Source organism: Natator depressus, chromosome 10 (assembly GCF_965152275.1).
Source record: "Natator depressus isolate rNatDep1 chromosome 10, rNatDep2.hap1, whole genome shotgun sequence".
Lineage (NCBI taxonomy): Eukaryota > Metazoa > Chordata > Testudines > Cheloniidae > Natator > Natator depressus.
Genome location: NC_134243.1, coordinates 68,709,046 through 68,780,264, shown reverse-complemented (window position 1 = coordinate 68,780,264; position 71,219 = coordinate 68,709,046). Strand labels below are relative to the sequence as shown.

The window sequence follows — 71,219 nt, the reverse complement described above, 5'->3', positions numbered from 1 at the left end:
AGGGAGTTAGAACGAGAACAATCTAGGACTGAGCTAGAGAACTGCAGATGGCACAGAAACTGGGGAGACAGAACTGGTGGCTGCTAGTACAGTAATGATGACCATGAGAGACTAATATTTGTAAATGGAACCTCTGTAAACCCAAGTGGGGCAAATCTGGATTTCAGTTGACGGGAGGGGAGACTTTTGGAAGAGGACACAAAAAGCTGGGTGAAAATGGAGTTGATTAAAACAATGGATGGGAAAAGAATTGAAAGGAAAAATGGACAGGGTCCAAGAATAAAATGAATGTCTCTTCAGTGAGAGTTGTACTATGAGTAACACCACAAGCTAGCAAGAGGCCAACATCCAGAAAGTAACTGCAGAGAAGAAAGCAGCTTCTGAGAGATGAAAAATTTCAGGTGTAGGAGAGAAGTAGGAAAGGGAATGATAAAAGAGAGAGAAGAGACGAGAATGAAAGGAAAACTGTATAACAATAAATAAGGAACAGGAGATCAGCAAAGCAGATAGCAGTGCTGCCTTTGAGAAGGCAAGAGGGGGAATTATTGACACAAGGAGCATGCTGCTAAAAATTCAATACATTCCTTCCTCAGTTAGTATTTGCAAAGGAGGGCAGGGAAGAGAGATCAAACCCAAGCACACATTTCCCTGGAGAGGACAAAGGAAATTGGGATTGCCCTGGACCAGGAAATCAGAGCTGCTGCAGGCCCAGGCGGGATCTGCCCTAGAATTCTGACAGATGAGACAGAAAAACAAAGAGCCATCAGTACATCGAGTGAAAGGGAGGCACCGATGGGCTGAGAGCACTTAATGACACAACCATATTTATGGGCCGTAGAGGAGATTTAGGAGCCCTCCAGACCTGTAAGCATGACATCAGCAGAGGGGAAGGTACAGGAAGTACTAGTCAGAACAGAGGAGGCCCTCTCCTCGCCCCCAAGAGTTATATAAGGGTATCAAGGACGTGCTGCTGGAGAAAACTTCTACCTTAAGTTTAGTTGAAGTTTTTGATATAAACACCAGGCAAGGAACAGGACCCACAACTAGGGGACAGGGGAAGAACTATTGTACCTGAAGTGATAGAGACTGGTGATTGTAGGCTTTGGATTGTAATTCGCCCTGGGCAGGAACTGTCCCTGTTTACAGTATTTTGCATCCAGTACAATGGGGCACCAACCCCATTTGGGGTTTTTGGGTGCCACCATAATATAAATATTTACTGCTGCTATTAGCACCAAGGCAGAGGTAACTGGAGAATGAAAGCTGGGGGGATGGAGGGAGGGAGCTGGGACACTGCCACAGAGATCAGAGCTAGGACAAATGTTGTCCACTTTCTATACCAGTGACCCAGAAAAAGCAGAAATTCATTGGCTCCATCACGAAGTTTACTTATGACACAGAAATGGAATAGGAGATGCAATTCTGTATTATCCGGACAGAGGCAGAGCACGGGACAGACAGATGAACTACACGAGTCAGTGAGGAGAGAGAGAAAGAAATAAGACTCAGAACCAAAGAGAGTGGGAAATATCTTCAGTGTTTTGTGGCGTATGGCCCCTGAGCAGGAGAAGAGGAATTTGGGCTCCGCTGGGGAGAGAACACCGAGTACAGTTAGAGAGGACTGAACCCCAGAACACACAGAGACAACCGAACAAACACTTTCAGGCAAGTTGGGCAGAGCGAGGGCAGTCTGATCAGCACAGCCCGGGAGCCAGTTCAGAGGAAATGGCCCTGGGCCACACCTAGAATTGTGTGCACAGAGCGGGTCACCTCCTCGTAACAGGGAAATTATCGGAAAGGAGAAGCAGAAGTAGCCAGAACAATGGCGAGAGGAGGATCTCAACGACTCAATGTCAGAGAAAATCTGTATATATCCAGGAGTAGCTTTCTGAAGACAAACACATTGAAAAGGGAGAGGAGTGCTCAGAGGAGAATTCACAGACTATTCTGAAGGGGCCAGAGACACCTATGTAAGCTGGCCAGATAATAAGGACGTAGCAGAGCTGGCACTGAAGAAATTACACAGGTTTCTCTCTCTAAGAATTTAGCAAGATTCAAAGAGGGACTGGATATTTAACACAGATTACAAGAATACCCAGAGTTAGAATAGGTTTCAGAGTATCAGCTGTGTTCGTCTGTATCCGCAAAAAGAAAAGGAGGACTTGTGGCACCTTAGAGACTAACAAATTTATTTGAGCATAAGCTTTCGTGAGTTACAGCTCACTTCATCGGATGCATTCAGTGGAAAATACAGTGGGGAGATTTATATACATAGAGAACATGAAACAATGGGTGTTACCATACACACTGTAACGAGAGTGATCAGGTAAGGTGAGCTATTACCAGCAGGAGAGGAAAAAAAAACCTTTTGTAGTGATAATCAAGGTGGGCCATTTCCAGCAGTTGACAAGAATGTGTGAGGAACAGTGGGGGTGGGGGGGGAATAAACATGGGGAAATAGTTTTACTTTGTGTAATGACACATCCATCGCAGTCTTTATTCAAGCCTAATTTAATGGTGTCCAGTTTGCAAATTAATTCCAATTCAGCAGTCTCTCGTTGGAGTCTGTTTTTGAAGTTTTTTTGTTGAAGGATTGCGACTTTTAGGTCTGTAATCCAGTGACCAGAGAGATTGAAGTGTTCTCCGACTGGTTTTTGAATGTTATAATTCTTGACATCTGATTTGTGTCCATTTATTCTTTTGCGTAGAGACTGTTTGGTTTGGCCAATGTACATGGCAGAGGGGCATTGCTGGCACGTGATGGCATATATCACATTGGTAGATGTGCAGGTGAACAAGTCTCTGATAGTGTGGCTGATGTGATTAGGCCCTATGATGGTGTCCCCTAAGGTGACACAAGTACTCCTTTTCTTTTTTAGAGTTAGAATAGTAGATGCTAAATAAGTTTTGTAAGGGAGATAAAAAGCCTCCTGCTTTCATGGCTTAAGCCAGTCTCTAACTATTAGGGGTTTGGGGGACACTTTCTCAGGACCAGATTATTCCCACATCTGACTACTGTGGGATTTCCTGCTGTCTCCTCTGAGCGCCTGGTGTTGCCCACTCTCCTAGACAGGATACTGGACCAGCTGCACCAGGAGTCTGATCCACTACAGCAATTGCTATGTGTTTGCCAAGTCTTTCCTGCAGGAGTGTTTCATTGACACAGGGGGACCTTCCTTTAGGGAACTGACAGCAACAAACATAAACAGCCAAATTTGCAGCAGCGACTCTACCAGGGATCCGTGAGTGCATGCAGAGCTGCATATTTGCATACATGCCGCCATGCTTTGCAGACACAAGCACCTGCAGAGTTCAAATAGTGCACACAGATGTTAGAATGTCTGGGCAGAAATTCTAGCTCTTGTGTACATACACACACACACACGAATAGTTTCAGTGCACAGAGGTGTTGCACCAGTCAAGGACAGGCACAAGTATTTGCTTGGGACTGAAAATTAATGCCGAAACATTCGTCATCTTCATAAAGCACCTGAAAGCAGAACAGCTGTGTGGCCTAAGGGCGAAGGTGTTTGATGGCAGCTCAGAAGATTGCAGGTTTGAGTCCTGCCACAGCTGGTTTGGTTTCCATATGTTACAAGGGCAAATCTTATAGACTGGTGTGATGGTTGCCTATTGGCTTTTAACTTCTGAGTGCTGAAAGGTCACAGCTACTGCGGCACTTCAGCAGAGCACTGCTCAGCGGAATTGAAGGGAATCCAGAAGAGCATCCATAAGGCCATACAAATACCAGTTTGCAAAGGACACATGGTACAGTTTTATAGGGCTCTGAAGGCAAAAGGAAATTTGGTACAACGTAGGTTTGAGTTTCTGGTTAGCACCTCTTGGGGGCTGCGCTGTGACTGAATCCAAGAGAGTTTTGCTAAGCAGGCTGCATGGTGTTACACAGAGCTTGGGCATAAGTGGGAGGTGTAATGGCTTGGAACAAGCATGAAGACTCAGGGTGACCAGGCCATGTGGAGAAGAAGTGGACTGAGGACCAGACCCTCTGCTGGTTTGAGTAGATCTAGCACTATTAACTTCAGTGAAGTTATGCTGAATCAAATCAGCCAAGGATTTGGCCATGAGAACTGACTTAAAGCTAAAATCTCAGCACTTGAATAAAGCTAATCTGACTGGGTCAATCCAACACAGATCCTGTAAAAGAAAAAATTGTCTCTTTCTAACTTTGTAGGGCTCCCTGGTTAAGTTACTCAAACAGTAGAGAAAGGTGATACAGAAAACATCATTTACTGGGTTTTTATAAAGCTTTCAGTGAGTCTCTTATGAGAGAGCTATTAAGGAGACTAAATAACTCTGCGATAAGGGGCAAAGTCTTGTTATAGATTTAAATCCGGTTAAGTAACGGGAAACAATGAACAGTGGAGAAATGGCCACTCCTCAGAGTGGAGGGAGGTTAATACTGGACCAGCCTAGGGGATCTATATCGGGCCCATTGCTATATAATACATTTACTAATTGTTTGGTGGAGGAATGGATAGCAAGTTGGTGCTGTTTGCCAAGAACATCAAGTTCTCTTTGTTCATAAAAATCACAGGGTATTGGGAGGCATTCCAGATGGACTTTAAAGCCTTGAGGGAGGAGAGAATCAGCAACAGATGGAATTCAAGTTGGATAAAAAAAACCCTTTAACAAATCAAGCAAATAAATTAAACATGCCCCAAGCAGTGTTTTTAACCACCATGGAGGGCTGGGGGGAGGGAGTTATTCTCCCCAGGCATTAAAAGTCATGGGAGCTAGGTGGGATTCTGGAAAAGAGCATAGACTCGCCAGCAGTGCGAATACACTGCTATGATGCAGCCACACCTGTCTTTAGACAGTAGTGTTACGGACCAGGGCTGTAAATATCCCAATAATTATACTGCAGGTAAAGCCCAAGTTCCAGAGCCCTAGGAATTTTCCATAGAAACATCCTAGCTTCAGGGTCTTCTTTGGCTGATGCTATCGCCCCAACAGGAAGGGGAGGGAAGAGAAAAACGCTGGGGCCAGAGAACTAAATGGCCAATAGTCTTGTTGCTAGGAGAGACTCAGATTTCGGCTAATAAAGAGACAGTTTTTATAAACACACACACAGCATCCCTCACCCCTTCCCACCAAGCAGCCAGGACCCACATGCAAGCAGGCAGTGGGGAGTGAATCTTTCTGCTTCCCACTCAGCGGTTGTCGCCAAGAGATAGCCATGGTCTTTCTAGACTTTCATGTGCGGCAAGAAGGGAAAGCAAGTCTCCCCCCACATGAGTGAGACCATGGGGATTTGGCACATGGTCAGCTCTGGAAGAGGGAACTCAGTGTCCCTGCTGTAGCCGTGAGCAGGGAGGGTACGGAGGGGAAGGCTGCAGCCTGAGAAAGAGGCACTGTCCTGCTCAGCTTCAAGCCACCACAGATCCCCTGGCTAAAAGAAGAAACTCCCTCCCCATCACTGAGCAACGGTCCCTTCCCTCCGCACTACCAGTTCACTGATTCTCGACAGGATGAAAGCAGAAGGGCATTTTTAAAGCTCTTGCCGGCGGCTGTCTGAAATCGAAGCAGAGATGACAGGTTTCAGAGTAGCAGCCGTGTTGGTCTGTATCCGCCAAAAGAACAGGAGTACTTGTGGCACCTTAGAGACTAACAAATTTATTAGAGCATAAGCTTTCGTGGGCTACAGCTCACTTCATCAGATGCACAGCAGAGATGTGCATAGCATCGAAGCAGAGATGTGAATTGCCAGAAAGCAAGTTAACTCTACCAACCCAGAAAGACTGTTAAATATCAACATTCAGAAGAAGGAATCTGCACAGGGATCAGGAAAGATGAGGCCTTTGTATGGGGACTCCCTAGAACATTTCACTGGAAAAAAATCCCCCTGGGGGCAACGATGGACATAGGCCATATGTTTGTATAGCATCTAGCATGATGGGGGCCTAACCTGCTTGAGGCCTCTAGGCATTATTGCAATATAAACACTAATTTGGCAGAGTCTGGTGTGTTCTAAAGATCTATAAACAAATGAGCATCCAGAAATATCTTTGAGATGGAGATAGGAGTCACCCCGGCAGGGCTGATTGATCAGGATCCAAGCAGAAGGATTAAAACTCAGGTGTTGGGAAACCCTTCCCAGGCCCGGCCCAGGCAGGGGAATCCTCCATTCCCCCTGCAGCTCACGCCGTTCAGGGTTGATTACTGTACAATGTTCTCAGTGTAATGGAGTCTGAATCACATTGTACCCATCTGTATTTACGCAGGAGGATTAGTTTTATTTTGGGAGATTATTTATATTTTGAAAGTGAAGTCTCGTCCCAAGGTACATTATAGACTAGCCCCTGGGATCCTTTCCTCTGACAAACAGCGCGTGTTTAGCCATTTCTGTTTTCCTAGAGGTTGACAGTGCAGATCCAGCCGAGCTTGGCTTCTCCAGGCTGGAAAGAGGGACTGACCATAGGGGAATGCGATTTGGAAAGGGGAAAAGAGAGAGAGCGAGCAATGAATACAGGGGTCCAAGCTTCTCCAGCATTTTCCCTTAAGCTATCTCAAATCATCCTGTCCCACTCACTAATGCCTCCATACCAAGTAATGCAAACCAATGCCAATAACACAAGTGGGGCTGCTAGCCAGAAGCGCAACATTGTCGCTGAGCAGGAGAAAACCAAACAGCCAAACTTGCTGTGACAAAATCTGCTTTTACTACTCAGGGCCACGGAAACGGGTAGTGATCAATGGCTCCATGTCTAGTTGGCAGCCGGTATCTAGCGGAGTGCCCCAAGGGTTGGTCCTGGGGCCGGTTTGTTCAATCTCTTCATTAATGATCTGGAGGATGGTGTGGATTACACCCTCAGCAAGTTTGCAGATGACACTAAACTGGGAGGAGTGGTAGATACGCTGGAGGGTAGGGATAGGATACAGAGGGACCTAGACAAATTGGAGGATTGGGCCAAAAGAAATCTGATGAGGTTCAACAAGGACAAGTGCAGAGTCCTGCACTTAGGACAGAAGAATCCAATGCACTGCTACAGACTAGGGACCGAGTAGCTAGGCAGCAGTTCTGCAGAGAAGGACCTAGGGGTGACAGTGGACGAGAAGCTGGATATGAGTCAACAGTGTGCCCTTGTTGCCAAGAAGGCCAATGGCATTTTGGGGTGTATAAGTAGGGGCATTGCCAGCAGATCGAGGGACGTGATCGTTCCCCTCTATTCGACGTTGGTGAGGCCTCATCTGGAGTACTGTGTCCAGTTTTGGGCCCCACACTACAAGAAGGATGTGCAGAAATTGGAGAGAGTCCAGCGAAGGGCAACAAAAATGATTAGGGGACTGGAACACATGAGTTATGAGGAGAGGCTGAGGGAACTAGGATTGTTTAGTCTACGGAAGAGAAGAATGAGGGGGGATTTGATAGCTGCTTTTAACTACCTGAAAGGTGGATCCAAAGAGGATGGATCTAGACTATTCTCAGTGATAGCAGATGACAGGACAAGGAGTAATGGTCTCAAGTTGCAGTGGGGGAGGTTTAGGTTGGATATTAGGAAAAACTTTTTCACTAGGAGGGGGTGAAACACTGGAATGTGTTACCTAGGGAGGTGGTGGAATCCCCTTCCTTAGAAGTTTTTAAGGTCAGGCTTGACAAAGCCCTGGCTGGGATGATTTAATTGGGATTGGTCCTGCTCTGGGTAGGGGGTTGGACTAGATGGCCTCCAGAGGTCCCTTCCGACTCTGTTATTCTATGATTCTATGAAACACACCCACACCCCAACTACTCAGAATAGTCAGTACCCTCCCAGTGTAAGCTCAGGAGAAGTTTTGCTCTCAGAAACGCCAGTGTAAATCCAGAGCAAAGCCACTGACCGCACGGCAATTACTGCAGATTTGCACCAATGTAACACAGAAGAATCGGGCCCTTCAATTGTTATTAACAGTAATACAATACATAACCCAGTGCAGCATTTGCCTCAATGACTTGGCAGGCCAGGGGAAGAAATTCAGCAAATCTTCCCCTTCCCAGCAGGAGAGCGTCTGGTTAGCGTCACGGTGTGCAGAACAGCTTCTTAGTTGAAATTCTCTTGCTCTGATTCAGGCAGGAACTATAGAACAATCTCTGATCTTACAGAAACCAACCATGAGGGAATGACGCTAAAGCCACGTTTTGGCAAAGCCACCAGAGAAGAAGGGGAAACGAAGCCATGTTCAGACAGCTTTTTGAGAGAACAGAATTTGTCCTATTTTCTTGGTGCGATAGTCATCCCTATTTCAGTGGGCCACCATGCAGCCCCTGAGCCCACCAGAAGTTTCATTTCACCCAACTCTCTCATTTCTCCCGAGAAAGAGGGTAGCTATACCCCCCCCTAAATTTTCCCTTTGTTCATTTCATCCCTAGTTTTACGCGTCTTTGTGACATCCGCTGTGCTGTTAACACTCTTTGGATACCTGTAGACTGCTTCCATGCCCCCCTACCCTCCATTAGCTGTCTCTAAGCCATAGTTGAAATAGACTATATGTGGGAGGAGAAATTCAGTCTGACAGCCGTTTAACGCTGCACCATTTGGCAGATTTAAATGCTATTTTAAATATAGGCTATGACACAACGTACAGAAATAGCACTGAAAATCCCCTGTCATGTTCCATATTGCGAGGAGCAGAGAAACAAGCCAGGCTGGGAAGCTGGGTTATTTTTATTTATTTCTTTTTAATGTGTCTGTGGAAATGTGTTTTAAGGAGCACAGAGCCAAACAACCCTCATAGAAATCTATATATTCGTTTCAGCATGGCGTCTGTCCTTGTCACCACGCCACCAAAGCAGCTTTGCTGGTCAATGGCTGGTACGATGATATATTTATTACCAAATAGTCCATGACCTAGATGAATAGGCCTCAACCTTGAACTTATCCAGCTTTGCCACCCCCAGGCCCTGCCTACCTTTTATTTATTTACACTTGTTTAATAATAGGATTTTTCTCTTTCCCCCTAAAATAGCTAGAGGTAATTATTAACTTAAGGCTTCTGGTTCACTGACCCCTCTCACCAGGCTAGAACCTCGGAGCAGGACCTTGTGGATAGAAACGGTGCAAGAGCAGCAGCCCAGAATTAAAAGGGAATGATGTCTGCAACGACTAATTTATGCAGCTAAGTGTAAAACACACAATGAATCCCCCTCAGATCAGCTCTAACACCCCTGCAGCCAGAGCATTTCTGCTCATTTGCTGATTAACGGCTGCGCAGCAGATGCAGGCTGCATCCTGATTGGCTGGCATGGGGCAATCGTTTAGAAAAGGACCCATAGCTGTCTGCTTGGTTTAGGAGAAACCTGCTTATACAAGTTTAAAAACAGAGCCAATGAACAGGCTGTCTTAAAAAGAGCGTCCAGATTTGAATGCGCTAATTTATCACAGTAATCAGCTATGGATTTTGCTCAGAAGCCAGGCCAAGATGACAGCAGAGCGAGATGACAGCCTCACACAACTGAGCAGAAACATAGCAGAATCACAGGCCAAGCCAACACTGTCAGTCACCAGCCTTGATTTCTCGAGGGGCTGGGAGTGGGGGGAGGGGGTTTGATGAGCTTGTGATCTGGTAACAGCTGCAAAGCAGTCACCAGATTTGGATTCTCAGGGCTGGTAGCAAGATGAGGCTGCACCCTTGACATTGAACTTGGGGTGCGAGCAGGAGGGCAGACAGGAAATCCCTCCTCAGATGCTTCCTCAAAACATGGGCTTTGCAAGCTGCTATTTTATCTGTTTTTCCTCTCATAAGCTCCTGTCCTGTACACACCCCCAAGGCAGGGCATGCAATAGGAATCATCACCATTCTGTGCTCTTATATAGCACCTTCCATCTGTACAGTAACAGAGGGAGGATCATGATGGCTTTAGAGCCAGAGGGTTGAGAGCCAGATCACTTGGCTCCATCACTGACTTACTACGTGGCCTTGGGCAAGTCACTTAGGACTAAATTCTCCCTTGTTACGAGGGTGTAGGTCTTGAATAGCTACATTGGCTTCATTGGAGTGACTCTGGATTTGTACTAGTGTAACTGGCTGCAGTATTTGGCCCTCCCCCTCAATACTCAGATTACCCATCAATATACTGTGGCTAACAACATGGACCACTCTCATAGGAGGAGTGAGAGGGTTAGTTGATTCCTGTACAGCACTTTTAACACCTGGGCTTGGCACAGCGGAGGAGAGGGAAGGAGGGAAAGGTAACTCCAAGTTAAAACCACCATTGGGCTGCTCTAAACTACACTTCCTGCAAGGGTCCCATAATCAGTGGTCAACAGAAGTCTATAAAGAGAAGATCTACTTGCCTCTACTCTGTTCCATACCCACGAAAAGTTGTGGAACATGAAATTGACATGTGGTGGGTTTTTTCTAAGTGCTCCTCAATCCCTGTGCCCTTTCACCAGACTACAACCAGTTTGTAAGCTCTTAGGCTTTCCCACATGACCAGTCTTGCACTTGTTCAGTCAGTATTATGAAGTCCCTGCTGAAGTTTCTATGGAAGGCCACTGGACTTCCTCTAGGTGTTAACTGATGTTGACCTTCTGTGTGCCTTCTGGGTCTATTGTACTTGTCATGGAGTAACTTACCCATGTGAAACGCACACTTAAGGATGGGTCAACCTGTGAGCGTGGAAAACAAAACAGACCCAAAGAGCCAAACTCTGCCTAGCGTGAGCAGGTGAAACTCCCAATGGGCCCAATCCTGCTCTCACTCACCCCAGGAAGAATCTGGAGTAAATGAATAGAGTCCAGTCTCCAGACTTATACTGGTGTAACTGAAAACAGAATTTGGCCCATTGACCCTCTATCCTCAGACATACACCAGTGTGGAAGGAATGTAATGCTGTTGACTTCAATAGAGTTACTCTTGATTTATAGCAGTATAAGTTCAGGCCCACTGACTTCAATAAGAGTTATACCTGCTACACTAGGAGATGAATTTGGTCCCTACAGAACACCAAATGGTGTAAGTTACTCATTTTACACATTCACAAAATGCCAAAGTGATGCAAGTTTCACAGCTTTATTGCTTACAACACAATTTACCTCACTGTTCAATTTGGCCCAGGGATGTCAGCCATAGCAATATTTCATGAAACAAATAGGTCACTTCCACAGCCATTTCACAGCCAGTCGCAGGCACCAGGCCCACAGCTTGTTTGCTTGGAAGCCAAGAAAGGAAGAACACACGTTTCTTCCCTCTTTGAACAGCTTGGGCCAGGATCTGATCTCAGCTAAAGCAGTGAAGACCCCAAGTAACTCTGTGTCTCCTTCCCCTTGACTATGCAGGCTAGCAGGAGGCAGGAACCTCCCAGAAATTAGAATCCTTCATCCCTTCTGGACCCCCAATCCCAGTGAAGCAGGAACATGTGTTCCCATGAAAGAAGTGCACCAACCCACCGCTAATACACAGAGTGATGCAAAATGCCTGCAGCATCTTAACTCCTCCTTGAAGGCCTACTTCTGCCATGATGCCCGCTATATCTTCTACTTACTCCTCTCCATTTATCTCAAATTGGGGTTTTTGTCCATCATGCAATGCACCAGCCTGTATCACGTTATTGCATCATCTTGCAAGCTGTTTGGGACAGGGATCTTGGGTTCTTATCTGTACTGAAAGCACCTATTACAATTGAGGGGGGGGGCACTAAAAACAATAGACAAAACCCTCAGCCTCTTGACACACCTGGATTTGGGTCAGACTCAGCCCAGTCTGTCAAAAGATTCAAGCTCCTTTACAGTGAGCCAGTGGTTGATTTCTCCCACCCTCTAAAACCTTGCAAAACTCATCATTCCCCATCATTTCCATGCAAAATTCCAGGGAGGCTCTGTAGAGAGATCTCAGTTTTGCCTTGCATTTTGGGTTCACTTGCACCTGGAACTCTGGCAAATTGATATCAGACTGTGTTGCACTGTCTCCCTGCCAGCCACAACCTGTGTGTTTCCCAGGGCTCTTCTGATTAGTGCAGATTTCGAGTAACCAAGTTTTTTGTATTTACAACAGCCTTTGTCCATCCAAAAAGAATAAACTCAGCTTGTGACTTTCGGAAATAGAAGTGCGATGTGTACTTCAGTGGCAGGTACCACAAACAGAGAAGCTCTGAGATGGCATCATTCTCCCTGTCTGTGCACTGAGCTGGCACCTTATGTTGGATTTGGTCCTCCCCAGTCAAATCCGATACTGCACCTCGCTGCCCTTGTTTGTTCCATCACTGGCTTTCCCAGTGCAGCTGGTAGGTGCACATATTCCCAGACCAATGTAATATGCAATAGCCATTCAAACTGACAGACGTGATGAGCCAGTTCTATCCACTTGCATGAAAGAGCAGAGAAACGGAGTCTTTTGTCCTCTTTAATATTCCACAATAGTCTGTCTGGTCAATGGACCTTCCTTGTTGGCCAGAACATTCTGTGGGAGATCAGTACCTTACACTAGCTAATGTTTCTCTCCTGTCTTATGATTTTCAATGTCACAGAGGCTTACAATACAAATGCTTAAATATTACCTTACAATATGAGATACAGATGCTATAAGTGAGATTAATGCAGGCAGCAACTCACAAGCATTCAATAAAGTTTAAACACTAAACACCCTCTTATAACTGCAATACCTATTTTAACAATACTAGCTCACAGCTGAACCAGCCTGATTCCAGCCATGTGTTTGTCAGTGTTCAGTTGAGAAATGGGGACTGTGGCATGAACTGGTACCAGGTCTGCCAGCGTCACAAAAGCAAAGACCCCAAAACTTGCTGTTCCTCACAAACCTTAGTTCGTTGCTTGTTTTCCATCTCCTCTTCAGTCCGAATAGTATTTTCCCCCTCAGATGTTTGGCACCAAGATAACTTCCTCCTGAAGACACCACAGCTCAGAACAGGCCTGGAGCCTGAGGGCAACAGCTAGTTTGTACAAAATGGGGCACATTGTTGCCCCCTGCATGTGGTACTGCAGGCCATGGCTACTACAGAACCCAACATACAGAACTCTGCCTTGATCCAAGCACAGGACGCTTAGATCAGAAGATCTGCAGTGCCCAGCATTCTGCGTAGGCAGCATTGGAGAGCTGAGTGGGGCCCATATCACTCTCAGACCATAGTTTGCACTAGTGCTGGTCAGAAAAACTTCAACAGAACTCTAGTCCATCAGAAAATGCGGTTCCGTCAAAATGCTTCATGATATAAGATCAATTTCACCAGAATTGTGTTTTGGAAGAAAACCAGGGCTGGGTGCGGAAGAGTTCTGACAGGATGTTTTGACGTTTTTGCAACAAAATATTTTGATTTTTCATTTTGAAGTGACTTTTCACTTCAAGTTTTTACAAATGTTGCATTCTAATGTACTGTTGTAATATAATACAAAATAAAAGTCACAACAAAAACAAACCTTGTAGATCAAATCCAAATTATTTCTTTCCCCAGAGTTTTTCCTTTTGCAGAGAATTTTGAAATTGGGGGGGTGGGTTTGATTAGGAATAAAGCCAAACTTGAAAAATCTCAAACTCCATTGCAAAATAGAACTTTCATTCTCCACAAAGGTCTGCTTTGGACACCTCTGATATAGGTAACCCTTATAGAAATGCAGGTCTGCAAAGAATCTCAAGAAGTCATCGAGTCTAGCCCCCCGGCGCTGAGGCAGGACCAAGTAAACCTAGGCCATCCCTGACAGGTGTTTGACAAACCACCAGTGATGGGGATTCCACAACCTTCCTTGGAAGCCTATTCTAGTGCATAACTATCCTTACAGATGAAAAGTTTTCCCTAATATCTAATCGAAATCTCCCTTGCTGCAGATTAAGCCCATTATGTCATGTCTTATTTCCAGCTGACATGGAAAACATTTGATCACCGTACTCTTTATAACAGCCCTTAACATACCTGAAGACTTATCAGGTTTCTCCCCACCCGCCAGGCTTCTTTTCTCAAGACTAAACATGCCCAGTTTGTTTAACCTTTCGTCACAGATCAGGTTTTCTAAACCTGTTATCATTTTTGTTGCCATTCTCTGGACTCTCTTCAATTTGTCCACATCTTTTCTAAAGTATGGCACCCAGACTTGGACAGCTGGAGTGGAACAGTACTGAGTAGAGTGGGACAATTCCCTCCCGTGTCTTACGTACGACACTCCTGTTAATACACCCCAGAATGATATTAGAGGGAGGAAGGAACGGTTTATTTATGACTTATACAGGATACAGACACATGCAAAGGCAGATGCCAGGACTCTTTTAAAGAGACAGACAATTAAATAACCTTTTCTGCTGTCTGAAAGCTAATGTGTCTCCATCCCAGGGGGGAGTTAGACCCGTAGATTCCTCCTCTCTAGATCCTCCGTCAAAGAGTCTGTGAAACAGAAAAAAAGATCTACGCTTTCCTTGCCTGCATCTATTTATTAAGATTTCTCCTTGTTCTTCAAACAGATTGGCAAAAGGAAATTGCAGCCACTACTTTTCCTTTTCCAACTCCCCTCCTTGTGCATGGCCATGAACAGACAAACCACAAGCCACGGTGTTCTCCTCTCCCACCAGTAGACTGCAGATTTGCTGTCACATCCCTTTCATCCCATGAAGCAGAAGGGCAGTTCATGTTTCTGAACTACAGCCCTTGCTGAGTAATAGAGCAACAGCATAGGTACCCACAATGCACTGGATTGAGAAAACGCAGAGGAAGGAAAGTTCACCAGGCCTAAACTCCAGGACATCTTAAGACACCATGGTCTTCTCAGGATTCCAGGCTACTGTGTCTGGAGTCAGTCGTAGAAGCTACAACATACAGATTTTGAACACCTCAAGTTTGAGGATGTTTGGAGCCAGGATTTTGGCTCTAGCTGCTACAAAGATAGATTTTCAAAATTCAGGCCCAGGTTCAGACTGAGTTGAAGTTGAGAATATGGGGGGGTCTGAGCTGGAGATCCTTGCCCAGGCAAAACCTTCTGCTAAAGCAAATAGGAACTTTGCTATATCAGGCCCTTCTGCATCCCAAGTCCTTTCCTCTTTCCTTGAAGCTTATGTTTTCCATAGTACCAGCCTAACCCACATGCATAATCAGAGACTTCTCAGAGAACATAATACCTTGTCCTTGTCCAGTTACTTAACTGTGGGCTCTCCCCAAATACAGATTGCTCAGCCAGGGTCCCATGCAGTCTTATCTCTGTACCATTCAGATAAACCAAAGAACACCATCACCATTTTCCTGTGACCATCTGTATCTTATCTCAGGGAGGAAATACCTTTTGGGTCCTTGTTGGCTGGGGGATGGACTTTGTTTGGGATCAGCTTCCTGGCTTGTCCTTCCTTCCTTGTTTCTCTCTCCCACTCCTAAACTGCTTCACTGCACTCTAAAAAGAGTTTCCACTGACAGCATTAAAGTCACTACAGTGGGAGTCTAGCTGCTCCCTGGACCTCAGAAGAGGGCAGAACACAGGGAAGCTGAGCATGCCCAGAAGCTGCTAAATGGAGTTCAGTGGGAATGCTGGGAGGAGCAGGGTCTAGAAGGAGGAAGAAATGGGGTTCTATGAATACAACTGCTCCCTAGCAAGCAAGGGCATTTTTCTGCTTGTTGACCTGCTTGGCAACTGGGCAGGGATTGTATATTTATTCTGCTCCCTTATCTTCACTTTCCAGGTCTCTGCTCTCAAATCTGTCTTTCCACTGACTCCATTATAAATGGAGCCGCCTCCTTTTGCATCTGCCCCATTATATCAGGGCTCCCTTTCTTTGCTGAACAAGTCTCTAGACACATCCTGGGACACAGGCACATCCTGGGACAGGTTCAATTCCTCCCCAGGGCTCTATTGGGGACGTGAAGAACCCTTTCCCGAGGTGGAGATGATGAAGGCAGGCTCCACAAAGGGCTTTTGGTGTCCCAACAAAGTTTTAAATCACAGCAACACTGAGATCCACAAAGCCTCAGTTAAGTGCTAAGGCTCCCTATACAACGAATGGGAGACACGGGCACCTTAGACTGTGATCCACAAAGCCATCCCACTAGGTAGGGAGTGGCCTAAACTAGCCAATGGGAAACGCTGGAGAGAGGGGTGTGTGCTAAGCCCCCTCCCTCCCTCAGAGATAGGCACCTAAGTCCCTGCTGCAGGGCTGCACCTCGTTCTGCCAGTGATCAACGAGCTGGGTAAGATCGATGCTCAGCCACTCAAGTGCCCTGCAGGACTTGAAACTAAACAGCTGCAGGGGAGAGCTCGCTAGTGGATAGTGTTCTCACCAAGTATGTGGGTGACTCCCAGGTCATGTCCCTCTGTCTCCTGAGGGGCAAGAAGGGATTTGAACGGGGATCTGGCATCACTTAAGGGAGTGCCCGAACCACTGGGCGATAAAGTCATTCTAACAGTGTCGCTGGTCCAATTAATATTTAAGTATTTAATTGTTTAATTAAAGTGGAACAGCTTCAACAGGAAAGATTGTGGGACCCCCAAATCAGAATATTCCATAGCACAGTGGTGTGGGCTGAGATGCTGCTGATCCTTGTACACATCCCTTTGCCAGCTACAGAGGAAATTGACCAGAGGCTAAGGGAACTCCTTCCCTGTTTCACCTGAGGGGTCAGATCCAGGACGCATGCTCAGAGGCTATTCACCGGATTGGGCCCCTGCACATGACTTGGGCAGCTGAATACCTAGCTTTCCCCTTCTGTGAATCACGCTGGGGCAGGGGTGGCCAACCTGTGGCTCTTCAGAAGTTAATATGGGGCTCCTTGTATCGGCACTGAGTCCGGGGCTGGAGCTACAGCCGCCAACTTTCCAGTGTGCCAGGGGGTGCTCACTGCTCAACCCCTGGCTCTGCCACAGACCCTGCCCCCACTCCACCCCTTCCTGTCCCCTCCCCTGAGCCCGCTGTGCCCTTGTTCCTCCCCCCAGAGCCTCCTGCACGCCACAAAATAGCTGATCGGGAGTGCGGGGGAGGCACTGATCGGCGGGGCTGCCGGTGGGCAGGAGGTGCTGGGAGTGGGGGATGGAGTGGGTGGAGGGGCTGCTGACGTATTATTGTGGCTCTCTGGCAATGTACACTGGTAAATTCTGGCGCATTCTCAGGCTCAGGTTGGCCACCCCTGCTCTGGGGCTTAGGCAGGAAATAGCAACCTGAGGCCTAGAGTGAGGCTGCAGCGCACGTGCCCAGAGGAAAAAATGTAGGTGCCAAATGAGTTTAGGTGCCAGCCAAGCAGTTTTGTGGACCACCGTAGTGCCTAAGAACAGGACTAAGGGGTCCAAGTACCTTCGTGGATCCCACCCAAAGTGTCTCTGCCCCACTTGCTGATACTATTTTAATGAGCACTGAGATTTCTCCTTTTCATAGGAGAATGTCCAAGTGTATTATGAGGGTGACTCACATATAGCACATATACAGCGCTTTACAACCTCAGAGCACTCTACAAACATTAAGAAAATAATGGAGAACATGAGTAAGCATGCCTCACAACCCCGTTTGAGACAGAGAGGTTCTAGATGGTATGGGAGGTGCAGAGAGTTTAAGTGACATGCTCAAGGTCACATAGAAAGCCAGTGGCAGAGCCAGGAATAGAACCCACAAGTCCTGGTTCCCAGTCTCCTGCTCTAACCAGCGGACAATGCTCCTCTCCAAGAGCTGGCAATACAACTCAATGGTCCTGGCTCCCAGTCCACCTTTCTCCTCATCCCCTGCCAGTGCCACAACTTCCCACCGTGCCACCAAAGGCGGGAGCCACACCGCAACCCACCTGCCTGCCTGTGGGGAGCATCGCCACCACCTTGCTGTGCACATTCCCTCCTGGAGGGGGAAGCCCAGCAGCAGCGCATGCTGGTGCTTCCAGGAGTGGCACAGGGGGATAGAACAGGGACATGGTTTCCCTTGTCCTCCTTCCCATCATGCATGATATGCAACTGTTTTGTCTCATCTTCCACTGGGCGAGGTCTTGTCTTCCTATGTTTGTGCTGCACCAGCACAAGCCTCCCCCTCCCCCCCCAATCCTGATCAGGACCTCCAGGCTCTGTGATAATGCAACTATAATAAATAACAATGCTCAGTGGGAAGGGGAAGGCCCCTCTCAGAAGCACGGCCTCTCAGAGGGCGCGATGGCATCACAGCGTGGTGTCGCCATTGTCACCAGACCTTGCCACGGTAGAACAATCTGGCTGCTGGGTACAGAGTGAGCTCTGGGCATCGCCAACCCAGCGGGCATTGTGAGCTTCCCACTCATGTGTTGCTTTTCACATTGGGGACGGGGAGTTGCACATTATATTGGTGCCACTCAGAGGGGTGGGAGGGGCAGCTGCCAGCCACACTCTGGCCCTCCCCCCTCTCGCCCTCACCAGCTGCGCTAGCAGCTCGGGTCTCTTTCTTTGTTAACCGCTGAATTCATCTGACAACTCAAAGAGAGCCAGGGAGAGGAGAGAGACCTCGCAGCCCTCAGCAGCCTGTGCCTTCCCCAGCTCCCCCTCTGCCCTCATTTGCAATGCTTGAGTGGGGATTTCTCTATTTGCTAAGCTAACAATGCAAGTTCCCAGGGCCTGGGATGATGATGACATCACTGCAATGCTGCAGGGCGGGAAGGGAGATTGCACAAGGCAGAGGCAGGCGTGGGAAACCGAAGCATCTGCTGTACAAGTCTCTGCCAACTGCTTTCAGCCTCACTCAAAGGAATCCCAGGGAATCAAATGGGGGCAGAGAGCGCAGGGAGGGTCATGTGACCAGAGGAGAACCATAGTTAGCCTCAGGTCCTCTCCCACCAGCCTAGTAGGGAGGGGGATGGTGGGTGGAGGGCATGGAGAAATCCAGGCCTTCCTCAGCTTTCCTTCCCTTTGGTCTCCTGTACTGCGTCTCGAGCTCTCTTCCACCCCATCCCTTGCTGTCATTCTACTCACTGTGGGAAAATCATCCCCTCTCTAGCAAAAGAGCACCATGAGCCTGCTGTGCTGGGGGAGTACCCAATGACCCCCAGCACCCCTCTAACCATGCTCAGGCCCTCGTGTGTGTCAAGAGCAGAGTGTCCTGTGAGTAGTGTGCACCAGGCCCATAAAGTGACAGAAGCACAGGACCAGATATGGCAGAATGAGCCCCCCCACACACACTCCCAAGGGCCAGCAGGGATGGAGTGGTTAGGTAGCAGAGGGGGAAGGAAGGGGAGAAACTAGGCCAAGACTGGGTGGGTATAATGGCAGTACAAGGATGGGGGGGAGTTGGATGTGTAGCAATGATCTCCCACAGCACTAGAGATGGCAGAGGTGTAAGCTCAGAACAAGGAAAGCAGCTAGAAGCGTTTATTTGACAAGAACCGTTTTGGCCATAAAGGTACCATGGCAATGGTATCATTGCAGGCAGGGAGGTAGAAATGCCAGAAAGGTGGTGCAGCCAGGACAGACTCATCCCAACTGAGAGTACAAGCAAACCAGGTGCGAGGAGGGCACAGGAAGGGCAAACAACAGGGTGTGAGGGTACAATTAGTGCCAGATAGCAGACTAACTTTTATGATGTGGACCTGGCCCCTGAGACCCTCCCACCAATTTATTTCAGCCATCAGACAACAACAACTGCCTTGGCTGAAGGGAAATGGAGACCTGGGAATAAAAGACTTATCCCACCCCTGACCCTCCAGGCCAACCACATGACCCAGTCCGGTATCCCTAATCTCTCACCTTTACCCCTCCCAGCATACAAGGAGGCGCGGGCCTGTCTCCTCTGACCAGATGTCATGTGGAGGCCCCCTAGCTGCTGCTTGTAGATACAGCAGATTCTTGCCCCTCATGTGCAGCTCTATCAAAGAGTTGATGGGGGTTGAACCCTGACTCTGACCTGCTCCCACTCTGAGGCCTGTTCATTACAGAGTAAATGTGGAGGTGGCATTTGCAAATCCCTCAATTACACAGGCCAGAAGGCTGCTCACGAAGAGGCGTTATTAGCAGTTGTTCATTAGCTGCTTCTCCTCCACAGCTGTCTAATTATGGCCACCATTAAACTCTCACTGTCTCCCCCACCACTGCCCTGACCCATAACCCCCTTATTGACCTTAATTACACTTTCTTCCTGGGGTGAGCTGTACTCACCTGAGCTGGGTAAGCCTGCCCACCTTCCTGGGACTCAATAGGTGAGCTGGGTAAGACCCTGTGGGGAGGTTCACTAATTGTTAGCTTCCCCTGAGCAGAGTAGAGTGGAGGGGGTGGAGAAAGGCAAGCCCCAGCCCTGTGTCTTTCAGCCAGCCACATGCTGTATACCAGATGTTTGCTGCTGAAAGGCTGAGGGCTGCCCTCTCACTGAGCTAAGAGATGGTAATTAGATCACTAGCAGAGCATTGAGGAATGCAGTGAAAGAGGCTCCCACCTGAGCTGATGGGCTGGGCCAGGCCTGCAGCTGAGCTTGCCAATTTATTAGAAAAAAGAAGGGAGAACAAGGCCTCCTGGCCCAGGGAACCCATAGTGCCCACTAGACAGATTAGTACAGCAAGTGTAAGGGGGGCAATGCGGCTAGTCTATAAAGCACTAGACTGGGACTCAGCCGCTTTGGGTTCTATGCCCAGCTGCGACCTTGAGCAGGTCACTTCACTCTTCTGTTTCCTCTCTCTTGTCCCTTTAGGCTGCAAGCTCTTCAGGGTAGGCATTGTCTCTTCTAATACACATACAGTGCCCAGCACAATGGAGACCTGCCCTTGATTAGGGCCTCAAGGCTCTCCTGGAATAGAAATAATAAATATACTCAATGCAGTCACATATTCCCTGTCATGTGTATCGTGGGGAGGCACAATGAGGGGGGGGAGCGTCATCTGCTGCTGGGACTGGCTTGGAGACCGTTTTCCCTGTCAGTTTTCCCTTCCTACCTTCAGCCATCCCCATCATGAATACAAAGAAATACAGGGGAGATGCAGACATGTCCAGAGACCGCATCTATATGTAACAAACCCAAATAGCCCCTTCTCACTCCATGCCTGGGCCGGCTATTGCTTATCTCTTCCTTTCCTCCATCTCCTCAAAGGCGCCAGCACTCCAGCCCCACAATGACGCAATTCGCGTATTCATTATTAGTTTTATCACTCTTGCCCTCTATCCTTTCTTTGTCTCTTTACTTCATGTGTTTGCTGGACATGCTGTGTAAGCCCTTCAGGGCAGGGACCCTGTCCTCACGTCCCCAGTAAAGCATCAGGCAGAGCTATGACGCTGTCTGAACATTTAATAACAATGTATACAGAGGGAAACCCTGTCCTGCCTCTGAGGAGCCATGCTGAGGACTGAGTTAGTCCCTACGCCATCCTGCTGCTACAAACCAGCATGGCTCAAGGCAGGCTTCTAGGCACAGAGCCCTACAAATATTTAGGCACCTAACTCCCATTTATTTCAGCAGAAGTTAGGAGCCTAAATACCTTTCAGGATTGGGGCCCTGGCACTTTACAGCTGCTAGGCAAAGGAGCAGCATGCACCCCCATTATTCTTAGCATGTGTTAGCGGCTGCAGCTTTCCTACAGGGGTCACACCCTATGGCAGTGGTTCTCAACCAGGGGTATGTGTTCCAGGGGGTACATTTGCTTATCTAAATATTTGTCTAGTTTTACAACAGGCTACAAAATAGCAAAAGAGCACCATGAGCTGTCACCAGGGAAACTAAAATTTCATACAATGACGTGTTTTATACTGCTGTCGTATATGCTATATGCTGAAGTGTAAAGTACAATATTTATATTCCAATCATTTTATTTTACAATTAGATAGCAAAAATGAGAAAGTCAGCAATTTTTCAGTAACAGTGAGCTGGGACACTTTTGTATTTTTATGCCTGATTTTGTAAGCAAGTAAGCAAGACAAATCAGCCTCCTGAAAGGGGTACGGTAGTTTGTAAAGGTTGAGAATCACTGCCCGATTGGCTTGTGAACGACTGAGGTGCAAATTAGCAGTATAACACGATGGCCTTAAAGTTCCTTTCCAGGTGGTTTCTTTTAAATATCAAACATGGGCATTGTTCCTTCACATTTTCTATGACCATCCCTGTTCCTAAGTAAGGAATAGAGCCCTTCATTTCTTCTCCTCCCTTTCGATAAATGTGGCCAAGCAAGGGTCCTCAGATTAAAGGGAGGAGATTGAAATACACAGCCCTAGCTTCCCACACAGCCCCTCTCTGCCTTGCATTTGAAAGATACCAACTCTTCTCCCCACCTCCCTCTTTGGGAAGAGATTAAAAAAACAAAAACAAAGGGGAATAAAGTTCTTATTTCCACCACATTTGCCATTTCCTGGTCTAAGTAAAGAGTGTCATAAGAGTGACAAGCTAAAAGCTGCTGATTACTGTGGATTCATGGCATTTATTCTCCCACTGAAAAGAGCAAACATCAGAAATAATGTGGTCCAGCCTGCCTCAGAGCCTAACCCTGCAATTAATCAGCATTCATGTGAAGAAGGTGCAAGAGCATCAGGGAGAGAGTAATTAAAGTCAGATGCATTCGTTGCTTCTCAGAGGCATGGGAAGAGCCACCACAATCCTGACCAAGGATATAGCTCTCAAAACTCAGCTGGAGCTATGCTTCCCATACATATCAAGCCTCTCTCAGCTTGGCAAAGGCCTCTCCATTGCTGCTCCTTTCTGTTTACCCATCTGAACTGCTCTTAACAGCTCTACAGGGGAACAGTTCTCCAGCTCTTCCCTTTTGCCCATCCTTCCGCCTCCCGATAAGCCTCATTAGCTTGTTTCTGTATACCCAGCCCCATGCACTGTGAAGGGCTGTTCCAAATTATTCTAGTCTGGCCCCTTCATCCATCCCAGCCATCCTCAGCCCATCTCAGGATGAAGACTTAGTTAGCACAGCTCCTGTCCATCTTGTCTTTGGGATGAGATATACAATAGGTAAGATTACGATTTAGTCATGGAGGTCACAGCAGTCACAGATTCTGTGACTTTACCTGACCTCTGTGACTCCTAGGGCTTCAGGAGGAGGAGGTGGGACTGTGCGCTCCTGCTCTGCAACTGGGGCTGGCTGGAACAAGGACCCTGCAGCCCCAGCCCCGCAGCTTCTGCTGGGGGCTGCAGCTGGGGCCGCATGCCCCAGCCCCGCATATTTCTCCGGGGGCTGCAGCTGGGGCCGTGTGCTGCAGATGGGGCCATGTACTCCAGCCCCATGGCATCCCAGACTTGGTGGGGGCTACAGCCAGGGCCATGTGCCCAAACCCTACAGCTTTTGCCAGGGGCTGTGCGACCCTGCCAGGTGGCTGCACCTGGGGCCATGTGCCTCCCTTGTGGCTTCCCAGGGCCATGTGCCCACCCACCCAGCCCTGCTGTGGCCAGGGCTTGGCAGGGTCTGCAGTCGGGTCCATGCACCCATCTCTGGAGCGGGGGCTGCGTGCCCCCTGTGGCTGCGTCCCCATGGGCCTGTCAGTCCCCCCTCTTCCATGGGACTCTATTTCTCCCCCCTACCTAGCCCCACTCCTGGTTATTTTTAGTAAAGTAATGGACAGGTCACAGGCTCCGTGAATTTTTGTTTATTGCCTGTAACCTGTTCGCGGCTTTTACTAAAAATAATCATGATATAATCTTAGCCTTAACAATAGGGACTAACTGTGACACTGGCAGATGCCAGCTCACGCCAAGGGCCCCGTGTCTCAGTTGAACAGTGACAAACACAGAGCTGGAACAAGTCTGGCTCACCTGTGTGTTAATATTGTTAAAATAAAGAGTAGAGTTAATAAGAATGTGTTTAGTATTTGGACTTTCTGAAATGCTTGTAAATTGCTGCCTGCATTAATCTCACTGATGGCATCTGTCTCCCATATTGTAAGGTAATATTTGAGTGGTTGTATTGTGAACCTCTGTGACTATGTAAATCACCAGTCAGGAGAGAGAGATTAGTTAGTGTGAAGGGCTTTTCTTAAACAGAAGATATTATGCCCTTCCCAAAAGGAAAGGTCCATCAGTACCAGATGGACAATTGTAGGACTTTGCAACTGGAATTTCCCTATGTGATATCAACAAATGGACAAAGGACTTATGTTGTCCTGCTCTCCTTTCCTGTGAAGATGAGTCATGCAAGTGGACTCCTCCCATCAGCTGAGTTTGCAGCTCAGAGCACATGGTAGCAGGGGGATAAAAACCCCAAACCAAAAGAACTTGGTATCTCTGTGCTGCTTGGACTCCAGGATGCAAGGTCCTCTAGGCATAAGCAAGAGATCCCCAGCTGATTAGTCCTAAAGAATATATAGATCTTATGGATTATAGAAGCTTCTATTACCTTTTGAAATTTGAGATTGTAACTCGTTTGTGTACTTATGTTTACTTGCTTTAACAGTGCAAATAACTGTCATTTCCTTTTCCTACTTAATAAATCTTTATATAGTTTACGATAGGACTGGCTACAAGCGTTGTCTTTGGTGTGAGATCTAAGTTGCAATTGACCTATAAGTGACTTGTCTTTTGGGACTGGAAGTAAACTGAATACTGCTGTGAGTCTTGGTGTAAGGGACCATCAATCACAAAGTTAGGGTCACCTGGGTGGCAACACAGACTGGAGTACCCAAAGGAACTGTAACTCCATGTTAAGGTTGTTACAGCGCATGAAGGTTTACACTTGTTAATCAGTTGGTGAAATCAAAGTATAGAACTCACAGCCAATGTGGGGTCTGTGCCTGGTTCCTAACAGTCTGCCCTGAGTTTAGTACTCACACTCTCAAGTCACTTCAGGCAGCATTATACTTGCCATTTGTGCTCCGTAAGATCTCAAAGCACTTTTCTCAGGAATGGGGCTGTTAACGTTAGTTTGTGACCACATTCCAGTTTGGGTCATTACACTTCTGCTCACCTATCTTGGAATTTCAGCTGGAGAGAGGATTCTTCTTCACTCCCTATGCTGTTCTTAATCTTACTCTGCATTGTGAAACAGCTTGCAATGTTCCACCACAGAGGTAGCTGCATTCCAGCAGTGGGGGAAGTGGTTCCTGTGTACGTATTGTTCACGAAGAGCGTTGGGCTCCTTTGAAAATGAAAGGCATTACAGGAATGCAAAACACTATCTTCAGCAGCTGCAAAGGCATTCGTTGTCACACCACTGGAGCAGCAAGACTTCTCCAGCGCTGCTTCTGTCCCTCCATCCTCAGCAGTTTTAGCCCACGGCAGGTCAGACTACCCACACGTCCTCCTTCCCCAAACATGCCCAAAAGAACACCCCCCACACACAGCCATGCACCCCGACACATGCACACACACACCCGTGCTGACACATAGATCACCCCTTTTAATTGTGCACCCTGTAATTCCCAAACCAGCACTAGCACATGCCCTCACTGCATTTCAGCAGCCTTGAGGCTGCACAGCCTGACTTTGGGCAGGGGGAGGGGAGAGCCGCTCTCTTTTCCCCTGGCTCCAGTCCTATTCCCCACAGGGGAATGAGCCATTTGTTTAGTGAAGTGAACGAGAGGATTTGGGGAAACGCTATTTAGTTTAGCTTCCGCTTATTTGAACCTTGACATGTCTCAATGATGCAGAAAGGGGAGGAGGGCCAGGGTTCCTGCAGGAGAAGAAATCCTTCTTGTCTTCAGGTTGCCTTGGACTAGCGCTGGCTCACCCTCTCTTGGGGTTGGGATGGCTGATCTCGTAGAGACCTTTAATCCACAGGGGATCAGTACATTAATCCACTAGAGCATGAAGGGCCTGAGCTGTGTTTAATGGCTCCCTTTTGTGCGGGGGAATGGCTAAATGATCATACAAGAGAAAAACCCACACAGGGGTCAGAGGGAATGCAATAGGAGATTAACCCTCCTAACCCCTCTTCAGTCGACAGGGAAGGGTCAGACAAAGGGGCCTGACCAGCCGCCATGAAACGCTCAGAAATAAGAGCTCTGGAGACCAAGATCAGGTGAGATACAAAAATATACCAATTGGTCCAGCCCAGCAGAGAAGAAAACCTACTGACTTGAGGTTGGGCTGTGGGAGCTCAATGCCTGGCTCTGCTTTGGGAAGCAAAGCCACTAGCTCCCATACTGTCTATGCAAAGATGAGTTCCGTCCCAGTTTTTTCATTCACCAAGGCAGGCGCTGTTGTGGACCTTTCTGGCGGCAGTTGTTCTCGGCATAGCACTGCTCAGTCTGAGGTTGCTTCCCTGCCTCGCCGTTTAGCAGGATGTGAGCTAGTCACAGGTGCGATAGTTTTGCTTCTACATGGAAAGTGAAGGCAATTTTAAACCCAGGAGACAGGCAATGGGTTAAAAAGCCTCTCGCCTCTGGGCTGCCATCTCCAATCCAGCCTTTGATCAATAAAGAGAAAAAGTTGTTACTTGTTTCCTGGTCTATGTGATATGAGTCCTGGGAGAGTCTCACACCAGCTCCTAGTGGACTATCACTATTATTAGCACCAATTAACCTTCTCATTGGCAGCCTTAGCAGAGAGGCCGAGGCCTGAATGGGTCACTTGGACGCTAACCTCCCATTTCACCCCTACAGGGGGGTCCCTTCAGGACAGGGGTTGAGGCAGTGAAAGGGAAGCGTACGCTGTCCCTGCCCAGGCTGTTCCAGGTGTGTGGTGAAGCAGAGGGCTCACTATTCATGAGCAGAGCATTCACAAGCACCCTAAAAAAATAAAACCTTTTAAAACAAATGACTCTGCCTCCCCTTCCCCAAATCCTCCTGCTCCCAGCCCCCCACACCAGCAGGAGCTGTAGCACCAGCCCGCGCTCTGAGATTCCCTGCTCCCCTCCCCCTCCAATTTTCTTTAAAAGGAGAATAACCTGCGATCATTTTTTTTTCCCCTTTCTGGAAACTAATGGACTCCTTAAATAGCAAAAATTGCACCCTGTAATTAAGATCTTGCTTTTTAAATGATTAATCATTCTAACCCCTTCGAGCAGCATCCCACTTACTGTTCCTCTCACATTGAAATGCAGATCTGAGAGGGAGGGAGTGGAGCAGATCTGCCACAGACTAGAGCAGCAATTAAACCTTCCCAGCTGTCGCTTGGCCACTGTCTCCTTCTGGGAGCAGTGGGTGTTTTCCAGGGTTCTCTGCTTAGTGTCCCCCTCTGGATCCTGCTTTTGGCCCAGGACCTGCACCCCAATCCCTGTTTTGTTTTGGGGTTTTTCATGTTTTTGTCCCTGTACTTTGTCGATGTCTGGATTCTGTGGCCCCTCCCTTACCTGAGGGGGGTGGGTCTTCCATTGCTTTGGTGGGATCCAGCCACCAATCTGTTGTCTGATAGGCTGCATCTCCATCTCTCCCAATGACCAGTTGCTACAGAGACAGGGCCACAGAAATGTCAGCTTAGCCTCAGTTAAGGCGTGTATGTATTTCCACTCAGGTCTCCATTGCCATCTCATGATGACGTGTGGAAATTCAAACACAAAACTACTCCTAGCCTTAGGGGAAGCCAGCTGCACATCCATGCTCCCAGGCCTGAGGTATGAAGAACACACGCCTTAGGTAACACACAACCACAAAATAAAGACAGCTCAGCAAGGATATGCAGCATGCAGACACTCACAGCAAATGTAGAATCAGCAATTGCTCCCCATCCTTTCCACACCACAGAGTGTTTATCCCCACCCTCTCTAATGCACACATAGAATGAGGGTTAGAAATAAAATCATTTGGCTTTTGAGGTATTAAAAAACATACAAGTTATTAAAATCAAACATGTATGTTACCCCAGGAACAAATATGCAGTATTCTATATAAGCTTGTATACAGCGACATTGGGATATACACAGGCACACACACCTGTTTCCTCTCTCTCCCCCCCCGCCCCTCCCCCCGCTCTCCTGCTGGTAATAGCTCACCTTACCTGATCACTCTCCTTACAGTCTGTATGGTAACACCCATTGTTTCATGTTCTCTGTGTATATAAATCTCCCCATTGTATTTTCCACTGAATGCATCCGATGAAGTGAGCTGTAGCTCACGAAAGCTTATGCTCAAATAAATTTGTCAGTCTCTAAGGTGCCACAAGTCCTCCTTTTCTTTTTACCACCCATCAAGTGACTCACCAGAGCCCTGGGACATGTCTCCCACCGCGTTCACACTTTCCTGGGACGTGCCATATGTATCTGAAGGATATTGGAATATTTCATCAAGCAAAACATATTATTTAAACCCCATCCAAAGAAGTGTTCCTCTGGCCCAAAGCCCCTCTCACCCTCTTTGAGCCTAAGACATGCTGGAGGAAATACCTTGAATGTTTTCTCTGAACATGCAGGTTAGGTTCCAGCTCATTGCTGGATGGTAGAACTGCAACATGATGCAACCCAGCCAAGCAAAATGCAGTCACTTTTCATTAATCAGCGTAGTGTAATCCCGCTGGTTTACGAGGTTAGGATGTCAGAACCTGACATATAGCCCAAAGTCACGAGATTTCGCTCTTTTCACTAGAGTAAATGAGATGAGACTTTATTCCCTGTATAAATCCCATTAAACGGGCTTCTCTTCCCCCACACTTTGCTCCAGGGCCACCTCACCATTTTTGTCCTCTTTCTACTGAGCCTTATACTGAAACTCCATCAGTGCATGAAATTCTCTTTCTGGCCAGCAGAGGAAGCAAATGGCTTCAAAGGAATTTGGAATTCTAGGGATAAAATTCTGCCCCCAGAGGGCAGCCCAATTACTTTTACCTTTAATATGGTTCCGGACTGCATCATTTTTTCCAGACATCTTTGGGGGCGGATGATTCTTGGGACCCTGTTGAGATTTTGGTGTCAAAGCCTCCATTAAATCTAGTTGTTCCCTTTACCTCTGTCTCCCCTGCCCACTGTCATTCTGCACGAGCTGCGATGTATGCTTCATACCCTAGAGGCCACTAGGGAGTAAGCAGTGTCCTCCCCAACACCACAGGAGTCCACACTTCCAAATTTCCCACTGCAACACTGCCCCTCTATCTCCAACTCTGAGCCCCAGAGCAGCGATAGCCTTAGTAGGTACAGAGAGGAGTCCAGACAATCCAGGGGTGAGAATGCCAAACTCCAGAGCCCACAGAACTAATCAGAATTCTGGGCCCACAGCCAACTCAAAGCTGAGGCCTGGTTCAGCAAGGAGAGTCCATGTTACCATGTAGACTCCCCTCGTGAACAGCCAGATGGTAAACCCCAGCCACGCTGTGACGAAAACTGTGTTATCACCAGAGTTAAACATGGCTGTTGTGGCTACTATCAGTCCTGGATTTGGGGCTTGTTTACACTACGACTTCAGCTGAGTTGAGGGGAACCTGATTTCCACATGGCTGTTCCCCGCCCTGCTTACAACCCAAGGCTATTGACTGGGGTCAGGGACACAGTTGGACGCCATCTGCACTGCCAAGTGGTGCTATATGGCACCCCGGCCCCCTGACATGGCTGGGAACTGTAACAAGGATGGGCCCTTTGTCTGACAATCATGGCATCCCAACCTTGCTTATTGTGTCCCCACCTGTGCCCTTCTCCTCCACCAAAGCCATTCTTGATGTCCACTGGTCTTCTTCTCCCACTGCCTTGGGCATGCTTTTTACCAGGCTGGACCCAAGTCCAGAGATGCTCTCCCCATTCCAGTTCACCAAACCACAACCCTTGCTTCATTCAAGTCCTTATTATACTCCACTCCTTCTGAGAGGCCCACAGGATGTGAGACTTTTGATTAAAACAAGCAAACAAAAGACCACTAAGTCCTCCCCCCCACTTGGGATTCTCCAGACCAGGTAGGTGGGTGTCTTTTAGGTTGCGAGCATGTTGGGCCAGGGACTGTCCTTTTTTCTGTGCTAAGGCACTTTTCAGCCCAAGCAAGGGTGGTACAATGTGGCCCATAATAAGAAACAATGATAATGATGCTAAGGGTATAGAAGCAGGATAGTTTTCTGCGTGGTCCCAACTGCAGAGCGGACAGGACCTTTGTAAATGTATTGCGCAAGGAGGAGATCACAGGGCACAAGACAGACCAACTCCTGAATTCATACAGTAAGGGCAGAGCAGAGCTATAGCCAAGGGCAAAAGTTCACCAAGGGAAAGTGGTGGATGGTGCAAATGGTTCCTAATGAAACCACATTCCCAAGACAGCAAGATGAGACTAAGAAAAAGTACATTATGCTCTGTATGCATGAGCCCCATCCCAACTCCCTGTTCATTTGAGTGGCCCCTTTTCTCTTTTCCACTCTCTGCCCTCAAAGTTCCAAGACACAAGACGCCAGCCTCTCCCAGAGCTCCCTGCACACACTCATTTGCATTTTCACCAGCCTTGATTAATGCAAGTGCCTGTTTATAGAGTTACAAGCTCCAAATTAGGTTGCCGAAGGCATCCCAGGCCAGCCCTGGAAAAATCTCCCTGGCTGAAAGGAGCCATAACTAAGCCTTAAGCAGACGTCTTTATTCAGCTGTAATTGACGTTTAACAGACATCTGTAACTTCGTCTGGACTTAAAAAAAAAACAGTTCTCCCCCTTTCTTTATGTTCCCCCCTTTTATCCAGCAGTCAAAAGTGTAAGAAACCAACACAGAGGCCCCACTCCGTCACTGTTCGGTCGGGGCCGTGACAATAGTGGGCCTGAAAGAAAGGCATCCCTACGCTGCACACAGTGGCTGCTTGTATGTCTATTTACCTCCTAGAGTGTTTTATGCTAATCCATTGGCAAGTGGCTACCACTTCTGCATACTGATTTGACTCAACTTCAGACTGAGCTGGGGCCTGTTGTCTGAAGCAAGGACCATGAAGTGCCCCCCTCCTTGGCTCACTAGAAAAGGACATCTATGTTGTTTGCAGCATCGTCATGAAAGGCAAAGTTCCCCACCCAGCCCCCGTAGAACCGCCATTCTGGCTGCATTAAGTCTTTTTCTTTCAGTCACCTTTGGTCAAGTAATGATGGGGTGAAGTGAACTGACTGGCCAGACTAAACAAGGGCTCCCAGTCTGAGATTCCTCCACTGGGAGGGACTCCCACTGGGGAGCAGACAGCTTCCAAAGCAAGGAGAAGTGAAAGGAAATCATTACGCACCATTTGGTCCCAGAACTCAGTATAGTCATTCATTGAGTTTTGCATGGAGTTCATCCCCGCATGCAAAGGGCTAGCTATAGTCCCCTGAGGAAAGGTATTCCAGATACCAAACTCATACCATGCTGGATCTTAGCCTATAGGGTACAGAAGTAGATAGATACAGCTGGTGTAGCTATAGAGATAGGTCATATATATATATATATTGAGAGTATTGATAGTTACATAGAGAGAGTGGCGTATGTAATGATTCTGTTTCTGATGACATTTGTAGCTATGGGAGGATGGTTATGATTTGGGGAAGTGTTATTAAAAATCAGGATGAAATAATTTCCTTGTTTCTTGCTTGCTCATGTTGTATTCTCTCTTCCCTCGCACACAATATTTTATTCCAATATCTGATGAAAGAATTTCCAATTCAGGTTTCATTGGAGGAAAGTTTCTCTCCTCTCTTGTAGGGACACAGTACCCCTCCCCTCCTTCAGCCTTGTAAATGTGCCCCTTTTCTACCCTGTAGGTGGCCCTGTTCCCAGGAGGATGTTCCAAATTTCAAGACACGAGACACCAGCCTCTCCCAGAGCCCCCTGCACACACTCATTTGCATTTTCTGTAGGTCATGTTTTCTATAGTACCTACCTATCTAATATAACCTAGCTAAGGATTATATATAGCACAGTAGCATCTAAGCACTAGAGCAGTGTTTCCCAAACTTGGGACGCTGCTTGTTCAGGGAAAGCCCCTGGCGGGCCGGGCTGGTTTGTTTACCTGCCGCGTCCACAGGTTCGGCCGATAGCAGCTCCCACTGGCCACGGTTCGCTGTTCCAGGCCAATGGGGGCTGTGGGAAGTGGCGGCCGGTACATCCCTCGGCCCGCGCCACTTCCCGCAGCCCCCATTGGCTTGCAGCGGCAAACCACGGCCAGTGGGAGCCGCGATCAGCCGAACCAGCGGACGCAGCAGGTAAACAAACAGGCCCGGCCCACCAGGAGCTTTCCCTGAACAAACAGCATCTCAAGTTTGGGAAATACTGGACTAGAACATAAAAGCCCAGAACCAAAAAGTGTTTTTCTTTCTCTATGCTGTAGGAGGCGTTGCTGCGCATGTCTGACATGAGTCTCACACCAGTTCTGGTGGTCAGGACTCCTTAAAGAAGAATGAAGCAAAAACCATAGCTCCTTGTATTCCACACACAAACATAAAGCCTCCTCCTCATGTCTATCTATGTCAAGTGTGACTAGCTGTTCTAAACCATGAAGGTGAAGCCAAGCGAAGCAGCTGTGGGATGAGGAATAGAGTCAGGAGGTGCCATTTTTGATGCCTGTCTTGCCAGATGTCACACATGGAGCTTCTAGAAACACGGTCACCACTGCGAGCTATTGGGCCAGTTGCTTCACAAGAAGGCAGGCTGGGAGCTGGACAAAGTGGGTGGGAGGTAGACTGAGATATCTGTAGGGAAGAAGAGAGAGAGAGAGAAGATACACTAAGGTCCTTTGTGGGCCTGACAAACCCATGAGGGCACTAGGATGGGAAGGTTAGAAAACACCTCAGAGATGCTGTCATCCTCCAGAGCAGGGGCTACAAAGAGGTTTCCAGTCACCAGCCCCACAGCTTTGCCGGCTGCTGGCACCTAAGCCCTTCGTGCCTACTCCTCCACACCTTGAGGAGCCTCCAGGCTGGGCCATGGCATGCTGCAACTGCCGCCCATCTCCGATACTAACCAACCAGCCGTGCAGCTTGAGCGGATGTTGTAATTACAGTGACAGATGCCTTGTGAGCCAGAGCACTCGCATTGCAGTGGGGAGGCACTGGTTGTTACAGCTGAGGTTTTAGTCTGGTAACTGGTACACTTGCCCACCTGAAGTAACCAAGGAGGATGCAGTCCGTCATCTGGGAGTTTGGCCCTGCAGAGCCTGCCAGAAGCCCATGCCACTGAGCATGATATTGACTCAGCACGTGGGAAGCTAGCCCCTTCAATGTTGTCATTCCTGTGCACTGATGAGTCTAATTTCCAATTACCCCTGCTCCTTCCCTCTTATGTTCACTGTTGTGTACCCAGCTAGAATCAGGGTAGTGTCCTTTTCTAGTGAGCCAAGGACGGGGGCACTTCATGGTCCTTGCTTCAGACAACAGGCCCCAGATCAGTCTGAAGTTGAGTCAAATCAGTATGCCGGCCCCACGCAAGATCCGTACAGGTAGCTGTGACCTACTCTTATGGAGCTGTTATGATCTCCTGGAGATTTGACCAAATTCCTAAAAGGAGAAGATCAAAAAGAGACAAAAATTAGCAATTGAGACAGAGAGCGAGCACACAGGATGCTGTAGGGTTATAAGAGAACTATAGGAAAGAGGGCAGTAAATCTAGGACCTGGTCATTGATGGCTTGGAAGTCAGGCACAAGCAGTGGCTGGAATGTCTCAGCCCCGGAGAAACTGCAGACCGTGAAAGATCCATTCTACTGGGAGTGGCTGGGGGACCCAGGGAAGAGCAAAGGGAGCTCAGGCCTTGCCTACATGGGAAGGTTTTTTTGGTATAAGTTAAGGTGTGAATTTAAACTGCTGTAGTTATACTGGTATAATCCCCAGGTGGACCCTCTTATTCCAGTAGAAGAGTGACTTTTTTCAGCTTAGCTTATAATATTTGGAAGGGGGTTAGACTAAACCAAAAAAACCACTCTTATACTGGAATAAGAATTTCCATGCAGGGGAGGAGTTATACTGGCATAATTTATCTATATAACTGTACTGGTATAACTAGTAAAACTTTCCCATGTAGACAAGACCTCAGTGTACAATGGGCCCAATTCTCTGGTTCCGCTGAGCTCTGCTCAGTGCAGGCCCCAAGTGGAAGTAAAAAGAGACTTTATTCCCCCCCCACACCCCACCTGGGGTTGCCCAGAGGCCAGTTTGGTGCCTGGTCCAATTTAGAGCAGCCTCAGGGTTGCTCTACGTTGTACCCTGCTGCCTGTATCTTAAAGGTTGTTCTGGCACCAGCTCTCTGGCCATACTCCCTTTGCCACAGCTATGCTAAGTGCTTTGAGTGGGATGGCATAGGGCCAGTATGCTGGCTCTGTTCCACCTGGGGAATCCTCCAGGCCAAAGGAATGCTCAATTTATGAGCTAAGCTGACTTTTCAGCCCCTTTGTGCAACTGGAGCATCACAACGGGGCACTACCATGGCCAGTGATCTGGCCCTTTGTATTTCAAAGCCAAGGCCAGTTTCTTCCCATTTGCACATAAAAGGGAGATTCCACTGCTCAGAGTGGCAGCAGCTTATACTGCATTGTGTATCATTGGGTGTAACTGTTCTGGCAGGGAACACAGATTTCTCCCTGATGCTTTTCCCTCCAGTCCATATGACATCACTGCTGCTCTTCCGTGCTGGAGAGAAGCTCCTAATGGCTACACAAGGAGGGAGAAATACAGTTTCTGTGTGGGCCCCTTCAAGCACATTACCTACAATTCTGTTTCCCTCTGCGCCTTGCAATGCAGAGTAGCACTATCTAAAAGGTCATGTGCCAGGAGCTGGCCATCTTCATGTCAGCGAAGTATCTTTAGTTCAAGTGCTCTCACAAGATTAATACCCTGAAATTCTCCAGCGGCTGAGGGAGGGCAGGAAAGGAGAGTCTTTCCATGGGTGACCATTCACAGTGTCCATAAAAACAGACAAGAGGGAGGAATTCCTGACCCCCGAGCCAATAAGGATGGGCTCAGGATGCCAAACAGGGGACTTTGGCTCAGCATAAAGAATGGGGAGGTCAGGACTGGGGTGGTATGATGAGGTGCACTGGCAGAGCTGTCTGTGAGGGACGTGTCCATAGCTCACCACTTGATCTAGCAGTCACTGAATTCCCCCAAAGTCTGTTTTAAACTAAGAGCCTGGCCCTACAGCATTGGGTGGAATCTGGGTGGAATCTGCAGCAGGCTGTGCTTTGTTGTTGGGAGCGTGGAGGAGGCTCAAAGGCTGTTCTAACACCTGAAACAATATGGCTTCCTCTGGTTTGGCTTCTCGCCCTCTTTGTGGGGTGCCAGGCAATTCCCTAAAACCCTGCCCTGAGCATCGGCACTTGCAGAAAAGTGTCTCCCTTGCCAGGCCCGGAGTGGAAGCCAAACCCCTCAGTTATTGTTTCACACCTTTTGTCCCCAGCTGGGCACAATGGAGCCTGGGATCACAGACTTAGACAACTAGGGACATAGGGGGACTTTAGCCCTCCCGAAAATTTTGGGCTTACACTAAGGACGCCCTGAATTTGGAGCAGACACGCGTTTCCCTCACTTTATGAAACATGCACAAATGTAGTCATGGGGTACAATTACTTACAAAAATGATACCCAGCAGCTATGACATTATTTTTAACTCTAGCCCCCACCAAATAACAAAGATGTCTATGCCCCTGGAAACGGAGCAGTGTCAAGCACCTGAGACTGCCAAATCTGTGCCATGAAACCAAGCACAAATTGGTCCTGGGAGCAGGAGACAAAGCAGTTCCTGCCTTGGGTTTAGTCTGAGCTCAGCGCTTCTCGGAGCCTCGGGAAAAGAAACTCACCCAGAGCCCAGTAGCGAAACTCTCATTAGCTCTATGGGATGAAGGATCAGCCCACTACTGAACAATGACCTCTGACCTCTAGAACAAGTGCAACAAATGCAGTGGTTTCAGCTTTAGGGTAGGGAATGGGCGAGACCTTGAGGCAGGGAGCCTGGGCATTAGGTGATGACTAGAGAAAACCTAAAATGAGCCAAAGAGACTCAGGCTCAAGATCCCCCCCCTTCCTCCCACCCGCATCCCCCAGCTCTGTCTCCTCCCTAGAGGTAAGAGGTGGGTAAGTAGCACCATGTCTCAGCGCGTGATATGCACAGTGGGGGTTACATTTATGAGGGCAATAACCCCCTCCCTTTCCACCCCTCCACAGCCTGCCTGCTGCAGAGCGAGCACTTTGGGAAAGTGACAGCCCTCTGCTGCGCTGGGAACTTGACAGCTTCCACACTGCTCTGTGCTCTGGCCCTGACACAAAGCCCAGCCAGCCCCCCATACACCTGTCTGTCTGGTGGAAAAGGAGGGAGCTAAGAGTGCTGTGCCTTAGCCTAGGGCGCCTCAAGCTGGCAGCTCCAGAAATAGCCTGGAAACCCTTGGTTTTAATTATTTGCCTTTCTTCTCTTAGGTCAGCCTGTTCTGGGTCATGCAGGGACCTGTAGCTTCTTCCCTGCTGGGAATGGGCTACAGCAGCCCAGAGGAATACTTCCATAGCACCACTGGGGTGCATGAGGCTTTATAGTCAAATGGCTAGGACCCTGAACCTGCTTACACCAGGCTTGAGTTTGGCCCAGCCTGCCTTAGACAGTGGCTATGTTACTGTCCCATATTTCACATATCAGGGTTTGATGGGAAGCTGCATCATGTGGATCCTCATGAGGCCTCCAGTAAAGCTCACTGTGATACCAATTCCACCCAGCTCACCACTGGGAGGGGTCCCAAGCCTGCAGCTAAGCGCAAGGTACCCCCTGAACTTGATACTTGGGTAAGAGGGCAGAGCAGCACCAGTCCCCTGGAGCCACTGCCGAGAATAGCGGAGAGAGAACAGTTCACACAGGGGAAGGCTGGGCGCCCGGCTAGGACAGGGATGGCAGGGAGCTTTCCCGGGCCCCCTCTAGGGGTTTTGGTCTCTGGGCCAGTAGCCATCTCTGTCCTTGTTATCAATGCCACTGAGCACCAAAGGGCATGTTCAGGGTAATATCCCACCTGATGACCAGCAAGTAGGGAACATCCCTCCCTCTCTCCCTCCTGGTTAACGCTCCAGCTGGCTACTCCTGACACCAGTGCTAAGCCCACTGCAGCGCAACAGTCTCTCCCATACTGCCCCTGCCCATCCATGCCAGCCACTTTCAGCCCCCACTTTGGGGCAGGGGCTCCTCCAGCGCTCTGGAATCTCACTGTATTGTGGCTGGGGCAGAAATGGGGGATGGGTGCAGACTGTGTTTTATTTCGATTAAATGGGTGAGCGGGTGGTGGCCCAGGTGCCCTAATGGCAGAACTCCCACTGCAAACTCTCGTGAGGTCAGCCGAGTCCCAGAGTACCCAGAGACTGTGGATGCACAGTGCAGTCTGAGATTTCATTATAGCAGCCAAGCAGAGGAAGCGCAAGAGCAATAGAGCTGGCAGGCCATCCCAGCTGGGGCATCACTGGGTGACAACGGGATGTCCGAGACATCACAACATGACAGGAGGTGGTTTCAGACAATGAATTCACACTGCCAAATGTGGATGATGGTGATTGCAGCAGAACCTTCTCTGAGCTGCTAGAACACCTGATGGACAGGAAAGAAATTGGGGAGAGCCAATGCCCAGAGCTGCGGAGGCGGGAAAATGAAGATAGCACTGGTGTCTGAGTCTGGTGTCTGATAGATTTGGTGTCTGAGTGGCTTGGTGCCCAAGGAGTGTCAGCAAAATGAAAATCTCTCTGAAAGGGAAGGGTTGAGGTTTGTCTCCAGAGGTCTTGGGGACTCGAGTTTCATTCTTGCAATCTCTCAATAATAGCACCTGGGACACTCAGTTCTCTTTGTGGTTAAAAGCGGTCTCACTGGTCATGAAAACCATACCATTTCAAAACCCACTGTACACAGGCTCGGCCAGGCATTTCAGTATGGGACAGGGATTTCTCAATGGGAGAGCAGAGAGAGACAGGGCCCTCCAGTTAGATCCTGTTCCCCATCAGAGAGGTGGGGAATAAATGAATCTTCAGGGGAGACATTTTTTAAACACCCCATTGAAAGGGCTTCCCCAGAGGAACTGGGAGCCATTGGCTGCTGCGTGTCCCAAGTGGCAAAGGGAATGCGTGTGGGAATGGAGTACAGCGGCCATTCCTGGGGGACAAGCTTTACAAATCAAAGCCAAGCTGCTGAGGCCCAAACTCCACACATCCTGATTCATGGACCGCTCTGGAAAGGCCTCTGCGGCTGTCTTTTCGTGGCCACAGAGAAAGTGTCCCACCCTTCCCCCCGCCGAGGCATCTCCCACAAGTCCCCACATTCCCTTTCGTAGCCCATAACTCACCAGAGCCCGCGAAGCAACAGGAAACTGCTGGGACTATCCAGACTGGAATCGGGGGTGAGCTGTTATCTGTCAATCAAATGCCTATGCAAAAAGAAACCCCACAAAACAAGATGTCTGGTGTGAATCTCCTGATCCCGTTAACCCGAGGGCTCTGCCAGACTAGGCCCCGCATGCAATCACGGGCTCCATGCCTTGCCTAGCAACAGGGCACCGAACAGCCTGAGGCCTCACTGGAGAAAAAAGGCCCATTCTTGTCTGTGAAAGATTCATCGTTTGGGCTGAAAGTGGCCCCTCCCCTCTTTCAAATACTTGTCAGCAGGGAGAATAAAGCTTAGATACTGGGCTGATCAGATCATGGCTAATCTGTTATTCGTTGCCACTAAAACTGCCAGAGGACTTTCAAACAACTCTACTGTGTGTGTGTGTCTGGAAGGAAGCAGGCGGGAGGCAGAGGGACGCTCAGGCCATGGTGCATATCAATGAAGGCTGCTGAAGGCACAGCCAGACGTGCATTTTCCTCTGTGTCTGTCATGGGCTGCAGGAGGGCACTTCCAGGTTGCAGCGCTCTGTAGGGACATACCAAGCAGCTAAATCCATAATGCTGTCTCTGCCCCATCCCAGAAACCACGGAGGATTAACTGCAATCCCCAGCACTAACTAAAGAGTCAAGGGGGGAAGAGGACACAGGCCTGTTTCCAGCCACGTGGGAGAAGCTTGCAGCAGGATATTAATCTGAGACCCAGGTGAACCAGCCACAATGTAAATGCCACAGGAAGCTTGGCCAAATGCAGGGGCTCACTGGTATAAGAACTTGGCTGCTTCCAGATCTTGCAGGACCGGTGGTGCTTTCATGGTCGCTTCCCTGCAGTTTTGTGAAGTTTCCCGCTTTGAAAGCACTGGCACCTGTAGCCAAAGCTCACAAAGCAGCGCCAGCCAAAGTGTGTACATCTCAGAAAAACACCTTTCAGGCTGATCGCAAAGGAATAAGAGGAGAGATTGACAGATACCAGCAAATTCTCACAGGTGTGCAGAAATTTTACTGATTGGTCCAGCTCTGCTCTTATTTACACCAATATAAATCAGTTGGGACTTCACTGACATCAGCAGAACTGCACTGTTGTAAAACTGGTGTGAGATCAGACTGGGACATGGAGTTCAGAGGATGGCACAGAAGAAGCAGCTCACATGTTAACCAACCTCATATGAAGAATGTTAGTGCTAGAGACAGAAAGCCTTGGCTGGAATTAAGCAGTGCAGCTGGCTGGAAAATGTGGCTTTTTTCTATATCAGAGGGGTAGCCGTGTTAGTCTATAGCCACAAAAACAACAAGGAGTCTGGTGGCACCTTAAAGACTAACACATTTATTTGGGCATAAGCTTTCGTGGGTATAAGAAGTGGGGTTTTTTACCCACGAAAGCTTATGCCCAAATAAATGTGTTAGTCTTTAAGGTGCCACCGGACTCCTTGTTCTTTTTTCTATAGAAAATTTTGCATTTAAAAAAAAAAAATTCAAACCACCCGCCTGAAACAAAAAAACTCCAGAAGTGTTCAGTATTTGGCTGAAAAATTTTGGTTTCTAGCCAAAAAGTTTTTGACTCAAATTCAAATTTTTCTGCAGAAAGCAGATACTTATTGCAGGAAAATTCTTCGTCAAAAACCCAAATTTTCCGTCAAAAAACAGTTTTTGACGAGCCCTATTAAGCAGAGAGCAGAAGTCCTGGATAATCTTTGCTCAAAAAGTTCAGTGTCTGAACCTTAGTCTTCATCCAGAGCACCCCTTGGTAGGCCTGTTTTGGGCTCTTTACAGCCAACTTTGCTAATGCACCTCCATTTTGTCCCATAACACCCCCTGCTGGGCCTGTCTTGTGCTCCTTACACACAGTTTTATTGATGCATCTCAAGCCCAGCCTGCAGCACTGATAAACCCTCAATCTTACAGTTCTTCCGTGTTTGAGATTTGGGGAGGTGGATTATTGGGGCAGGCCAAATTGATGAGAGTCTGGTGAGGATGGGACAAGGGGTGCCCACTTAGACTGGTGCCTGGATTGAATCCTTCCAGGCTCAACAATCTCCTCTTAATCAAGAGCAATTAATGACCTTGTGGAGGATCTCAGCCTCAGCCCTTCCCTGCTCATGTACCAGCCCAAGGGGGGAGGAGACAGTGTAGAAGAGGGTAGAGAATTAATTGGATATTGTGCTGGGAATCGCCTCCTGGTTGCTGTCAATCTTTGAGTGAACAGCCTCTTGTCTCACTCAATGGGAACGTTATATGCTCCTTTAATCCTCCAGTCTGTATTGTCAGAGCTTCTCCCTCCTCCTGTCTCTTCTCCCCACCCAGGACTTCTGATGACCCCAGCTGGCAATCTTCTGTCTGATGCAATACAAAGAAGCCCTTAACTAACACACTGTGATCTATACAGGCAATAAAGGCTCCCCTTTACAAGGGCTTGCAGGCAAAATATATGCAAATGCTCATCCCAGTGTGGGTGGTTAGGTGTGTCACAAAAGCAATGACACAGTTTGGCATGATTCACGCTCTCTTTGCAGCAGAGGGCCAGGACTAGAGTAGTGGGAAGTGCTGCAAGTCAGAGTGGAAGTGCTTGGGCCGAGCTGTGTACGTGGCCTAAATTAGGGACAGCAGGAGACTGCTTCACGTCGGGACTGAGGTGCAGCAGCAGAATGATGCATGGGAGACCAGGATGGGAATAGCAGGGAGTTTAGCCAGTCATTGGCAGAGCTGCCAGAGGGTGGGGCACAAGCAGACAGCAGAAGATGTTCCCAGTCAGAGGGCTTGTCTACACTGGCACTTTACAGTACTGCCCAGAATGCCAGAGCTATTGGGGGACCCAACATGGGGTTGCTACAGGTCAGGACTGAGCTGCGTTGCCTCCCTGGCATGTGACTAAAACAAACAGAATAATGTCCCCTAGATTCAGTTTGGCTGTGGAGGCGTCGGCGAGGGATACAATCAAGTGTGTACAGTTTGGACAGACATGTGTACATTTGCAAACCGAATTTCCTTTGTTCTTCTAAACAGGTGAAGTGCCAGCTCTCCCCAGCAGTGCTCACTGGCTAATTCCTCATAGGTGCCATAGCAGAGTGGGACTCCCGAGGAGAGCTGAACAAGCAGGGGCAATGGCCTTGAGGGCCAGTTCAGGGAGGGCATTTGGAACATAGAGGAAGGTGCAAACATACTTGTGTGAGGAGCTGACAAATGGGAGACAAAGCTGGTGTCGCAGGTGGAGCAGGGGGCAATGTACGGCAACCCCCATTCGTGTCCATCCCATAGATGGTGCCCAGATGTCCTGGGCACATCTGTCGCAGAGATGTCCTGTGGGCACCCCCGGTAGCCTACATCCCAGAGAAAGTGCATGGATGGCAATCAAAGACTGCATGAATTCTCCACAATGTCCCCTTCACAATAGCTAGCTCCGATTTCGTACATTGGCATTTCTTCCTTCATCTCCTCCCCCAGACCATCCAGCCTCCAGCTGTGGTCCTCTTCCCTGTTGTTTCATCCTGCCTTCCCACTCTTTCACCCTGTATTACCAATGTTCTCAGGAATTGCATCCATCTCTGGGGATGCCTCCTTCTCTGCAGAATCCCCCTGACCTTCCTCTCTGCTTGTCTCGACCTTAGAAAATGCTTCATCGCAACTTCCTTTAGCCAAATGTCACTAAGCCACAAGACGGGCAAGAGGAGCCTCCTCCAATGAAACTCCATTTCCTCCCTCTCCCTCCTCAACCCAGAGCTTCCATTTGACTGCATAGTCTGCAACCTTCATGCCATCCTTGACGCTGAATTCTCCTTCTCTTTTGAGGTCTGAGACCTGCCTTTGGTTGCCTCTGCAACCTTGACCAAGAGTAGCATGGCCTCCCTGCAGGAGTCTTCATGCAGGTCAACATCTCCTCCTGCGTAGACTATTGCAACTCCCTTCTCCCCCTCACACACACCCCGGTCCCACCTTTCCAGATTCCAGCACACCCAGAATACTGCTGTTCCCTTCTCACCCATACAAAGCAGGTTGGCCAGCCCATCTAGCTCAGCATTGCCCTCCTTGTGTTTGCCACCGTTCGGCCATCCTTATAGACCTTCTCTTTCAACCTCTCTTCAGTTGTCTAGCACCGGCCTCTTGTCTTTCCCTTTCCACTGTCTTACCGCTACTGGTGCAAGTTCTTGCTCCTTTGCAGCACCCTGTCTTTGCCTTGCCTCGCTCCCTCTGGTAAATAAGTGCAGAATTTCACTCGTTAAAGCACCATATGAAAGATGCCGTACATAACATGGCGGCATCCTACTGCAGCTGAATTCCCCAGTGTCTGCGGTGTCCCCTCCAGTGACTGTGCAGCCCTGGGACAGGGAAAGGAACCTCAAGACTCAACCACATGGAAGAAGAATGAAAGTTAAAGCAAACGCTGTGTGGAAGCCAAGCACCCCTTCGGTGATCTGCTCCTGTCCTGTGAGCTGGGCGTTGGAAGGGCACTAGCAGCCAGCAGCCTGCCTAAGTTTCTCCCCTGAGGGTTTGGGTCCCTGCTCTGGGAGTGTGTGCTGTTCCTCAGGAGGCCGGCAGCATCTCCTGAAGCCAGGACGCCATGTTCCTTCCCACATTACCACATGAATAGGGCCGGGGAGGCAAGCCCCCACTGTCCACTCAAGCAAACAATTTGGCTAGCAAATTGACATAATTACAAGGGACAGAGAGAAAAGAAAGGAGTGCCCCCTCCCCTGTGCTCCAGAGGGCCCGACCCCTGCCAAGTTACTTAGACCCTTTGTGAGACTCAATGCTAGGTACTGATTAGAAAACGTATGCCCTTTTCAAGGGCTCTAAGTGATTGGCTGCCTTAATCTGATTACAATTTACAGAGCTCCTTCAGAAGGGTCTGAAGAGCCATTCACCCACACAGGGACACAGGGTCCAACACACACACACATGCATGGACACACTGAGACCAACCCACACATATATGAATAGAGACACCGTGACTGACACACGTACAGGTGACACAGAGACTAATGCACAGCTCCACTGTGGCTGACATACATGCATACAGACACACCGTGACACTCTCTCTCTCACACGCACACACACATATGCAGGGACACACAGACCGACCCAGGCACACCACAACTGACATACAACCTGACACACACGCACGTGTGCACAGACACATTGAGACAAACACACGTGCACACCCTGACAGACGCCCCCCTACAGCTGCACAGTGGAGTTCCTATTCCGGGGGAGCTAGTGAGCTGAGTACAGACCTTGCCCTTCTAAGTAGCTCTGTGGCAGCCCTTTCAGCAGCTGGCACATGATCTAAACCCACCTGCCTGCCTAGTCACCACAGGATTAAGTGCTGCTGTTCCCCACCTTGCCCCTTGCCCCATTCCAGCGCCATTTAATGGCCTCCCCGAGGAAGCCACCATCTTTACATGAGAAGTTGTTTTTATCTTTTCTGCTTCTCGGCCCATAGATCCCAGGGGATTAACTGCCAGGCTGGGCCTTAGAGCCTATGTGAACGTGGGTTTGTCCATCCAGCCCACGCTCCTATGGGAACCTGTCTGGATAGCTTTGGCCAGTGGCCTCATCCTTCCCATCCAACTGGTACCTCCTAATCCCCAAGAGCCTGGGCCTGAAGCCTTCCATGACTTCTTTTCCCATACATCCTCCTGCCCTCCAGAAGAGGCCAATCCTATGTTCTCACCAGCCCCTCAATGGGAAGCTCCCAGCCGGCTGTCACTGAACTTCACACACGCCATCTTGAGACTGACATTCTTTACCAAGGCTCTGTTGGGGGTAGTGGGAAGCAAAAGCGGGAAAATCTACAGAGCCTAGTCCACCATCTCCCAGGGACAGGTATGGGAACGTACTACCAGGGAGGAAAACAGTCCATTGAAAGTGAGTGGACAGAGCAAATGTATTTGGAGGGACGGAGGGGCTGAGATGTGCAAGGCTCTGCCTGTCTGTCAGACGCAGGCACAGAGAGCAGGGCAGACTCATAAAGTTCAGCAAAGGGCCCTCACACAGTGTTCTCTCCCCCAGGGAGACACGAGGTAGTGGCCTTGTTAAGCCAATGAGGGCTGTTTGACCCTTTGGGCACTGACCTCCTCTGCCGCGGGGAGCAGCGAGAGGGCTGCCAGGAAGGACATGTCTGCACTGCATTGGGAGTGAGCCTCCCAGCCCAGGGCCACAGACTCATTTTGAAAACAGCTGCATAGCCAGTGCGGCTCAGGCTGGCCAAAGCTGGGGGGTGAACGGTGGGCTTGAGAGACCGAGCTCCAGCTTGGGCTGCACCATCTACAAAGCTCTTTTTTAGAGCACCAGCGTGAGCCCTGCTAGCCTGAGTCTGGAGCAGGGCATGGGGCAGGGAACACACAATCCTAGCATAACGCAAGGCAACGCTTCTGGGAGCAGCCTATGGTGCAGACCTGGGGGACTGTGCAAGGCAGGGCACAGGAAGACACTAGCACTAGTTCCATTGCATGGTGATAAGCTGATAGAGATGAGATAAATAGACTGGGTAAGGATAGGGCCAGAATAACCTGAGAACCACGACACCTGGCTCCACCTGGCTCCTTGGGAGCTCCCTCTTTGGTGTGGCAACCAACATGCCCATTAAAAAGACTCACTCCCATATTTTGGGTTGAATATTTTAGGATTCACTTTTTAAAAGGGGGCACTTTACGTCACCTATGAGGTTTCTGAATTCTAGCTGGGCAGATTTCCCCCAGATGAAGGTATGTGCACAGAAAGGCCTGCTGTTTCCTTCCCCAGTGAAAACAGGTTCCGGGGTGAGCAGTGGCGGATTTAGAGTTCGTGGGGCCCTGTAGGCAGCTTCATTTTCGGGTTCCCCCCCTTGGGACCCAGCAAAGAAAAAGAACATTCTCTCTTATCTCCCTCCCGTTTTTCATTCTTTTTTTCTTCATCCTCCTCCTATATTATAAGTAATAGGAAGTAAATGAAAATAAAGTGAGGTATCTTGATTGGGGAAGGGGATTGGGGTGCAGGAGCGTGTGAGGGGTGCAGGCTTTGGGCTGGGACAAGGGGTTGGGAGGAGGGGTGCAGGCTCTGGGAGGAAGTTTGGGTGTGGGGTGTGGGGTCTGGGCTGGGACAGGAGATTGGGGTATAGGAGGGGGTGAGGGGTGCTGGCTCTGGGCTGGGGCAAAGGGTTGGGGGGAGGGGTGCAGGCTCTGGGAGGAAGTTTGGGTGTGGGGTGCGGTGTCTGGGCTGGGGCAAGGGGTTGGGAGGGGGGAGGGGTGCAGGCTCTGGGAGGAAGTTTGTGTGCAGGCTCTGGGCTGGGGCAGGGGGTTGGGGTGTGGGAGGGAGTCAGGGGGGCAGCGCTTACCTCTGGTGGCGTGGCTCCCAAAGCAACCAGCACACCTTTCTGGCAGTGGCTCCTAGGCGGGGGCAGTTCTCAGCCAATGGGAGCTGCGGAGTCAGTGCTCGGTGCGGGGGCAACGCGCAGAGACACCCCCCTCCCAGGGGCCGCAGGGACATGCCGGCCGCTTCCGGGAACGACGCGGCACGGAGGGAGGGAGGCAGAGTGGGCAGAGAGCCGCCTTAGCCCTGCTCTGCTGCTGCTGGTGTGTCTCTGTGTGCCCTTTGGGGGGGGGGCAGTGGGTCTCCGTGCGCTGCTCGGGGTGGGGGCAGCACGCAGAGCCACCTCCCCCCAGCCAGGGGAGCGTAGAGATGTGCCAGCAGCCAACCACTTCTGGGAGTAGCGCGGTGCCACCGGCCATGGCATGCAGGCAGCCTGCCTGCCTGTGCCCTGCTGCGCTGCTGCATTTTGGGGGCCCCCCTGTTGCTGGGGGCCCTGTGCCACCGCACAGTGTGTTTAATGGTTAATCCATTCCTGGGAGTGAGGGAGGTGAGATTAAATCTTTCCCCTGCAGCACTAGGCACCCAAACACCACAGCACCAAATTAGAGCATGGGAGCCTTGATGTGCCCCAGGCCTAGTCCTCAGTCATGCCCTTCCTGCCCTTGGGGCAGGGGTCGGAGAGTGACTTTAAGCACCTCACCCTGCCCCTTACATACTCCGACCTAATCCCCTACTGGGAGTGCTTACGTCTGCTCTACACCAGCCAGCAAGGCCCTCGGTGGGCGGAGGTATTCCTAATGGGGCCATTTCCACCCCCCTGAAGGCTCCATTATGGTGCCAAAGCTGCATAAAAAGGAGGTGAGCAAAACTGAGACTCAAGCCCCATGAGTCAAAATAGAAAGTGAAACTCATCAGGCTTGAGTAGGGTTACCCGATAGCAACTGTGAAAAAAACAGGACACGGGTTGGGGAGTAATAGGCACCTATTTAAGAAAAAGTCCCAAAAAACAGGACTGTCCCTTTACAAACGGGATGGATGGTCACTCTAGACTTGAGTGAAATGCTCTGTAAACAAAGATAATCGCAGGGAAATCTTGAATACCGGGTGCAGATGTCGTTGCCCCATCTCAAAAAAGATATATTGGAATTGGGAAAGGTACAGAAAAGAACAACAAAAATAATTTGGGGTATGGAACAACTTCCATATGAGGAGAGATTAATAAGACTGGGACTTTTCAGCTCGGAAAAGAGACAACTAAGGGGGGATTAAGGGGAGGGATAGCTCAGGGGTTTGAGCATTGGCCTGCTAAACCCAGGGTTGTGAGTTCAATCCTTGAGGGGGCCATTTAGGGATTTGAGCAGGGGGTTGGACTAGATGACCTCCTGAGGTCCCTTCCAACCCTGATATTCTATGATTCTATATGGTAGAGGTCTATAAAATCACAACTGGTATGGAGAAAGTAAATAAGGACGTTTTATTTCCTCCTTCTCATAACACAAGAACTAGGGGTCACCAAATGAAATTAATAGACAGCAGGTATAAAACAAAGGAAATATTTCAGCACACAGTCAACCTTTGGAATTATTTGCCAGGGGATGTTGTGAAGGCCAAAACTATAACAGGGTTCAAAAAAGAACTAGATAAATGTATGGAGGATAGGTCCATCAGTGGCTATTAGTATGGTATCCCTAGCCTCTGTGTGCCAGGGATGGATCACTCAATGATTACCTGTTCTGTTCATTCCCTCTGAAGCACCTGGCATTGGCCACTGTAGGAAGACAGGACACTGGGCTAGATGGACTTTTAGTCTGACCCAGTATGGCTGTTCTTATGGAAAATGCAGTAAGGTCCCCAAGCCACCAGATCAGTTAGTTAAGCAGGGAAGGAACTACTTCACAATACTGGAATGGCTTTTTATCACATTAATAGAATTATTAGCACAAAAGACTGAAGCTCCCAAGGTCTGTCCCTGGCTCCCTACAGGCATGGGGGTGAAGGGGGCTAGGATCCCTGCCAATTCAGCCAATTCAGGCAGGGGCACCTCATCTCCCTCTCTCCAGTTGACCCAGGAGTGGAGCTGATTGCTACCAGCCTCGTCACAAGGGTTTGAGTCTTTACTGCCCTGCACATTGTGCAATCATGTCCACCAGGGCAAAACCCTGCCACTTGGATCTGATCATGTTTCACACTCCCTTTGCACTGCTCTAAGGTGCATGCAGTGGAGACTCTGACTCAGGGCCTTTGGACGGGGGAGAGTGTCAGGAAGAGTTCCCCTTTTAAAGATCCAAACTGCCCCACAGCAGCCCACCCCTTAATTTTTGCCACCCTGTCCAAGTAGAGGTGGATTAAGACTTACTGGGGCCCTGGACACAAACAACATTTGGGCTCCCCACACCCTCTTCACCAGGAGGCCCTGTCCCCTGCTCCTCCTCTTCCTCCCACAAGGCCCTGCCCCCTGGCCAGGCCAGAACCTGGAGCCAGACCATGGTAAGACACGGTAAGAGCTGCCCAGGGAGACTGGGCTGCTGAGGGGAGCCCCAGGCCCGCCACCTGTCCTGAGCAGTGTGGGGACATGGGCTGGGGGCTGCTTTCGAGTACCCCAGCCCACCGTGCAGGGGTCCCCCCAGCAGTCTGTTAATCCACCACTGTGCCCAAGCATGTCCAGTACTGGCCCATACTGCCACAGTGCTCCAAGCTGCAAACTTTGCGCCATTACTGCAGAGGATGGCAGTCCTTTTTTTTTTTTTTTTTTTTAAATAGCAGGGTCATCTCAGGTCAAACCAAGACAAACCCTGATTTCTACCAGAGCTTCTCCTGGCGCTGGGTTTCCTCGACCCGGGAACACAGCATTTCAGAGCCTCCTCCTTTGTCACAATGTTTTTCAGTTCCACCAAGCAAACTGTCCAATTAGAGCAGGGCCTCTTTCTTCCATCTTTACCGACATTTAATTAACATGCTGCCGCTGGCAGCTGCTGACAAATTCCAGAAACATGTTGTAAAGGGTTTTTGTCTTTACCCAGCATGGAAAATGAGGGTGTCACATCCCAAGGGGGCGTGAATAGCTACTTTCACCTCCCCCTCTCAGGTGTGAGAATTACAGAGAGACATAGAGAAGAGACCCCATCACCCCTCCCATCGCCTTTCTTTCCTTTTCGCTCTCTGTTCCTCATATATTACCCTGAGAAATACACTGGCTCCAGAACGGGTTTTCTCCCCTGCCCCCAAATTCCTCTCTTATTGCCAGTTTTTCACTTATGTGCTTGATGCATGGGAGAAGGTCGAGTGACTTGAGCACTGGACTGAAACTCAGGAGACTTGGGGTCTATTCTTGGCTCTGCTGAGTGACCTGGGGCAAATCACTTCCCCCCTCTGTGCCTGGTTTCCCCATCTGTAAAATGGGGATAATGATATTGCCCTCCTTTGTAAAGCACTTTCAGCTCTACCAATGAAAAGCAATGTACAAGAGCTAGGTATTATTAATATGGGAAAGGGATCCACATTCTGTATCTTGGACTCTGACGGATCAGGACCCTCCAGCATAACCATCTAGACAGAAGGGAATGATCTGTCCCAAGAGAGGGGGTATGGCCTGAAACCAACAGAGAGGGAAAAGTTCTGAATAGTCAGTGACTGGGCAGTGAAACAGCTTCCCCAGGAGAGCGATAGAGGCTCGGTCACTGCAGCCTGGAGAATATGGGAGTGGGGACAACAGAGGCAGCAGTTCTGCTCAGACTGGAAGAGCAAAGTGACCCATTTTCGCAAGGGATCAACGTGCAGCAAAAATATTTCCACCAAGCAGCCAGCACAACACCATTTGGACCCGAACACCAGCAGTTTGGAGAAGCAGAGGCAGTACACCAATGATCCGCAAGGCAGTCCTAGGCCCAGATCATCGGAACCATGTAGGTGTGATATCTGCGTGCATGGTTATTGTGATTTCACATGCAGCGAGTACAGCTGTGCACCCAAAGGCCCAGCCAGACCTCAAACCAGTCACTGATATGGGCACTGGCTTGGAATGTGAGCACAGATGGGCCTGATTTTCAAGTGCTCAGCATTTGCTATGAGGGCCAGATTACCAAAAGGGCCCAGCACCCCACCTGCTGAGCAATTTGGAAAATTTGGCCCTTTATTTTGGTGCCTAAAATGGGACCTGAGCTCTCTGGGAATCTGAGCCCATGTAAGTGCTCAGCTCTAAGCAGCTGGGCCCTGATATGTCCCAGGCACAACAGCATTGTCAGCCCATGGTGTTCAAAACACACAATGTGTCTGAAGTCAGTCTGAAACCAGACCATGTGGGCCGGAGTCCCCGAGGTGTGGAGCTTCCCAGCTCCCCTGACTTCACGGGGCGTTGAGGAGAAGGGGGTTCAGCACCTGGGAAAAGATGGATTGAAATGTATTTCAGGAACATGGTGCTGGGCCCATAGGCCAACTGGCTCCCCTCACCCCCTGTCCTTGGATTTTAGATGTTCTCTCCTTTGTTTTCACTAGCAGCATTCCCGTTCCCTGCCCCAGTATAGTAGCGGGAGGGGGCTGTTGGCCTGATCAGCCCCTTGATTGCGCTGGCTCAGAGAGGAGGCTGGTAGCATGGGGCTCTGTGCAACAAAAACAGGGATCAACCCGCCCTCCTCCCCCACATCAAACCTTCCATTGAAGGCTGAAAAATTCCCATGAACCAATCATGTTGCAAGTGAATCTGTCTCTATCCCAGCATCCTCCCACCATGGCTCCCTTTGTATTGCTACTGGGGGAAATGGGGCAATGGCCAGAGTCCCACCTGACTGTCACTGCCCATTAAAAATGGGACATCTCGTCACCCTAGTAAAGGGACAGTCCTGTTTTTTGGGACTTTTTCTTATATAGGGGCCTATTACCCCCCCACCTCGTCCTGTTTTTTCACAGTTGCTATCTGGTAACCCTACTCATTACCCAACGGAGCACACCGCTGGAAAGAATAACACAGTGCTTTTTATTCACATGTCCAGGAGCAAGAGCTAATGACAAAGAGGAGGGAGAGAGAAGGGCAGCTGAGCTCCAGGAGTTGGGGAGCTCCAGGAGTCAGGGACCCGGTGGTCAGGCCAAGAAAGCAAACATTTGTTTTGAGTCAGCATCGCAAAGGAACTGAGAAAGGGGGTAGGCACGCAGACTCTAATCCCTTGAGCAAGTCACTTTCTTTCCTTGTGCCCCTTGTTCCCCATCTGCCAAATAGGAGTAATGATGCTTACCCACTTCACAGGGGTGTTGGGAGGGTTAATTATTAACGATTGCAAAGCACTGGATATGTGCCAAGTATGATTATCTCCTCTAAGTGTAACAGTGCCCCCCAGCTGCAAGGACAGGCTTCTCTTACCCCCGAACTGGATCCATTATTATTGGCCCTTCACCCTCCACAATCCCCAGCATCCAAGGTGTCGTGGGGTCCAGTTAACTCTGGGCCCAGACACAGCGCCAGCTGAATTGTTCCCGTGTGAAATCTGGGAACTTGAAACCTGAGAGATCCCACCCAACAAGCACCTAGTAAAACAACTCCCCCCATAGGTGCTAAGCCCCCCCCACTGCCGCTGCCCTGTGGCAGTGCTAAGGGAGATGCCCCAGTGTCCGTTTCAAAGCTCTGGCCCCGTGCTCTCAGGTAAGCAAAGACATATGGCTTCACTGGCTGTTCTCCAGTGTGTTGCTTAGTGTAAACAGGGCCTCTTCCAAGCTATCCCACCACAGAGGGGAATGTGGGAAAGGAAATGGGGCCTTTGAGTGCTTCCGAAGAGTCTGTGTCCAGTTGGGGATTGTCGCAGGGCACCTCCTTTTCTCAAAATACACCAATAGTGTCTCTGGAGAACTAGAGACGGAGGAGGAGTCCGAAGCCACCTAAAGGAAACCCAGAGGAAGAGGCAGGTCAGGGGTCTGTCTGTGACCTCTTAACAGCAGGATGATGGAGAGTATCCCTCCCGCCCACCGGCTACCTGGCACATTCCCCTGGCAGCTGCCTGGCACCCTCACCCCTCCCCCGCCCCCGCCTGGGCTAGTGACTGAGCAGTCGCCTTTGGGGTAAGGTTTCACTAGGCTGGCCATGGCCTGAGACACATGTGCTGGGCCATTTAGCACCTCTCCTTACCCTTCTCCTGGTGAAATCCTGCCCTTTACTGTGACACCAATAACAGGCAGTTAGTACAGTCACACCACACACCCATATACACCCACTCCCCAACCCCCTTCCTGCCATACCCACATGAGAAAGGTCTCGGTGCCCAGCATTTCTGCCACGAGACAAGCATGCTGTCATGGATCCCTGATGGATGAGCCCATGTGTGCATGGCACTGGCCAGTGCCCTGTGCCTGTGTGCTGCCACGAGGGCAACCAGGATCCACTAGTCCCTATCCATGCAGACTTCCAAGTGCCGGATGCTAGTGCTCTAGGGGCACCCTCTGCCAGACCAGCTCTTGGGCTCTTCAAGGCCTGCCCTCCCTATGCATCTCAGCCCTGCCTACCCAGGTGGGTTAGGAAGTCACAGGTTTGAGGGTGGGGTCATGCATGTGGTACAGGCCGCTCTCCTCATCCTCAGGCACCTGCAAAGACAACAAAACTTCCATCAGGTCCCCATGCCCTGTCATGAAGGTATTGACAGAGCCTGCTTTCCTGCCAGTGGGGGGTGCCATAGCCACACAGCTGGGGAGGGAAACGATAAACAATGGTGCGGCCATGTCATGGACAATAGCGCCACCTTGTGGCACACCACAACTCCCAAACAGTCCACAGAGCTTAGGCCTAAAGCCACAAACAGGATCCCAACACCTCCTTCTGCCACGCACCAGCCCCCATCACCAAACCCCATTACCCCAGCCATATGGACACTGAGCCCCAAATCCCCATCAGCCGAAGGGCACCTGACTGCGACACCCTCCCCTGCACACAGGCCACCAGGCCCCAAAGCTCCCCTGCCCTGGCCACAGTGACAAGGACCAGGCCCCATAGCTCACCTCCCAGTAGACATCATCCTCAAAGCAGTTCTCATCAGCAGGGTCCCCCAAGAACGGCAATTTCAAAATAGCACCTTAAAGCCACAAAACAGAGAGTGAGATGGGAAATGCCTCAATCAATGAGAAACAAGCAGGCCAGGGCCAGGGGAAAGCGGCCAGGGACGAGCCCCACTGGGGTGAGCGGCTGGGGGAGAGAGGGATCAGGGAAACTATTCCCTTCCTGTGTTGTAGGTGAAGTGAGGTTGGGTCAGTTTTGAGCATGTCTAGCCCTGGCCCTTCATATTCTCCCTGCCCCGCAGGCCCAGGGGGGTCTTGTTTCGGGGAAGTCAGTGAAGTGGAGTTCACAGGCTGGGAGTAATTTTAAAGCGTGAATCATGTGGTGCATTATAGCAATGTGGGCAATCCTATGGGAAACATCTGGGGAAGGGGCCATCTCCTCTCCTACTATCTGTTAGATGCTGAAAGCAGAAAAGTGCTTCCTAAAATGGAGACCTGCTCCTGAGAGAGCAACATCCCTGGGAGGCAGCAGGCGAGGCTTGGGCTAGAATTCCGCCGTACCCCAACCACCCACAGGATGGTAGCAGCAAAACGTCAAATGGGGAAATGCAGAGCACCTGACCGCAAGTGTAACACCCGGGGCAGCCAATCAGAGACAGAAAAAATTAGAACTAGAGCTCACCCTTAGCTCAGCACTGAATCAAACTAGACTCACATCTAACCCAACCCAGCCACAAACAGAACCAGACAGCAACTTCCAAACTAACCCAAGGACTCAGGCTGAACCTGCTGAGATTCAGGGTTCTACATTCGCTGATCTATTTCCTCTCCCCTTCTGGACTTGGGGGAGTTCAGCTGGAAGCAGAAGCCTCTGGGACCTCACAAGCCCTGGCCTGTTTTCCATGGAAATGCTCAGCTCTGTTTGGGATACAGAACTGATCCTCTAAAATTGTTATGTTCCCCATTCATTGCAGCCTTCCTGGTTCCTGCTGCTATTTTCCAGCCCCCCTTTTGGTTCAGAACATGCCCCAAAGTCTCATCCTGCCTGCTAAAAGGGGATGGAGCAGCAGATGGGGCTGCAGAACATCTGGGCAATTCCCCGCTCCAGGCTGTCAAAGATGTGCCTTATCCCGGTGTGTCTCGTGGTGGACAATGTGCCAGAGCCAGGATCTGCCCATTCTGCTGGGGACCTGCAGGGCACAGCGCTGCGCTGCCATACGAGGAAGGCCTACCTCCAGAGGGCAGTAGTTTTGGAAATGACATCATAGTTTCAACCAATCAACATTTCCCACATGACATCGGGAAGTGCCACTTTTGGAGGTAGGAGTTCCTGCGATGCTGGGGTGGGAGAGGTATTCAGGGGTTGTTGTGGTAGGGCCAGTGGGGAACAAAATAGTCCTTGGAATGCCACATGTTTGCAAGCCTTAGGGCTCATCTCAATTTCAGCGGCTGCATGTGGGAGCAGAAGGGTCTTCTAGCCCAGGAGATGGACCCTTCCTGATAGCCAGGGTGTGAGCAATTCAAGTGGCTGAGCCGGCCACTCTACAACCACAGCCTGGACCTGGGCCTTCTCCTCCATTCCCTGCACCCCGCGCACTCACCCACAATGGCCCCCCCAGCCAAGGCCATGGCCAGGGACACAAAAATGCCAGCTGCCTGGAACCCCCCTTGGACAGTCGGCGTCCAATCCTTGTAGTCACCCGTGAAATCAAAGGCACTGATGAGCCTGCGAGGAAGGGAAATGATGAGACCAGCTGTCAGAGAGACACTCCTCTGAGTCAGGGAGTCTGTGCTGTGGAGGACGGGGGAGCTGCATTCACAGCCCCTTCAAACCATCTCCCTGGCACTGAGAGGACACATTCCCATCGGAGAGTGGAGAGATTGTAGCAACATAGCCCAGCCTCTTTGCTTTTATTCCTTCTTTTCCAGTCCGTTCCCACCAACAGGCTGCAAACTAGAGGGGTCCAAAAACAACGAGACCCGGGGTGACTTTGAGACCTTCACGGTTTATCCCGGAGTTTGACCCAGAAAAGGAAGCAACAGAGATAAAGAGATGCCCCTTCATGAACCCAACAGCCCCTGCTCAGAGTCCTCCAGAATGAAGGTGGGCCTTGGAGTTATAGGGGCTCCCAAAAGGGGGCAGCTGGAAGAGGCTGCAATCCTCCAAGCCTGACTCAGCCCTACAGGCCCAGCACCACTCAGGATGCATATCTGTAAGGGGCAACTCAGCTGCTGCCACTGACTCATATCATCTCCCTCCCCCCCAACACACACGCTGGCCCATAACCCACCCCATCGCCATGGGAGAGATTTAAGCCATTTTACCCTTCCTTTCCATACACCTCTTCAGTGGCTGCGGCTGCGGTGACAGCCCCCACGATCCCCCCAATAAGCCCCGGCATGGCATGTAGGTTGTGGATGCCGCAGGTGTCCTGGATGTTCAGCTTGGACTCCAGGAATGGCTGGAGGGAATGGAGGAGAGAGAGAGAGAGAGAGAGAGATAATTTCCTCTCCCTAACTAAGAGGCAAGAGCCTGGAATTCCTCTGAGCAGCACTTACCATGAGGTAGACGAATCCAACGGTGGACACGATGCCACAGAGGAATCCAACGATGAGGGATCCGTATGGAGTCAGCATCATCTCCGCGCTGGTCCCCACAGCCACACCACCAGCCAGCGTTGCATTCTGGATATGAACCTGTGCAAATAACGCTCACGTCTTACCACTTCGGCTTTGGGACAAGAGAGTTTTAAGCCCATTAGTGGCAACATTTCAAGGCAACCAAGGAGAAAAGCAGGGGAGAAAATGTTCACAGAGAAAATGAAGATCTGGGCCCATTTTCCTTTGCATTGGGATTGGCTCCCTGCCCATCGCAAATTCCAAATTACTGGATTTGCCTGAAGCCAGAGATTTTTGACCACCAAAAGTTACATGAATGGGAGGAGATTGAAGATGAAATGTCAACAGCTGATGGGCTGGGGCATCATTTTCATGTAGTAGAAACAAAAAACTGCATACACACATGTGCACTGCTGCACAGATATTCCCAAAGCTTGGTGCTGGCACAAGCACAGCACTGTATGGGGCCTGCTGTCTCTCCCATAAACGAGCACACACCCAGAAAACACCCTGCTCTGACACACACGTCACTGTATGGGCCCCACTCCCTCACAAGCACACACACCTAACACCATATGCTTTCATGACACCGTACAGTTCAACCCTGGAACATGCCCACCACCATGGGACCATTCCCACCGGCTCTGCAGCACAGGTGCCTGCATGGCTCTGCCGTCCTATGGATCCGCCGGCACACAGGTGATCACACATATCTGCTCCTCCATTTGCCCAAGCATGCTCACATACCTGCTGCTGCATGGAAACCGCACATGGTTTTCATGACAGAGCTTTGCAAAACAATTCATTCCCTTAACATGGCTCAAGCTGCTGTGCAGAGGCTAGGAGCCCTGGATGCAACCCCATGAAATCCGGTGCACACTCACCAAAGGAAGCAGCCCCAATCAGACTGCCTGGCCCTTCAGTCATCTATGAGCCAGGAGAGGGCACAGCAGGCGTCTCCAGTCTGTGCTTACCATGTCGAGCTTGCCTTTCTTCTGCAGCAGGCTGGAGAAGGCCACGGTGGTGAGGACACAGGAGGCCAGTGAGCAGTAGGTGTTAATGGTGGCTCGGTGCTGCGCATCCCCATGGTTTGAAACAGCTGAGTTAAAGCTGGGCCAGTACATCCACAGGTACAGAGTACCTGGGAGAGGAGGGGCAGGAGTGGGACAGTGAGGGGGAGGAGTAGGAGGGAGGGGAAGGAAAACAGGGAGCAGCAAGGGGAAGGGGGGTTAAAAAGAAACCACAAGAGATGATAGTTATATGGCGAGGAGGCTAAAGCCGGCCGTGCCCCAAACCCCCAGCTCCGCCTCCACGGCCAACTCTTCCCTCTTCCCGAAACGCTCCAACCAGGAACTCAAAGCTGCAATAGCAGATGGAGCCTTTCATTTCTAGGGCACCAATTGCGGTCGGACCCCAGGCTGGGGGGACTGGCGGGCTCTGGGGTGTCTCGGAATGGGACATGGAGCCTCTCACTTCATAGCATCAGTTCTAGTCAGCCCCCAGGTTGGAATGGCACATGGAGCCTTACAATTCTAGGGCACTAGTTCTAATTTTATCCAGCCCTGGGGCAGGGGGTTGGGGGAGGGGGACTGGCCAGCTCTGAGGTGTCAGGATTAGGAAATGGGATACACAGGTTTTCACCACTAGGGCACTGGCTCCAGTCTGGTTTCACACAGCCTGTGGGATGTAGGAGGGACCCAGCACAGCTTTCATGAAGTCTCCAAGTCCACAGTTAACTCACCGATCATAGCAAAGAGGTCAGAGTGGTACACAGAGCCTTGCTTGTCTTTACTCTGTTCCAGGTTGGGCCGGTACAGAATTCTGGTCACTGTCAGGCCAAAATAGGCTCCAAAGGTATGAATGGTCATGGATCCACCAGCATCTTTAACCTGTGGACACAGAGCAGAGGAAAATTCACATGTTGGGAGTATTCTGGCCAATCGACTGTCCGTCTGTCCAGCCTGTGCTGGGTCACTACAGGAGGGGAACAGAAATGCTCCTGGTCCCTCCGACTGGCAGGCAGAACATCTCAGCCACATCCTTCGAATTAGCCTCCTCTGTGGAAGGCATCATGGCAAAGGGGCATTTCTGGCCCCTCCATCATCTGACTCCATGGCGCATGGGTTCCAACAGCATCCCAGAGTAGAACTACCCCGAGGTGGCAGTCCCAGCGTGGGCAGGTAAAGGGCAGACAAAGAACAGGACTTTTAAGTAGAGTTTATTGCCCCTTGAAACCTGGGGCTTTTAGAACAAATATTAAAAAGCCACAAAACTCCCAGTAAAGGCCATGAGCAGAGATGGGCAGAACCAGAACTGCAGACCCATTGGCAATGCTCAGATCTGGATCCAAACTTCCCAGCTGGCCCTTATCTCTCTAAAGGGCTGACTCAGAACTCGAGGTGCAAACACCCCAGAACTTTGAGGGAGGGGAGTAATCAGGATCTGGCCACCATGAGGAATGAACCCCAGTCATCTCTCTCCTCAGCTCTTACTTTCCTCCTTTTCTCCCCCTCTTCCCTTCACTGCTGCTGCCTCCCACACTTGTGCTTGTTGTTTTCCATCCTTTTCTTCTGCCTCAAGACACACATGCAGCTGCTGAGATGAACTCTCCTGGAAGGGAGCTTTCCAAAGGCATTCTCCCTAGCTAAGTTCACCCAGAGCATTGGTGTCGGGAGGAACAACTATGCAGATGGAAATAATGGGCAGTCCCCCAAAACGAAAAGGGTTGAACTTCCACCCCCACACACAAGCTCCGGTCTGGACACTTAAATTATTCGCTAATGAGACAGGAGGGAGTTCCAGAGATGAGAGTTTAAAGGGATACAGTAAAGATAATCATCACATATTCAAACAATACCACCCTTCCTTGCTTATGAGCATCTACTAACCACCCCTGCCCCCCCTGCATTCCCTCTGCTGGGTTACTAAGGCCACCTACGTAAGCGAGACAAGGTGGGTGAGGTCATATCTTTTGTTGGGCCAACTTTGTTGGTGAGAGAGACAAGCCTGTGAGCTTACCCAGAGCTCTTCTTCAGGTCTGAAGAAGTTGACCTGAAGCAGAGCTCAGTGTAGCTTGAACACTTGTCTCTCTCTCCAACAGAAGTTGGTCCAGTAAAAGATATGACCTCACCCACCTTGTGTCTCTAATAGCCTGGGACCGACACAGCTGCAACAACACTGCATACCTAGGTTAGTGACATTTGGCACCTCAAAGAACCCAGTTTCCCTGTGGTGACTGATGTTCTGTGTTTCATTCAGCTGGGCTGATCAGTTTCACTTGTTCCCTTTCAGATGCCCCTGTGCATTTGGGCTCCCAACAGTGGAGGATTTATCTGTACTACAATTTTATTTTAAACCATGAAATTGTTGCCCTGGTACCTAGAGCACTGGACTGGGACTCTGGAGACCAGCAGTCCTGGGTTCTAGTCCTGACTCTGTCACTGGCCTGCTGTGTGCCCTTGGGCCAGTCATGTCACATCTCTGTGCCTCACTTTCCCCATTTGTAAAATTGGAATAGTGTTGCTCACCTCCTTTGTAAAGTGCTTTGAGATCTATAGATGAAAAGTAATATATAAAACCTAGGGATTATTATTTCTCTGCATTTGAGGTATCCTTCCTCCACCTCCACCCCAGTTTTGACCCCATCTGCACTTAGGATTGAGGTGAATGGGTTCCCCTTTCAGAACAAATCTCTGTTCCTCCACCAGAGCAAAAATCTCTCATACACTGCCAGAGGCCCTGTGGCTCCTTTACCAGACAGGTTTTCACTTTATGGTGTGCTCTGATTTTCTTCAGCTAAAGAAATATTACAGCAAGGGAAGGAGCCAAGAGGGAAATACTGTACAGCCATAAAGGGTCTGGCTACACCGCAAGAAAAAACCCTGCAGTGGCGAGTCTCAGAGTCCAGGTCAACTGACTCGGGCTTGCACTACAGGGCTAAAAATAACAGTGTAGATGTTCCCGATATGGCTGGAGCCCAGGCTCTGAGACTTGCTGCTGCTAGGGTTTTCTGCAGTGTAGACATACCCAAAGAGAGCATCAGGCCCTCTGTGTGGAGACTCCCTGGCTGTCTTAGGAAAACCCCACCAGAGGGGATCCCTTGCTCTCAAGTCACTGCCGCTGCTTGCAGAACCCTAAGAGATTTCCCATTCCCTGACTAAGGTAGGAGAGAAGCTAAAGGGTGGGAGAAGTAGCCCTGGCTGTTTGCTCATTGATGTGTTTGGAATCTTTTTACATTTCTGCTTGAATTGTTGTGGCTGGAATTAACCCTATGTGTTTAGCCAAACAAGGAGCTGATGGACCTGACTGGAGCCAGGCACTGTACAATAGCCTACAGACAACTCTGCTGCTGCACCTCACTCCGGACCTGCATCCCCTCTACCTGGCTCGGACACCCTGTTTGCACTGCCAGAGAGGAAGGGCAGGAGACAGCCGATTTTTCTGACTCGAGGGGAGCCTTACGTGGAGCAGGCTGATGAGGATGTACTCATTCACAGCAAAGAGCGTGACTTGAAACAACGTCAGGGTGAGCAGCTGCACAGGGCTGGTTTTGCCCAGGATGGCCCCAAAGGCGATGCAGACAGAACCAACGCAGAAATCTGCATTGATCAGGCTGGGGAGCAGGGGATGGGAGAGAAAACAACCTGCAGGTTAGTAATGGAGATCCTCCCCCCTCCACCACTCCCAAATCTAGAGAGTCTCAACCTTGCCAGGACATGAACCTCATCCTGGCTTCCCCACCAACACCCCCCTTGCTGGGTGTGACTAGAACACAGCCCCTTTAAGGGACAGTACCACTTTTGTATCCCCCTCCCGCTGGGCGGTGGCAGCATAGATTCATAGATGGAGGCCAGAAGCGACCATTGTGATCCTTTCTAACACAGGCCACAGAACTTCCCCCACAATAACTCCTAGAGCAGATCTATTAGAAAAACATCCAGTCTTGATTTAAAAATGGCCAGTGATGGAGAATCCCCCATGACCCGGGTAAACTGTTCCAATGGTTAATTGCTGTCACTGTACTCGGTATATGCATGGCTAAGGGTGAGAAGAGTTATGGGTCTCTCTTCACTGGGATCCCCAGAGGAGCTCCCAGTGGGAAGTTAGGAGACCTCTTGTAAGGATAAAGCCTTTTCCTGTAGCCATATTGTAAGGTCTGAGGCCTTTGTCTGCAGCCATATTAGGAGAGCAGCAGCCAAGAGCAGAAGCAGAAAGTCACATCTTCACATTCTATCTAAATTACATTAAAACAATGTACTATCGGGCTGTTAAGAAAGCGATCCTGTCCTAATAGTACCCATCATCACCAGATAAAGAAACAAATCTTAAGATGGTTAAAGAAAACTTTGTGTGATGGCATCCTGTCTGGCAACTTATCAACAAGTTGTGGTTGTGAAATCCCTACTTCTCTATTGTTTATCTGTATGGTCTCTGTCTGGTTCTTTGATTGTTTGTCTGTTGCATAACAAATTTTGCTGGGTGTAAATCAATTGAGGTGGTTGGGTATGATTGCTTAAAGGATTGTTTTACAATATGTTAGGATTGGTTAGAAAATTGTTTAGTCATATTTTAGTTAAATGATTACGCTACAGCTAAGCAGGACTCAGGTTTCACTATTTAAACTGGATCCAAAAGGAAGCTCTTGAGAACCATCTCCAGGACACAGCCCCAAGATCAGAGCTGCCAGACCACAACACCCTGCTAATTACACCATGCAGAAACTGGAGTCCCCCAGATTTCCTGCTGGCCAGTCAGGATCAGGTTAAGTTTGTCTGCCTTATTGGGAGTGGTGAACATTATATGCTTAGCATGGGCATTCTGTTTTGGTGATTGTTAATAAATAGAGGTTAAGTAGGATATTACTGTGTAAGACTCTTTCACTGGTGGAAGACCCTGTAAACCCGCAAAAGATTAAGCCCTGAGTCCACAGGGAATGGGTGTTTGCTCTCAGTCCACAGGGAATGGGTGTTTACCCAGAGCCCATGGAGGAGTAGAGCCCAGAGCCCACGGAGGGGTAAAGTTAGGTGCCTTTTGTCTGGAGCCCTAGGAACTGGGAAAGGGTGGGGGTGCCTAAATCAACTGGGTTATATGCCTTGAGCCCTAGGAACTAGGTAGAGGTGGAAGCCTTGAGTCCTAGGAACTAGGTAGAGGTGGGATGTCCTAGAATATGCAGGCAACAAATTTAGGGTAAAGTTGGGTGCCTTATATCCGGAGCCCTAAGAACCGGGAAAGGGTGGAGTGCCTAAATTAACAGGGTTACGCCTTGAGCCCACGGAAGGGTAAAGGTGGGTGTCCTAGAGTGTGTGTAACAGAGAATTTTGTGCAGGTAACACCCTAGTCCTTAGCATGTGGAGAATGGCATAATGAAGTTTCATCAGATCTGAGGCTGTTTGTCCAAAAGGACCTGAGCAATGAAAGTCCCAAGACTGAGGACAAACAATGGCCCTGACACTTGGGGCTTGGCCTGGGGCCTGTGAGATTTGGTCTCATGTGGCTGGTCTTACCTGGCTCCTTCCTCACCATCCACCAGAGCCAGTCACCCCTGGAGTGGAGGGTGGAACGCAGTCACAGGTACACAGCGCCCTCACAGCTGAGGAGGGGAGGTGGAATTGGGACCAAAGACCTTTTCTTATGAAACAGGCTCCATGGGGTCTTTAACAGCAGGCAGGGCAGAAGATGTAATATGATCTGGAGCACCCTTTCTCCACAAAGAGCAGGGGCAGAACCTCCAGGCTGCTTGGTCCCCTCCCTCCCTGCATCTCCATTGTCCAGCAGGAGATGGGTTCCATCAGTCCCAAACCCTCTTACTTTTCCACTCCAATGAGTATCTTTCCATTCTCGAAAGAATGGAACCAGCCCTGCATCAGGAGAGCCCACTGGATCCCGAAGGCGGCAAGGAGGAAGTTGAAGCCAACAGCTCCAAAGCCATAGCGCTGGAGGAATGTCATCAGGAAGCCAAAACCCACGAAGATCATGACGTGGACATCCTGGAAAGCTGTGTCAGGGAGGAGAATTCATCATTATCATGGGGGGAGGGGAGGCAGGGACTCCTGCAGTTTAAAAACTTGGCAATACCCCTAGGTCAGAAATACCAATGATTTTTCAGGAGAAATTTTGAAAAAAAAAATTCATTTTAAATTGTGCACAAACATTTTTAAAACAAACTGAAAAATGAAAAACCTTCAGTTTTTGGAAATGCTTTTTGGTAAAATAGTTTGGCTTTGAGGAAAAACCATCAGTGTTTGGAAAGCCCTTTCAGTAAACATCATTGATTTTCATTTCAGTGAAAATATTCAGTTTTGAAAACAAAACACATGTATAAAAATAACCTGAGCTGTAAAGCACAAACATCTACCAACACATTTCTTTGTTTTCAATCTCCATTTTTTTTAACAAAAAAACCCCAGAGACTTTGAATCAGAATTAACATTTTCCATGCACACTTTTGCTCTACTAACAAACCCCTTTTCATTTGAAAAAACAAAAGTTTTGATAATTTTTTTGCCCAACAACCTGTCTGTGCTGGGTCAGAACCCAGTGTCACTGACTGCTCTGGTCCTTCCTGCTCTGGGAACTATTATTGTTAGCAGCCATTATTTGTATTATCATAGCACATACAAATGAATCCCCGTCATGGACCAGGACCCCATTGTGCTAGGCGCTGTACAAACAGCAAACAAAAAGACAGTCCCTGCCCCTAGGGGCTTACACTCTAAGTACAGGACAAGAGAGAACAGATGGACAGAGAGGAGGCACACACTCTGCTCACTTCAATGGAGGGTGAAATCCTGGCTGCAGTGAAGTCAATGGCAAAACTCCCATTGACTTCAATGGAGTCAGGATTTCACCCAGAGATTTTCATTCTTTGTTTCATTGTTTTCTTAATCGAAAGTGAACCTTCATCTGACTGGAGGTGCACAGCCGCTTTACCGGACACTTGTACTAAATAAGCCTGGTACTCAGGGCATGACAGCTCAGACACCGCTCCATATGTTCTGGTAGGAAAATGAGCCTCTAGAGAGGAATCCTTGATGTGATAAACCTGGAGTGGACGTCAGCACTGCTGGTTTCTTTCCGATAACGATCAGCCACAGCAATGTAAAGTGAAACTTGGGCACAGTTATAAATTAAACCATAAAAACCACATGTGCAAAAGCCTCCTGAGCAAGAGGAGGACGACGAGGACCGGTTCCCTCCACCAGTTCCCAGGGGGATCCCACGAGCAAACCAGCATGTGCTGCACTCTGCCACTGTGGAATGGAATGGGTAAACATTCCATATTGCTCAGATACGTCAATGTCTGTACTACACAGTGTGCAGAATATTGCACAACAGCATAGCATATTTGTTGTTTAAATGCTTGGGCACTGTCAGCTTGTCTTAGAGAGTGGGCTAGCTCAGAGAAAGGAAAACACTGTGCAGCTAAATCATGTGGAGTCCGGTCTAGGCGCTGACACTTACAATGGATTTTCCAGCCCTTTTCCCAGTGTTCAGAGGGAAGGCCGGCTGCGTTTTTGTGGCTAGTTTGCCATCTAGTGAAAGCACACGTCTTGAGTGGAACGAGAGTCTGATCCAGCTCCCACTGAGGCCAATGGGATTCTTTCCGTTGACTTCAATGGGAGTCAGATCAGGCCTTGAATGAAGCAAGGCTCTGCAGGAGTCCTGGTTTCAGTTACTGTGCACTTCACAAGCTCTACCAAGGTGTGGGGGGACGCGGGTGTGGATGGGATCCAGTCACGCTGTGCCAGACTCTGGCTTTTTTTTGTTCTTTCGGAAAAACCATACAGACGAGCTACAGGGCCAGATCCGCAGCTGGTGTAAGTCAGCATAGTTCCACTTGCTCCAACAAAGCTCTGCTGATTGATACCAGTCGAGGATCCAGACCATATAGATCTCAAAGTCATAGTTCAGGTGGTGGGGTTGAGATATTAATTATATTATTTTATTATTATTTATCTGTATTGTGGTAGCATGAAGGAGCCCTACTCATGGGCCAGGACCCTATTGTGCTAGGAGCTGTACAAACTCAGAACAAAAAGACCACCCCCCGTCTCAAAGAGTTTACAGTCTAAGGAAAGCTTTGTACTTTGTTTGCCCTTGAGAAGAGTAACGTGTTTGCGTCTCACATGGGCAGAGTAGGAGTCATGATGCCCTTAACTTTTTATTACATTACAATTAAGTACTTGGGTTTTAGTTTGTTTTATTTTGTTGTCATTTAGCAACCTTCACTGTTTACTGCAGGAAGAGTATGGCCCCTGGAATACTGTCTACACTGAAGAATCTTTCATTCCTTCTCCCCGCACTCAGAACAGATGATTCATCCTCCAGGGAATTTCACCAGCTGATGTTAAATTCAAGTGAATTTTAGTGCTGTTGCTGAACATGGTTGAATTGACAGCCCTGGAAATGGGCACCCCTAGATCAGTTATACACACCTTCCTCCCTGCCCACATTTTTCAACCCTACCCAGGAGGAACCATCTCTAGGGCCAGAAGAGAGAGTTTCCCCACTGTCCACTCTTTGTCTGCTGCTATTTTGTGAGCACCTTCCACCACTGCACAAACCAGGTCAGTTCCACTGTGGTACCAAGGATGGAAACGCTAATGAAAACCATTTCAACCACCTAGACCTGCTCTAAGCAGAGGTGACACAGAAAAAATGCCACTGCCCTATCTACACTAGTGTGGCTCTCATTGCCACTACCCACAGAGCCACACTGGGGCTAATGCCACCATGGGAAATTTTAACAAATAGGCACAGTGGCTACCCCTACACTATGAGCTAGGGGTGTAATTCCCAGCTCAGGTACATATACTTGCACTAGCACGACGAGAGTTAGTGAGCATGGCTTGTAGTGTAGACATGGCCAACTTTGGACGAACACTGGTTGGACACATGGCTTTCATAAGTAAACCCTGTTCTGAAAGACAATCCTTAGAGGCAACTGGGCTAGTCTCTAGGCTTCTTTGTTTTAGCTATAACACACTGTATTTGTAATGGAAGTGTTCTAAACCAGGGGTTCTCAACCTTTTTATTTCTGAGGCCCCCCCACCATGCTATAAAACATCCACAGCCCAAATGTCACAATAATGGGTTTTCTGCATATAAAAGGCCAGGGCTGGTGTTAGTGGGTAGCAACCTCATGCCACAGGAGCCCCCGCAAAGTTACATTGCTCAGGCTTCGGCTTCAGCCTCGGGTGGCGGGGCTCAGGGCCCCGAGCTTCAACCCCATGCGGCAGAGCTTCGGCTTTCTGCCCTGAGCCCCAGTGAGTCTGATGCTGGCCCTGCATGGCGGCCCCCCTGAAACCTGCTCGCTGCCCCCCAGGAGGCCCTGGACCCCTGGTTGTGAACCACTGTTCAAAACAGATCCATGGCTCAGTCCCTCATGCAGCCTTGGAAACGGTCATCTATCTTTGCAGGCTCTTCTGAGCTGCCACTCACCAGGTGACTCCCACCGGATGGCTTGCACAGGGGCTCAGGCCAGTTGTAAAGGGGTCAGCCAGCTGAATGATCCCTGTTTGCACATGAGACAATGGCCTGAGTGCACAGGGAAGCTGCTGTGAGCCAGGGAGGACTCAGACACCAGAATGGGATCAGCAATCCAGGTGAGTTTCCCTAGGAAGCTAGACCTCCCCATCTGAGAATGGCAGGTATTTTGCGTCCCGTTTGCCCTAGCTTGGGACAAGACAAACCTAGAAGGGGTTAATCAGTGGCATAGCCTTTGGCCTCCAGGGCACATCCAGTTTATTAAACAAGGTGACACTAGTTTGGAGTCTCAGCCTCATCGTCACTCCCGCCCTGGCAGACACCTGCACGCCTCCCAGCTTGGTGTGGCATGGGCGTTGGGTCGGTGGCACTCATGAACTTAACATGAATCTTGCATGCACTTGTTGATAAGGACACAACCTAACGAGGAAGCTGCCAGCTTGAGATACTTCCTTGGGTTGGGACCTGCAAGCCTCTTTGAGGGATTTGTATCTGAAATCCTCAAGGTCAGCTGCAGTTTGTCACATTTACGGCAACTGTAATGACTATATTGCACACTCCCACCAAGGGGTCCTTTTCCCTTTGTTTCACTGAAATACCTGGAGTTGCCTGCAGGCCTTGGAAGATCTTGTCCTCTCCCCTGTGACTTGCTCAAACACCAAAGTAATTTTCATTTGCCTTGGATGTCTCGCTGATCTTGTGCCAAACAGGGATGGGTGACCTGGAGTCCTGGCCCTGTATTGTACCGTGTCCTCTCAGCTGGAATTTCCTATCAACAGAGCTTGCAGGAGTCGGCTTTTTCTGGTTGCAGATGCTACTGCCTCCCCTTGTCCTCATGCACCCAGTTCACCCTCCACATACCTGCCTCCTTCCCTTCCCCCACTATACACCACAGCTGGTTTGTTCCAGAGAAATGGCTCATCCCCCAGCTGCCTTGCTATGGGAGGTGCGTGCTCTCCCCTCCTCAAGTGACCCAAAGGCTGGTGTCTGTCACACTCTGTGTTCAGGAGCACAGTCCCTCCCCCTATCCCTGAAAGAACTGCATGTCCCATTCCTGGGAGTGCTGCCCCCAGAAGCACTGCTGGCTGGCTGGTGGCATTTGGCACTGCTCCCAGTGCTATACTCAGGTGGGACAGCACAGGAAACTGGCTTTGGTTACCTATTGCTGGGGAGAGAGGGCATCTCACCTACCCCCACTAATTTTCTGATGCCAGCTAAACCCAGAACAATTGAAACCTTCTCATCTAAGGAAAGGAGGTCCCTATGACACCACTTGTATCACCATGTCCACCCCCTACAGGAGTTCAAAATAATACTAACACCTGAATCTGCTCAAAGGTTTCCATGGAGATCCATTTGCACCAGGCACCACCCCAAACACGCCCTGAGTTACTGGGGCTCCTTAGGGGACACAGCGGCAGAGTCCTCACCTGGTGCTGGCGTATCAGCTTAGAGTTTGCTGAAAGCTCTCGGGGATGGATGTGAACGTGACACTGATAAATGTTCCTTGACTAGGGAAGACCTCACCACCTGCCTACTCTGCACCTTTTCCATTGCAGTCCTAACACAGCTGTGTCTATCCCAGCTGACAGCCCCCTGCTGCAAGTGCCAGGGCATCTCCGCCAAGCCGTGAGGTTCTGTGCACACAGCACCCACCATCTGGCCATTTTACACAATGTTTTAGATCCTCCCTGTGTCAGCTCTTATTTCCACCCCCATCAGCTCCTGCCACCCTCCCTGCTGCCCACCTCACTCTGGCTTTCCATCCCCCACAGCTGGTCAGCCTCCCACCCACAACCACGCTGCCCATCGGTGCTACCATGCCGTATTTTAAACCGGCTAGTCAGGGGCTAAGGAGTCCCACCCTAGGTGTGCATGAGTGAAATCGAGCTCGTTCCTATTGGCTAGCTGTAAAAGAGGATACACTGTTGCAGCATATGCTAGGTTGCAGCCATTTAATTAGCGGGAGCGAGGCTTTGTCAGAGAGCAAAGCACTGCTGCTTTGGAGCACGACGAGCTGTTGGGACTGGGCCACTCTCACTGTTAGCTCCTGGTTTAGCAAAGTGAAGCATTTTGCTCAGGAAACCCAAGCAAGGGTGTTAACGGCAAAGTCCTGAGCCCCTCAGATGTTGTCTCTGCCTGCCCTGAGCGACTGGGAAGGGCCCCTGTGCAAGGCAAGGGAATGCCTCGAAGACACTGCAGGCAGATCAAACTTCTATGTTACACCCATGAGTCATTATTGTGGCTCCGTCAGTCATCTCCCAGAACGTGTCCCCCTGCCCTCAGCTGAGCCCAGGGCGAAGCAGCCAGCATTAAGTACATCAGCCCTTCATTCAGCACCTGTTTATTCCCTCTGGGTGGCACAGCACTTCCTCATGCTACCCAGCTTGGTGAGCACTGAGCCACACAGGTGTTTGCTGCTGCTTGCCCAGGATGCCAGCCTCTCCCTTGAGCCAGCTTTCCACGGCACTGAGCTCTGGGAAAAACAGCCTTCCTCCCTCCACCGCAAATGAAGAGGTCAGGGCTGCTCCTGGGCGAGGGGCTCTCATGGCAGCTAGAGGTCAGTGACAGCTAGAGGAAAATGGAGTCAGGGATGGGGAGGGGAGACCAGGTGGTGTATCTTTGCATCCCCATCTCCTCCAGGGAGGATGCTCTGGATCTGGCCTGCTGGTCAGCGAGCTGCTGTCACACCCATCCCCACTCAGCTCCGTGGGGCAGGGTCATGTCCTGGGCTGAGGAAAGGGCTGGAGAATTGAGGGATTTGTTCCTCCATACGAGCAGAAATGCTTTATCCAGCACAGCCCATGGAAGGCGGCAGCACACAGAAGCCTGCAGGATGGAGGAAAGTTTATCCCCTGGTCCTGCAGAGCATAGGAAACATGGCACTGGCATGGCAAAGTGCTCCAGTCACAGGGCCGGAAGAGTTTGTGGGAGGCTACGCACCTTTGGTGTAACCAGCCCAGTTTCTGGGCAAAAGGGCTGCCCCTTAGGAAGATGTGATAAGTCCTCTCTGGCAGGAATGATGGGGCTGAGGCCAGAAGGGGTGACTCACCGGAGGCAGGGAATCACCATAGCCATCCTTTCAATCTGGTGGCAGGACTGTATGAAGCAAGGACTGATGGGCAGCAAGGTGCTCTCTGCTGGGCTAGATGTGCTGGGGGGAGGGGAGAAGCCACAAGCATATGTGCTGCTTGGCAAGGTAACAGCCACCAGCACCTTTCCTCCCAAAGGACCCCCAGGTACTTCTCAAACTATATACATAAAGCAGCAGGTGAATGCAGACACCTCCAGGGGTGTGCATCTCGGCCTATACGCGTCCTCACAGAGCTGGAACCCAGCAGGGACGGGCTAGAGAATATTAACCCTGCGTCCCACATACCACATCCCAACTGCTATGGGCTCATACACAGTTTCCTCCTCTTCTCCTTAGTGTGTTTCACTGACAAGCAGAGATCATTCTGATGTCCTACAGCAGGGATCAGCAACCTTTGGCACGCGGCCCGCCGGTTTGTTCACCTGCTGTGTCCACATGTTCGGCCAATCACGTGGTTTGCCACTCCAGGCCAATGGGGGCTGCGGGAAGCGGCACAGGCCAAGGGATGTGCTGGCCGCTGCTTCCCGCAGCCCCCTTTGGCCTGGGACGGCAAATTGCGGCCAGTGGGAGCCGCGATTACCTGTCCCATCCACAGGTTCGGCCAAACAACTAGGGGGTTTACCCTGGCGGGCCGTGGGCCAAAGGTTGCCGATCACTGTCCTACAGCCTGTTAAGCAGGGGGGCCCTAGGCTTAGACTCAAGGATCCCAGCAGTAGATACAACATTCCCACATTCCTTTAGCCCTTCAGTTGCTTTCCCCCCATCCACCCCCCATGTCTGCAGGTAATGCAGACTAATGTGACTGTGAAACGAGCTCAGTCCCACCTGGTCTCTAGCAGGCAAGTATCTAAATCCCTAAACCAGCCAGTCTGACATAGTTTCTCCCCACAAGAAGTTCAGTCTTTGCTGCAGGAGAGGGATGAAATACATCTGCACAGCTGGAAGAAGGAGATAGGGCTGGGGCAGCTGCAAGTCAGGACTGAGGTGCACTGGTAGAGCTGGGTGGGCAGCCCAGGACTGGGATAAGGGTGGGGGGAGCTGCAGGTCAGGAGTGAGGTGCTCTGGGAGGGCTGTTCTGGGGAACCTAATACTGGGATAGAACAGGGGGATGTGGAGCAAGATTGGGCAGAGCTGGGGGGGCAGGGGCAATGGGAGGGCTCAGGGCAGCAATAGCCAGGGGTACTGCAGGCTGGGATGGAGGTGCATGAGCAGAGCTTCCGGGGGAAGTTCCCGCAGCACCTGCCTTCACAATCCTGGGGCTGCTTGTCTTGGACTTTCACAAGCCCCAGAACTTCAGTGACATTTGTCTCATTCGCCTTCCTCCTGGCTGGCCTGTGGGGGGGTCTGGCATTTACCAGTGCAGGGGCTGGTGTTTGCCAGCTGTACTCACATGGATACCTGAAGTAGAAATCGTTCTCTATGTCACTGGTGAGGTTCTTCTGGCGCCGCTCCTCCTTCCAGTGCGCATCGGCTTCGGGGTCAAAACGCACAAAGACCCCAAAGAGGATGATCATAGCGATCTCCCAGAGGAGGCAGACGAGCGGCAGCCGCCAACGCATATATGTGTTCTTCACCATCCCAGACCAGCTCACCCGCTCAGATCCCAGAGAACCCGCTGGGGTGGAGGGGATCCAGGCACCTAGACAGCACGAGCCCCAGTCCTGATGCCTGGGGAGACTCAGTCCATTTATATAAGTCTGGCGATGTGGGGCATGGTGCTGGGAGCTGTCAGTCCTCACAGCTGCCTGGGGCAGGCTCATATTTCAGTTCATGGCAAGTTTAATAGATTTGAACTCTCTCTGCTTCCAGCCACAAGAAGGGGGGTTGGGAGCACGGAGGCACACCTCCAGCACCTTCTCTGAGGAGCTCAAACCTACCTAGGAGGATTATACTTATCCCGGCTTTACAGATGGGGAAACCAAGGCACAAAAAGGGGCAACCGTCACATAGTGAATTGGCTGCAGAGCAGGGAACAGAACCCAGGACTCTTGATCCCCCCCACTCCCTTACTCTAGCCACTAGACCCCAATGTCCTTCAAGAGGCAGGAATAGAACCTAGGAGTCCCGAACCCCAACTCCCCACAGTAGCCACTAGATATGCTCCCCTCCAAGGGTCAGGAATACAGCTAGGGAGTCCTGAGCCTCACATCTCTTGCTCTAACCACTCGATCACTCTTCCCTCCTGGAATCTGAAATAGAACCCAGGAGTCCTGAATCCCTCCCTAACCACTAGGCCAGGGGTTCTCAACAAATTTTTTGCTGGCCTCAGAGTGCAGCCACCAACTCTTGCTCGTGGCTGCACTGACGCTTTTTCCTAAAAGTATTTATTTTTCGTAAATTAACAAAGTAATATGCACATATATATATTCAAATCATTGTAATTGATTTATGCAAGGTTTTGGGTTTTTTTTTTTTTCCAGACTCAATGATAAAAATAATGCACAGTTATCCCTATTCTTTACTGGACCTAACAGATTAGAAACGCAAATAAGGTGCTTTGCATGTTCTTGTCTTTTTTTATTATTGTTTCTTTTGCTTTTTTGGTAAAAGTGGTTGTACAACAATTCTGAAGTAAATTTTAAAAAGCTTTGACATAATAGAAGTCCAAATAGTAATGAAAAACATATCTGGGTGGCTTGGGTCTGGGAGAGGAGGGGAGGCATGGCTGTGACTGCAGCTGGCCCTGGGGCTCCTCCAGGTAGGTGGCAGGGCTCAGGCTGGCCCTGAGCTCCTCTGGCTGGGGGTGGGTGGTGGGGTGTGTGTGCTCCGGGCTTCAGCCAGTCTGGGGCTCCTCTGGTCAGGGGTGTGTGTGGGTGTGTGTCACTCGGG

The 71,219-nt window shown here is 49.8% G+C and overlaps 1 protein-coding gene and 1 long non-coding RNA gene across 2 annotated transcripts; both read right to left on the bottom strand.

Annotated features, from left to right (window-relative positions):
* Positions 1-31,940: 31,940 nt before the first annotated feature.
* LOC141994567 (uncharacterized) lies at positions 31,941-38,062 on the bottom strand. The gene is made up of 3 exons (XR_012641169.1): positions 37,906-38,062; positions 32,716-33,110; positions 31,941-32,306 (listed from the first exon to the last, which is right to left on the bottom strand). It is a non-coding gene; the product is annotated as an uncharacterized LOC141994567 (long non-coding RNA).
* An 8,650-nt stretch (positions 38,063-46,712) lies between these two features.
* Positions 46,713-70,102, bottom strand: RHCG (Rh family C glycoprotein). The gene is made up of 11 exons (XM_074966468.1): positions 69,781-70,102; positions 61,619-61,805; positions 59,273-59,423; positions 56,553-56,700; positions 55,786-55,952; positions 54,752-54,889; positions 54,518-54,654; positions 53,794-53,918; positions 52,196-52,269; positions 51,707-51,784; positions 46,713-51,085 (listed from the first exon to the last, which is right to left on the bottom strand). Exons 1-10 carry the CDS (start codon positions 69,965-69,967, stop codon positions 51,716-51,718), a joined length of 1,383 nt encoding a protein of 460 aa, XP_074822569.1. The 5' UTR covers positions 69,968-70,102; the 3' UTR covers positions 46,713-51,085; positions 51,707-51,715.
* Between the last annotated feature and the right edge of the window lie 1,117 nt (positions 70,103-71,219).

Excerpts from the sequence above, each read along its gene's own strand:
- RHCG (XM_074966468.1), bottom strand. The coding sequence starts at position 69,967 with ATGGTGAAGAACACATATATGCGTTGGCGGCTGCCGCTCGTCTGCCTC. Across the intron at positions 54,655-54,751 it reads TTGGATTCGTCTACCTCATG|CCATTCCTGGAGTCCAAGCT; the intron begins GTAAGTGCTGCT and ends CATTCCCTCCAG. Across the intron at positions 53,919-54,517 it reads GAGGTGTATGGAAAGGAAGG|GCTCATCAGTGCCTTTGATT; the intron begins GTAAAATGGCTT and ends CCTTCCTCGCAG.